Consider the following 72,089-nt stretch of genomic DNA (forward strand, 5'->3'; position numbering starts at 1 on the left):
AACTATTTTTGCGGTGACGCTAATTATAACTGATTTGGTAGTCTTTGCCCTACTTGCTCACACAAGGCATTTTGTAAATAAAAGTGTCATGTGAAGGGAACACAATCACACACACCATTAACACCACTCATGTATTTTTTTTTTTTTAATTAAAATTGGGAAAGTAGCAGAGCACACACAATGTCTCAAACTCTTACTCATCTCACTGAGACTTGCTTAGGCCAGGCACAGCTATACTGCATACAACATGCGGAAGCTCCACGGAAGGAGTCTAACTCCATACCCCTCCATATACAGAGGGAAAGGGGACAGAAAGTACTGTAGGGAACACAGAGGCTACCAAAAACTAACAGTGGCTTCCTGGTGAGGGATGCACCCTGTTAGAATGATTGAGGTGGGGAAGGGGGTTCAGCTTCCAGGATCAGCCTGTTCTCTTTACCTAACAAACCTGCTGAGCCAGCTTCTTGTTGAACTACTAAAAGATATGAAGAAATGGGCTTCCATGGCTGTCCAGGATCGTTTTGGGGTCCGGGCCGAGCCTTTCCATACTGTCCACCTCCCTTACTCCCATGGCCCTCCTTCTCAGTCTAAGAATATCTTCTGCTTTTCCCCCTTGAAGCCCTACTTTCAAAAAGGGTAGGAAATATGCTTTACACCGGCTCAGCACAATCCCCAGACACCACAGACATCCATTAAATGCTTACTAGTGATCAGGAAGAAAGCGCTCACTTATGCAAAACTCAAGTGACAATGTATCAATGCTCTTCTCAGTCACCTTGCTGTTAATGAGATTGCTCAAATTTGAAAATTTGGGGGGGGGAAATATCATTCCATCTGGACATCATTTAAAAAAGAAGAGGTAGCAAACATCACCTTGGTTACCTAGAGGAATTTTTATATGTTTGCATACAAATGGAATAATAATGCATACTTCCTCTTTTGCTTTTACTTATGCTAGGAAATAGTAACTTTATGCAAATTAGTGGCTTAGTCTGCTCAGGGGATTGATTCTCTAGAAATGTAAATAATTTTATAGTCTTTACCTAATTCAGTTTTACAAGAAATGGGGGGAAAGACTCACTTACAAAATAGGCCAAGTTGTTTTCCTTTTAGTTAAAGCTGCTCTTGGTAACAACAAAAATGTGTTTTCTTTCTAGACAGTAATTTGGTGTTTTATTACAGCTTGCCAATCTGAGAAAACAGTTGGGAATGCTGGCTCTGCTTTAGCACATTTATTGCATTATTCAGCAAGAAAACAGAATTTCCTCTGAAGGCAAACCGTTGTATCTGTGTATTTTCTTCATCAAGATATTTAATTGGGACCAGTTTTAAAATATAATCTAAATGTAATTTTTAAGATATAATTTAAATATGATATGTGTATTTACCCACTAAATTGTAAAATTACATTTATATTAACTATATACACACATATAGTGACGTACACATACATTTATATGTATAGTATATGAATATAACACACACATATTTGTAAATGTATATATACATATGTAAGAAAGAAAACATGGAAGAATCGAGATTAGTTTTTTAGTTAGACTGATTTAGGCTTAAGTTTGAATTTTATACTACATACTAGTTAGGACAACTTGGGACGGTGACTTAACCTTCGCCAGGTTATTTTCTCATTTATAAAATGTGCATAAATATTCCCCACAAAATATTTGAGATTAATGCAATGTAATGAAATGTCTAATATAAAGTGCTCAGCATAGGTCAAGATGGCGTCTACCCAAGGAACCAATCAACAGGAGAGCTAACATGTCACTGGAATATATTGGAAATACGTTGCAAGTTTGAGTTCCCAAAACAAGGTTCCTTATGTAACTGGACGTGTGTGGCGTTCCAGTTCCCACAGAAGTAGACAGCGCCCTCACGTGGAAAACTTAAAAATCGCTCCTTAGAGCCAGGTGCAAGTGCGAGTATGAGAACATCCCAAGAGAAACAGACAGCTAACATTGCTTAAGGCCATCAGATCTGAAAATGTGAAGCACAGAATTGTGTGGTCTGTGTATAGTGTTATTTTCCAAAAACAAATGAGTTGTGTTATCGTCTAAATTGTAAATCTTTTAAAAATCAGAGGTTTCATTTGCAGAGGCTTACGGCTGCTCATTGTTGAAGTGAGATAGATGTGTTATTTCCTAATTTTTACTCTACCTCCCTCCCTACCCAACAACCCTCTGAGTTAGATATTAGTATTAGTATTAGTATTATTCGTATCGGTATTAGTCTCAATTGTCAGATGAGGAAACTGGGACATTCAAAAGTCAGCTATGTCACCCAAGATCAAACAGAAAGGAGCAAACTCAAGAGATGAACCTTAGGACCTTGCCCTAAGCTTTGATGTCACCCAATAAATTTTGTGGTTCAGAAAGTCAAAAACTGGAGAAAAAACAAAAGCCTCAGAATAATAGGAAATGTTTTGCTAGCAGAAAAGATAAAAGAAAGTCCAAGTATAGTCAAATGGAATTTGAAGCTTCCACACCTCTGTCCAAGTGAGGTGTCCGTTTGTTTAGAGTATGAATGACAAAAAGTGTGCAACAAAAAACAATCATAAACAAGTTAAATGCTGTGGTAATTAGTTTTTGGAATAAATCCCTTATTTAGAACATGAATATTCAATTTTTATTGATAGGATACAAGTTTTTAACTGCCCAATTAAATAAATATTAAATATCTATTTTAAAACATCAGATTTATAATAAAAGATTCCTTATTAATAGCCTGACTGTGCACTAAAATTCCTATTTAGGGCCTGGCACACATGAGGTGTTTAGTAAATGTTAATTTCCTGCCACCTGCTTTTTTCCTTTTAGGTAATTTCTGTATTTATCTATATAGTCCAGAATACTGTCATGTGCGTGTTGCTTATCGAATTAAAAAATCAATTAACACTTATGCATGAGTTAAGAACCCCTTTCTGGCTGCTCAGTTCCTAAACTCCTGACTTTATTTTTAATACTGAAGTCTCTCTTTTGCTGCTGGAAAGAAATAGTTCTTGCTTGTTCAGATCCACTACCAGCGAAAGAGTGGGACTGGAATAAACACAAAAGTAATTTCATAACTTCAGCCACGAACTTGGTCTATAGAATTAACATTAGTGCAGTCTAATGATGACCCTAATCACTGTCATATCTGAGACAGTATTTTGTATTGATAACAGAAGTGTCTCATATTTGAGACAGTATTTTTGTATTGGGTAACTGAAGTGCTTTCCTCTTTGTTATTTTTTAAAAGGTTTAAAACACAGAAAATAAAAAAGGATGATGCAATGTATTAGATCACTCGAATTAAATAAAATTGACATTTTTTCATATTTCTTAAGATGTTTTTAAGAAATAAAATATTAGAGATTATGTTCAAGCACCTATGTTATACTCCCCACTCCCATTCCTCTCCATTCCTACTTAGAAGTAACTAACATGATTTCTTTACTATAGCCAATCCATATGTTTGTACTTTTATTATGTATCTATCCACAAACAATACACAGCGTGTTCTGTACTTTTAGCTTAATTTTCATGAATGGAACTATAGCACACATAACCCTTTCATGAGTTTTTTTTTTTTAATTCAGAATTTTATATTGAGATTTACCCATGTTGATACATAAAGATCCAACTAGTTCACTTTAACTGCTGTATAATGGTTTACATTTTCTACTGGTTATTTGGCCAATTTCATCGATTCATAGTATTTATATATCCTGGATATTTAACCTTTGATAGCGTTATTTATATTTGGAAATTTTGTGTGTTATTGTTCAAAAAATTTAATATTACTTTAGTTCCACTCATCTGTCTTTGGGTATATATGTTTTTGGGTTCTGGGTAAAGAAATAGTTCCATACCCCTTAGATATAAAGATAATCTCATATTATCTTCTAATTTCAAAGTCTTTTTTTTTTAACATATAGGCTCTTACTTGATATGAAATTTACTTTTACAATGATATGTTCCTTTCTACTTCCAGATCAACTCTCCCACTTCATTATTCTCTGTGTCGCAAGAGGTGAATCTGTAAGGACACATCAACCAGCTCCCTTTCCTTCTGGCTTCTAGTTGGGTTTACTTGGTGAGGAGTCTCAGCAGGAGATCTGAGGGAGGGAGGGGTGTAAAGTCATGACTCTATGCAAGGAGTGGAACAGCTGAAGAAAAATGAGTTGAAATGTGTATCAGCACATCTCATGGCATGGAAGTTATAAATTTTCTTATTATTTTCTGGTGGTAACCTTTAGGTATTCAATTTGAATACTTAAAAAAATATTTTTTCTAATAAGGCCTAAAATTATTCAACATCTGTTTTTCTGCCCCCACAAGAATCTCAACAAGTTTTAACTACCCACAAATACCCATTCCCCCACTAATATTTTCCATTTGTTGTTGCCTAGACCTATAATTCCACAAATTTTTTAGTTTTTAAAAAAGTGACATAATGTAGTTAATAACATTTACTGACATATTTTAACATATTTCTCTTTCTTCCCACTACTGCACAACTAAAAATATCTTAGCTGTTATTGCTTCTATACAATTTCTTCAATTCTCTACTCCTAGAACTCCCACAAGACATATGTTGCAGCCTCTCAATCTATTTTGCAGCATCGTTTTAAATACCCATTTATCTTTTTCATCTCTTTATCTCTCTGTGCTAGGTTACAGATGAACTTCTCAGTATAATTTTCCAATTAGCTAATTCTTTCCTCAATACTTTTTATTCCCAAAATTTTAAATTGTTGTTTTCACCGTCTTTCAAAATACATTAGTCTGAATTTATTTCATAAATTAATTTCCTTTTAACCAATATTTCTACTTTTGTATCTTTGAGGTTCTTAAACATATTTATTTTAAAGTCATGTCCATATCATTCTATCATTTGAATTTCATGGACATATGCTCAGATCCCAACTATTGCTTGAGATGGCTGTCTTGAAAGTAGATTTCCTCACATGCATTAGAAGTTTAATTTGCATGCCTATCTCTAATGGGACTTCACATCTCTTTTTTTTGTATTCTCTGCACTCAGTCTTCCCCATCTAGCACTTATATGCTTGCCTACATTGCACCCTCGAGACCTCCAGTCCACAACGATGCATTATATCATTTCTTCAAGGCTCCCATTTCACATTAGTATTAGACACGAAAGGCCATCTTAGAGCATGATCCAGATTTTGGTTACATGACTGTTTTCTCCTTCCTGTCGCCTCAACCAAGGTCCAACTCTAGACAATAGGTAGGGAAACCCAACCATATCCCCCAAGTTTTATTCATCAATGTTTTTCTCCAATTACCATGAACAGAAGGCAATGTTAGTTGACTTTAGTGAAAAGCAATCAAGTTCCCCTTGCTTTTGATCATTTGGGTTCCTCAAACCCAAGATACATGTACTGTTAGCCTTCTGTTTATTACTGTCAGTTACTGTTCTATTTCTTGTCTATAGAAATATGTATCCTGTTTTTGAGCAAGGCTATGTCTTTTTAATTTCTAAATAAATGTATTTGCATCTGTCATTGCTATGTGTATTAAACAGGAGGGGTAAGTTAGTTTAAATTGTGGATTCACAGCTGCTTCTTGACACAACATTTTGAAATCAAAGTTATTTTGATATAATAAAAGCCACAGTGTGTTCCACCCATGGGAATAATCATAGGTTTCTACATTTGTCCATAAAATAAAGACTAAAGGGACTAAAAATTATAAGACTTCATTTATCCTTATATTTTCAGAAGTGTTGAATATGTTAGAAAATATAAATTTCAAATCAAAGAATCAATAAATTATAAATGATGGGATGTAATACATGAACCAAAGTATCTGCTCTAGTTTTGGAATTTTATAAGAAAATGACAAAAACTCCGAATTTCAACAGTTGCCAAATCATACTATTCCCAATTATTTAATTTATTAATAATAACGTTTTCTACATAGAGGGCAAAACAGTAAGACAAAAAAAATTATAGTTGGCAATTTTAAACGATTCACAGAACTCTCAGAAATTCATAGAAATACTGACAAAAAGTTAGCAAAAGTATAGAAGTACTGGACAATACAATGAACCAACACTATCTAATTGACATATGTAGAACACACAAAACACAGAACATACATTTTTTTCAAGCACCCATGGATGGACATGAATATTAAAGGAACAACAACATAGAACTGAGGCAATAGCCAGAATTATTTGACCTACCTGCTCTTTGGCATTGACTAATCAATCATTGTGTACCTAAGACTCAAATAGGTTGGGAAACTTCCTCAAGTCATACTTGATTTGTGTAAGTAGAAAGGTTCTGAGTCTGATGAAACTAAGTCTTTCTTGAATAACCATAATAGAGTCATGGCACCTCAACAAATTTCTACACTTGAATCTGTTTATAGACCCAGAACCTTTGGAGAAATTGAGGTTGGGTCCCCTTGAGTAGAGACCATGCTACACTTCTAATGATTTTAACTATAAATCTTCCTCCTAGCTTTCCCCAAAAGAACCTGAGCCAATTTACCAGGTGACTATACACTGGGAAAAGAGAAATAATCATAGTTTTCAGGGTTTACTGAACAATGGCTATTCCCTAGGAATCTAAACTGCCACTGTGATCCGCCAGGTTGGGTGAGTCTTAAGGAAAAGGAATGAGATCTAGTTATCAATGACATTTTGGCTCAGGTCTGTCACACAGTGAGCCCCACAAGTGACCAAAATTACCCCGTGTTTACCTCCTCAATTCTAGAAAGCATAGTTGGAAGAGACATACTCTGCAAGTAGGAGAATATTCATATCAGATCTCTCACCTACAGATTGTTGGTGATTACACTAGGATGTCAAATGGAGATCTCTAGAACTTCTACTCTCTACCAAAGTAGTGAAACAAAAGCAATAGCACATTCCTAAAGAGACTGCCAAGGTTCGTGTCACCATCAAGGACTGAAAGGGTTCTACCACATTCTCATTCAACTCACCTGTTTAGCCTGTGGATAAGGCAGATGAACCCTGAAGAATGACAGTGTGCTATCATAAACTTAATTAGATGGTAACTACAGCTGCAGCTGTATTTCCAGATGTAGTTGCTTGATTAGATCAAATCAACACCACTCCTTTTTTCTAGTTTGAGATAATTAATCTCAAAAATAGTTTTTCCCTGTACTTGTTAGGAAAGGCTCCTCCTGAGGCTCTATCAACTCTCCAGCTGTGTTAGTTTAGTCTGCTGGGCACTTGCTTGCTTCTCCACTCTACAGGTCATCAAGCAAGCCCACTACATGTCATGCTGATTGAACCTACTGAGCAGAAAGTAGAAAGTATACTAGATATCTTGTTAAGACACATGCACGCCAGAGAATGGGAGAACAAACACTTTAATAATTCAGGAATGTGTCATACCTGTGAAATTTCTAGGGATCAGTGGACTGGTGCATGTTGAACTATCTCGTTTCAAATGGTGAATGTGTCTACTTCTCATACCTGCTACCTCTAAGAGGTGGGCCTCTGAATTTTGGTTGCAGTAGATACCTGATTTGGATATCTTACTTCAACCTACTTACCAAATAACCCAAGGAGCTCTCAGTTTTGGGTCAAGATCAAAAGGAGGTTCTGCAACAGAACCAGGATGCCATTCAACCTGTCTTGTCACTTGGATCATGACTCAGCATATCCAATGGTGCTTGAAGAGTCTATGGCAGATGGGAATCCTAAAGAAAAACTTTGGTGGACTCCTGTAGATAAATTATAGTATACCCCTCTTGGATATTGAAAAAAAAGCTATACTTTATCTGCAGATAATTATTCTCATTTGAGAAACAGCTTGTGCTTTGGTACTGGGTCCTAAAAGAGTCCTAACTCTCAAAATTGGCCATTAAATAATCATGTGACCCTAAATACTCATAATGAACAGAGTGCTGTCTGACCCACGAAGCCCTCTGTGGCAGTACTCAACCGAGTGGAAGTGACAGATAAGTTTTTCTCTACACATTCTGAAGCCACAAGTAGGTTGCCTGAAAAGTGGCTCAGATTTCCATGGCTCCTACTCCTGCCACATTAACTCCTCTCTCTCTCTTTCTCTCTCTCTCTCTCTGCCTCTCTCTCTCCCAGGTGGAGTTGTCTGTGACAGCAGAATGAAAAAGAACAATTTGGTCTTTGTTGACAAATTATTCCACACACTATTCTGGCACTTTCTGAAGTGGCCAGCTGCAGCACTACAGGTGTGGCTCTAAAAGATAGTGGTAAAGAGAATCTTTCCAATGGGACGCACCTGATTTTTCATTTGGCCTGAAAATTCCTTTCAGATGGATAGAGGTGCATATCTAACATGAGTCATGAGCAGTGGCTAACAGTCTGGATGAATGGTTAGCAACTTGGAAGAAATATGATTGGAAGAAACATGATCTAGAAAAGAGGAATGTGGAAAAACGTCTCAATGGGTAGAAATATGAGAATATTTTTGCCACATGCAAATGATCACCAAGCAGCAACTTTATAACTGGGAGATCATAATAATCATATGCACAAGGTTACCCAATCTTTTCCTGTTCTTTTATCCCCATAATTGCTCAATTGGCTCATGAAGATAATGATCATGGAAGCAGAGATGAAGCTTCCATGATCACTCACCAATGCCAATTTGGCTAGAGCCATTGATGATGACCCAACTGCCAGGAGCAAAGACTAACACTGAACCCCTGAAATGGCATTCCCTGGGGGAACCAGCCAGCCACCTGGTAGCAGGTTGATTCCACTGAACCACTTCCATCACTGAAGGGATTCTTTGTTCTCACTGGAAAAGACATTTATGCTAGATATTGTTTTGCCCTTCCTACACTCAATGTTTCTGCTAAAACCACCCTCTGTGGGCTTACAGTATGCCTTATTCACCCTCATAATATTCCATATAACATTGTTTCTGACAAAGAAACTCATTTTACAGCAAATGAAGTACAACATTGAGTCATACTCATGGAATTCGCTAGTTTCATTAGGTTTCCCCTCATCCTGAAACAGCTAGCCTAATAAAATTATGGAATGGCCTTTGGAAGACTCACTTATGGCACCAGCTGGTGACAGCATTTTATGGGGCTTGAATAATGTCCTCCCAGATATAAGACAGGCTTTGAATCAGCTTTAAATATGTAGTGATGTTTCTCCTATAGTTAGAATTCAGGAGTCTAGGAATCAGAGTAGATACAGAAATAGCTCTTCTCATATTAATGCTAATGATTCATTAGTAACATTGTTGTTTCCTTTCTCTACAACTGTTGAGAGATTTTTTGTTTGTTTGTTTTTGGTTTAGAAGTCTTACTTCCCAAAGGAAAACTGATGTCACTAGAAAATACAACATTGTACTGGAACCTGAGACTACCATTGGCTATTTTGGGCCTCTCGTGCCACTCAAACAAGAAAGACGTTAGAGGGCACATTTCCAGTATGTGGGAAACGTAGTCTTCCCACATTTTGTGGTAAAAGTCAATGGAAAACTACAACAACCTACTAAAGGCAGGACTGTAATGGCACAGACTCTTCAAGAATGAGGTTTTGGGTCTCCCCATCACAGGAACCACAATTAACGTAGACACTTGTTAGAGCAAAGAGAATATGAAATAAAGGAGTGGAAAAAAGGAGTAATAGATACCATCTATGATCCCATGACCAGTTACAAATAGGAGGGCGATAGTAAATAACAGCATTTATTTATTCCGTGTGTGTGTGTGTGTGTGTGTGTACACCAATTTTGCTCCTCTCTCACTTCCTTAACTAACATAAGATTTATCAATAGTTGTTAACTATATCTCAGGATTAAAGTTACAGGATATTTGGCGGGGGCGGGGGAAGGCTGACTCATCTAGAAGAATGAACATTCCTCAGAAATGAATGAATCACTTTGTGTATCCTCTTTAGGGAAGAGGATTAGCATGTCGTTCTTATACCAAGGATAGCTGTATCAATGTTCAGTGAGAGAATGAGTTTTTGCCTTTACTTGGAAGTAAATATGGTTAATATAAGCATGAATGCCGGACTGACAAAGGATGCACTGGACTGCTGCCCTAGCTGACTAGCAGTGGGGGCAGACCCACCGCCAAGTGCCTACTTGCTGACCCACAGTTAGCAGCTTTGCAGAGGCACCAGCTTCCCTTAGATACCCTTCACAACTACCCACCCGCAATCATTTGAGTGACTGGACATGTTGGGCTTCCCAGATTTCCTGCAAATTCTCACTTATTCCCACTTGACTACCCTTACCAATGCCTTGGGCAGATTTCTGAGTGACTCTTCTCTGATCTGCCAATTTCCCTCTTCTGGACGTTCACTTCCCAGATCCTCCTATGTTTGTGTTAGGTCAAATTTCTATAACATCTCCCTTATTTCTATGTGTATTTAAAGGGACTGTTTACCTGACTAAATCCTGACTGATAAATGGAACACAAACACGAAACTGTGATTTTGCTCCTCGTTTACTCCACATGGCCCTGAAAAGAATCCAAATAACATGTACAATAATATACTATGCACATGTGGCTCATCTATGAAATGAACCTAACAAGAAAACTGGAACTAAAACTATATGTTTCTCTGGTGATGCCTGCCTTTTGTATTCCAAGTCCGCTAGAAGTGGATTTAATGTAGTCACAGTATCCTTGTTGAGAGACTGCCACACTCTCTTAATACAAAGTAATCACAGTGAGAGTAACTTATTTAACACCCAATATATATAAGCATTACTGTATTACGCGTATACAGTTTACTTATGTTTTATCTCCATGAATTTTGCAAGTTATTCTTATCCTTGTTTTACTGAAAGGAAACCAACACCCAAGAGTTTAAGTAACCTGCCCAAGTTGTACGGGTAAGTCTATCCTAAGTCTCCTCAACTCTGAAGCAAGTGCTCCCCCTAGAAACTCATATTTGCGTATACTTTATGGAAAATGTATAAAGTTTATCTTCAGTTCTTTTCCATGTCCTTTTTGAGTCCTCCTCTCCTCTTCCGCCTTATACCTTGTACACCTACTAACCTCATGGTAACTTACTGTACCACTGTGAACTCCTTGTAAGTCATGCACTGTGTTCTCTCTTCCTTTTTCATATCCTCCCAAGAGACCATCACATAGGACAAGTTCTGTTTTATTGACAAATAATAGTTGCGTGTTTTCATCTCCATGGTGTTAGAATTGAAAGTCATTTATTCAACAAATATTTATCTTGGTCCCGATTGGCTTTATAAATGATTCAGTCCCAACACTAATGCAATACTGAAAACTCCCATCAGTAAGGTCTCTGACTGGTAATTTTTACATGATATTTTCAATGAGTGGAGAATACATTATTATACAAGGCAGCCAGTCCACTCTTGGACAGCTACTGCCTGCCAAAGAGTCCTTCCTTATGTTCCTCTGAATTTTCTCTCATCTAACTTTTACCTTCTATGCCCTGTGCACTATGAAGAATAAACCCAATTCATTTTCGTCTTATGCTAGCTCTTTCAATGTTTTAATTTCTCCTATTTCTAAAACTCTGACAGAATACCACCAAAGCCATCACAGTCACCACTTAGCGTCTTAGTCTCTCTTCTTATACCTCAGGTTTTAGAATCACTCTTAGCTTAGTATATGGTACTCAGAACTGATCACACTACTTTAGCTAATATCTGACCAACTGATATTCCAGAGTATTTAACACTTTTTCTCATTAAAAAAAAAAAAACTGTGGTCAATCCAAATCTCTCTCCCTCCCTGTTGTCTACGTGTGCGACTGATGATTTTTAACCCTAAGATCTTGCATACTATTACATAGGCACAATAAAATAGAGATTAGAGGATGAGAATCGATCATTTTAAAACTTGATTCTGTCATTTGAAAGATTAGTTGCCATTCTCAAATGAGTGTTGTCCATGAATAACAATGAATTTTATATCTTTATTCCTTCATCTAATTTGACAAAAATTTTATTAAAGGTCAAGGACAGAAATCTAAAATATTTCCTTGTTGACATGGATTTCCTAATCAATATTATTTGGCATGCTTGTTCAACTTTCTATATATTTCCTCCTAATTTTACCAATTTTAGTCCATTTTTCTTCATAAACTTATCTGTAGAATAAGTTTTTAAGAAATATTAGATTTTAAATTAAATATTAGATCTAATATTAAATCTAAATATTAGATTTTAATAAACATTTGATATTTTAAAGCAACTTTTTGACAGCTATCTTGATAAAGTCACATTTGTGCATCCATTTGTAAGTTATCAACATCTTCATAAGACTACATAAAGTGGCCATTTGACTTGAGGATGTGTGACAGTCTAAAAAATGAAAATGTCAGTTTTTTAAATTATCAAATTTGCCAAAATGAGAAACAGACATCTTCATAGTTCTTAACCTTGTTTCATCTATAATATTAGCATGGAATTCAGAAAGGGAAACGGTAATTATTTTCTCTCATCTGAATGATCCTTAGTAAGCAAAATCAAACCAAAAAAAAAGGTGTTTTAATGTTTGACATAGCAGCTCTGAATTATTACAACATCAGAACAGCGTCAGTTGTAGAAGGGATGATGCCAAATAACTAAGGGCCTAGCTTTGCAACACAGGCATCATACAGGATTATTTGGAAGTGTGTGGGGGTTTCTGCGCAGGAACTTTTCCCACTACCCTTGACCCAAAGGATGAGCATCTGCACTTCAGAATCAGGAGGCTGCCCTGAGGAAAGATTTGCCTTTAGGAAGCTGATCATACACATTTCATCTTGTGTATGGGAGACCGGGTCTATTTACAGGGGTATATAACAAAGTGCTTTTTCCTAAGTTTCTCTTAAATTCTGAAGGCTGCTTCATCTCAAAGATAGACAAATGTCTAAACAATGCATTTTAAAAATAAAGAGTTGAATGGCTAGGACGCTTCACAGTTCTCTTAGTTTCAAGCTCACAGCTAGGAATTGCTAGGAGTGGAGGCCTTAAAATCCCTAGAATCCTTTCGTTTCCTCAGAAGTTGCAGAGAAAAACAGTAGACCATTTGACTCGCTTGCTCCTCAGTTGACCCCGCAACTCTAAGCCATTTTCACAGACTAGCCAGACGAGAGCTTAGACCAGAAGGCATCTATGCACTGAATCAGAGGAACTCCAAGAGACCAACACTGAGACTGGGATTGGGCAACAACTGATCCAGCGGCCATGAGGAAGCTTGGGTGACTTTCACACAGAAGCCCCCTCTTCGCCCATGTCTTTCATCATAGACTTGAAAGTTGTTCTCCTTTATGACAAACAGAATGGACTTCCCTAAACACACTGCATGGAAACAGACGTGCTCCCTCTTCCTTCTCACCCTTTAGAGGCTTAGGAGTTCAGGCCTGAAGCAGCATCCATCAGCATAAATGTCAAGATTACGAAGAAGTCACTGGTGTAACAACAATGTCAAATTATACCCACGATGGTTGGTTGGTTGCTTTTAACTCATGGTAAAAGCATGAGCAGACTGTGAGCAACTTGAGGTACGGCCTTGAATCTTACTCACCTCTTTGTCCCCTGAGTATAGTACAGTGGCTAGCACAAAGTAAATGCTTAGTAAATAGTTGTGAAACAAATGGATTCCTAAGCTAACACTTTATTTTTGTCTTTTATTTAATTCAGTCAAGGGCAAACTATTACTTAGGTATCTATTATACCAGATACTATACAAAAATGTGAGTGGACAGACATGAATCCTTCCTCAGAACTTATAGTCTAATTGAAATTGATGAAGTAACTTCCACTCCTAATTATTAACACTATTATTATAACACTGGGAATGGACATTCCTGCCGAGATTCTACCTATTTCCCCACATACAATTTAATGGTTGAACAAAATGACCCATTCTGTAAAATTAATTTAAGTTCTAAAATTATAGTAAAGGTTATGAAACATATAAAGAATCATATAAATTAACTTCAGTTTTAAGATGACAAAACTATGTTTTAAAATTTGAATCCTGCCCCAAATGGATGTTCTCCCCAGTTCAAAAGCAACTCAGTCTCTCCAATGGACACATGCACACCATTATATACACCACACAAAGAATTCAGCATTCTAGCACTGCTGCATTTTTAAACCAGAGCTCTATTTTATAATGTAACTTCCTTAAGAATGCAATATTTTATATTTGGTCTCCTCTATAGGATTTAGCCCTTTCAGAACAACAACAACAACAATAGCACTCAATAAATGAAATAATGCAATGCAAACAACCTAAGAATCACCAAAGATTCTAACCTGAATGCCATTTAGAACTCATGGAGATTCAAGATCCCCATGAAATTATATGCAAAACTGTGTCTGTAGACACCTTTATAGAATTCTCTGGTTTTATCAGAGTCTCAAAAAGTTCTATTATCCAAAACGGTTTGCTTCACTCAGTATAGTAATTGAATATCAGTTACCTGTCAGACATTGTACCAAAGTCTTCATGATGACAGAACTGATAGGGCTTGAGTGTATAATATACCTGTATGGATATATACACACACATACATACACAAATACGTATTATTTAAGAAATCTCTAGTGAATTGTGCTGCTCAAACTGTTTAAACCATCTCTAATTCATCAACTATCTCACACCACAGCTGGGTTTCCACTTATTCCTAACAAAACTAATACAACTACTGTCCTTTAAAAACATGATGACACATAAAAAAAACTTCATAGAATTGTTTTGTAAGCAGTTTTATCAGGGACTTTCCACTAACTAAAATAAATAGATTTCAAATGTTCCAGATGGAAAACAAAAGGTATTTTTTAAATCTCAAGAAAACCTCTAAAATATAATGACAAATTTTCTCCTTAATGTATTAAGCATCATCCATCTAGAATCAATCAATATTTATCTGAACAGCTATTTAAATTTTCTCAATAACGTTATTTTTATCTTTGAGAATGACTGCCATAATCTTGTCACAAACATATACCCCAGATACAGGCATAGCGCACTTAAAGATTAAAATCCTCATCCACAGTAGGCATTCACTATATAATATGAAAATTTCTTTGTAGCATAATCCAAAATGACTACTTCAAAAAATGGCTAGTTTATATACGTTAGGAAAATTAGGAAACCAGTGCTTTTCTAATTGCTACACTCTTCCAGAACTAAGTTGCACTTAGTGATAGTTGCCAGGAGATGGCGGAGTCTTATTTCCACAGATTTACTTCGTTGGTCTTTGTGTAATTCACAATGTTCACTTTAAAGAGAAATGTTTTGTGAATGGCACTTGTCACAAATGGCAGATATGGATGAAAAATAAGACATTCAGAAAAAATAAGGAATTCAAATTTCTCAAAGTTTTACTCATTACTAATCATTTATATATATATGGATAAAATATTTTTAAATACTTTGAATAACTTTTTTCTCTCCTGTGTACAAGGAACAGAAGGAAAGAATGAATTTAAAACAGTAATTGTTAATGTTTAGAAGTACCTCAATTTTTCAATTCTTCCTTTTGGTTAATTTTATATAATGCTGATTGTTTTACACTTACAAATATATTTGTCAACTATAAATTCCACTTTTCAATAAAATAAAAACAAGAATAGTTTTAAAATAGAAATTTTACAACTTATATTTTAAGAAAATTTATTAGTTGAAAATAATGGCTTTATTCAAGGAACATATGTTTCAATGCTTCTTTCTCTTTATAAATTCTAACAAAGAGTCTTTAGATCTCAAGTTTATTATATTGCTGGTAAAAAAAAAATTTGCAACTATAAGGCCTGATAATCCCTTCACATACACAGTGAACAGATATGGGTGTGGGTACAGGCGTGGGGGTTGTATTGCATACTTCTAGAAATACTCCAGAAAGGGAGAATAGGCAGATGTGTTACAGCTTGTCCTGATTCAGCCTGGAATACAGTCTGCCACCAGCTACAGAGTCTTTGCTGGAAAGATAGGAAGAATCCCTAATCATCCCCGAAAAGGCATAATCCAAAACTGGGCGGAAAGGCAATGCTGGTACCAACCCAGGAGTTAGGTAGGGAGACATGAAACCAGACAGCCCTCTTCCTGGAGAGGAATATGCCAGCCGTAATGGACTGATACCTAATCTAGGATTTAAACTGTAGAGACTTGAATCACCTCCATAAGAAGTAGACGCTGTTTGAAGAGGAGAGAAAGCTGATTTATTCCCTAGAGTCCCAAAACCAATTCCAGCTAAACTAAAATTTGAAGCTCTCTGAAAAGCTGTATTTTCCAATTCTCCTGAGCTTGCTAGGTCCCTGGTGTCTGATTTGTGTTCTTTCCCATTTAGGACCTGTTCAATAGCTTGGACGACATCCCCTTTGCAGAACTGTAGGATGCCTTCTAGCCGGCTGCGCCTGTAACTTGGGAAAATCTTGGTAAGGATATCAAGAGGATCTCTTGGTCTTGAGGACACTGTAGGAAGTCTGGCTCTGGCAGCAGTGAAGTCTTTGGCCCACTCACTTTCATTTCCTGATTCCAGATCAGAGGATGATAGGGACCTGGGACTCTCTTCACCTTCTGATTGCTCCCCAGAGTAAGGAGACTGGATGCTGTCATCCTTGTTGGAGTTTTCTGAAATAGATGGCCGAACATTTTGTTTCACAATGACACCATTAGACTTAGGAGCTGATCCCAGGGTAAGTTGATGGGATTTCGAGACTGGTCCGTCTTGTCCACTCTGGCATGAGTCCCATTTATTGTCTCTTTGTTCTGGGGAAAAGGAAATAAAAAGGAATCAAATAAAGGGAAAACTTCCCAGAACATAGTACTGCCGACTCAAAAATAATGCTGGATAAAATCATTCATTCACTCATATAGTAAGTATACTTAGTGTAAGAAATGTTAATGAATGAGAAATTTAGTAGATCATTTGGAAATGTGGGAAAACACTATTTACTATGCCACTTAAGGATCACAAAATTACATAATATATACATGCTGCAGTTATTTAGAAATCAGAAATGAGAGTTTATTATTACCCCCAAATTGTTAATATAACACCAATATCTCACACTGTTTGCCCCATCTTGTCAATTTGTGGTTATCCTAAATGTTACCCAAGTTATGTTGTTATCCAAGTCTTTTTTTCACAAGGACACCATGCAAAAAGTACTAAATAAAAAGATTAATGTTTAGATATGAAATCAAAAAACAATCTTAGTATGAAAATGAATATTCTATTTAATCACTAATGCTAAATTTCAACAATTGCCTTTTTTAATGTTCACATTTCAGGTTCCAATTAAGTTACCTGAATAATTTGAAAAAATAACAAAATTGCTATTTCATTTCAAATCTAAACCAATAATAACTACTGCTTTACCAATCTCAAATCGTATCAGAGTCATATATTTCATTTTATGTTACAGACGACACAGAGTTGGTATTTTGTATAATCCTCTGTGAAATACAGACTTTCTTTTCCAATCCCTAGGAAATATCAAGAAAAGAGATTACAGTCAAATGTTTCTAAAAAATTAGAAACTGCACTATTACACTATTGCAATCTGTATGGATCTTCAAAGTGTGTAATAAAAATAACACATTAGACATTTGCTTCAAATCACAACTCCCTTTGGAATATTAAGGTAAATTTTCCAAAAATATTTTTACACAAAAATCTGATATTCTACCTCAGCATGTTGAATGTGTGAATATTAATAAAACAGTATCTTTAGGAAAATAGTAACAATTAATACATTCACTAAATAACTTTTACATTGGTTTACATTTCCTCTTACCCTATAGACATATTTTACCTCTATTTCCATTAAAAAAGAGTGTATTGTCAAGTGGGGTACTCAGACTATTTCTGTCAAACTTTCTTCTACAAAGTTTATGAATGCAACAAAACAAATGTTGCCTAAAGCAGTGATTTGCTACCACAATTTGCAAAACTCCTCTGTTTTTATCACGAGAGGTCCTAAATTCTAAAGAAATATCTACTGTTTATTTTAAAATTAAAGTAAGCATGTACAATTTAACACTGATTGCTAAAATTCTGTCATTATATCAAACATATATAATAAGACATTGCTCTTGCAAAATTACAAACTCTCTAGAATTTTCAATTTTAAATAAAACAATAAAACTTTCCTAATGAAGTTTGCCAAGTGGAGATAAACTGGCATTGGTCTGCCATTCCATTGTATATAATGACTTATAGTTTTTGGATACACACACACACACACACACACACACACACACACACACAGTTTTCCTTATTTTGAATACAAGGTTCTTTTGTATAGGAAAATCTTATACACCTCTGAATCATTGTTAGTCTTTTATCTAATGAATAATTTAAATAAACTACCTTCCTATAGTTAGTTCACAGATATTGTGTAAGATGAGGTATTCAGTATAGAAAAGTCATGAAATTAGTCTTTCAAAAAGGGTGGTCAACTGGGGCAAAGAATAAAGTAATTGACCCTATAAAAGAGAATACGTTGGTACCCTTTCCAAGGAAAATAAATAAATCGATGTCTAGCAGAAAGTTGTCAGCCAAATCACACTGTCAATTTAATTTACAGAATTTTAACTTTTACTTCTCTTTTATAGTTTTGTTTAATAACTGTGCTCTTCAGTTCTGTTTGATTTTTCATAAGAAATATTTAAAGTCTCTTTGGTCTACTGAAATAAACTAAAATATAGGTGAAAAATGGCATAGGTGAACACAAAATCATATATACCTTATTTAAATGCAGAGAAAGTCTTTTTTAAGAAATACATCCTATGATCTAAGACCTGCAATTCTCACAATCTGGGGACGTCCTCTAATTAAGAACTTACTGTATCATTATTGTTTAATTGTATATTATACAATCTCTCTTGAATTTATACAAAATTACTGAAATGGCATTTTCACTGCTAGTGGGCCCTGTGGAGGGCTATAAAATTCACTAAAATACAGTGGGATTTACATTAACAGGAAAAGTTAATTTGAACCCTAGTCAAATGTGTGTGTGCGCTTTTTACCTAAAAGGGGTATGAAAATGACTTGCAGTCAATAAATTAGAGAGAAAAAATAAAACTCCTTGGATAAGAAAGCCCTAATATTGGGCTTTGAAATTCTTACTATTGGTTTTACAAAACTGGAAAACTTAAATTTATTTTTCCTATGGGAAGCGCTGAAACTTCAAATAGCACATTCTACACTTTAGGAGGCTGACAAATGGGGATTGGAGATGGAATGCTTAAAAATTTGAAGAGAAAGAGGTGAAAGAGGCATTGGTAAATTCTCTTCCCCACTTTTAGCGGGCTCCAAAGACTTGCCCCAATGGTAAAGAACTGTACTCTCATTATCAGTGAGTTTCTCACACAAGATCAGAAGACCAGGGTTTTATAGCTGAAAAGACTACAGAGCAAGCTCAGAATGCAGCACCTCTCACTAAGTTTCCCTCACTGATTGCTTCAACTTCTACTCACACAAAGTCATAGAAACTTGGGCGCAAACTCCATTCCTAACATGAGTTGCTCATCTGATCACTCACTCTTCACTTTTTTTCATCATCTGATCCTATCACCTAAAGGAATAGACAGCTTTTCCAAAGTGAAGGTGATGGGTCTCTAACACTCATTAATGTTATATTGCAAAGCAGTTTCCCGGAAGATAAACAAGAGCGTCTTTTAAAGAACTTTTCTTGACCACCTCCAGGGCATGGCTGCTTGTTGCAAAAAATGTTTCTCCAGAACAATCATTTTCATTTTGCAAAGAGGAAATAAAAGACCAACTCACCCTGCTTTTCCTCCGTATAATCTGGCTGAAAGACATCAAAGGCAGGGGTCGCCAGGCCACTAGTCTGTCTCAAGGCATCCAGTCCTAGCGCAGTCACTGCCGCAGGGACGCTCGCCGCCAGAGGATCTTCCGTTCCGCTGCCACCTCCACAGTTCCGAACCCCGGGCCCCGCGGGTCCAGAGTACAAGAGCCTCTGCAGCCCCCGGGCCTCGCTCTCCTCCTGGGCCTGCTGCCTGCGCAGCGCCACCTGGGCAGCCATGACGCGCTGGCGCTCAGCGATCAGGGTGCACTTGGCACAAGCGCAGTCCCGCCAGCGGCAGAAGCGCTTGTGGCCTTTGAGCGCCGACACCACGCCGTGGTTGCGACAACGGGCGCACTTGGGCGTCCGTGGGTAGCCACAGCCCACCATGCCCACCCCCTTCTCCAGCCCGGGAGCCGAAGGGCAGCCTCCCCTTCCAGCGGAGGAGGCAGCCGCGGCCGCGGCGGCCCGCAGAAGGAGGCTGGGTGGCCGCAGGAAAGTTGGAGGAACAGGTATCCCCGGGGTTACCGGCAACACCGGACTCAGGGGTGGAGGGGCCGCCACCAGCCCCGGGGCCAGGTGAGGTCGGCAGCTACCGCTGCGGTCTCTGCTGCCACACTGTGAGTGCTCCATGCCCGAGAAGTGTCTGCCAAGGGGGAGCGACAGGAAATCGTGCTGTCCACAGTTAACCCTGCCGCTACGCGGGGGGCAGGAGGACCGGGCGTGGGCCCGCGGCCTCCCACCCACACACGGACAAAGTTTGACACGATTCCCGCAGTGAGCTGGAGACTACCAGGTGCAGACGTCCAGCGAGCGTCTTAACAGTCCCGGGGCGCAAGTTAATGCCCGCGTGCTTCGCACATCTTCCGAGCCACAGGCAAGGCTGGGAGGCTACTCCGCCCACCGGGTCCACCGGCCCAGCGCGGAGGGCAGGGCCAGGGAGGGCCAGGGGCGGAGAGTGGGGATCGCCTGGGAGGAGGGGCGATTGTCCGCAGGGCTCGCAAAAGTCCCTTCCCCCAAAGGAGCCCTTTTCTCATACTTCCTTCCCCATGAATTCCTCAACATACATTTTTGTAAAATAATCTTCACGCCCTCTCCCATGCCTCTTACTGCTCCCTTCTTAGATTAAGCAAGTTTGTTAGTTCTCCTTTTTCCAGTTCCACACTTCTCCTAAGCAAGTTGAACATTTGGATGTGGAGTTCTCCTTCTCTTTCCTTTTCCCAGATGAAGTCTTCAGGGTGGTAGCGTGGCCAGTGTTAATGAGAAAGTACAGCTTGACAGGCGGCAAATGTTATCTACCTGAAATATGCCTTATTTTACATGGGCCTTAGGACTGTGTCAATACAATGGATAAATAATGAAGGAAACTGATTCACATTCAGATTCTTCTCGTGCATTCTGTTTGTTTACACGTGCAAATTTGGATTCTATGTATTATTATATTTTGAAATGCTACTGCCCAAAGAAGTCTTTATGAATTTCTTATCTGGAACTATTTATAGGTAATTGTGTTAATGCTGTTTTAAAATTACTTCACTTTTCTGTTGTATTGAGGAATGTCGTTTAGGCCATTCTTTAAATATGCTATTATAAAATGCATTTGTGAAATATTAATTTAGAGCCTTTAATTGTAAGAAGATATCATATTGCTTTAAACCAAAAGAACATTTGAGGCGGAAAATTCATGAGTGTTTGTTCGTCCTGGAAAGGAGAGTTAGTGCTTTGTCATTCATTCAACTGCCTTTGCAGAAAATTCATATTCAAGCCCTAAGATGGCAAATCATAATGACATTTTCACCCTTCCACTTACTGATGTCCAGTGTCCAGGGCAGACACTGCTAATCAGTCTGGGCTCTCCCCTGCCTGCCCACTTCACACCATCACTCCATTGCCAGCCTCCCATACCCACATCCTGATATCTTATCATAGAGGTTTTCCCCCCTTCCTAAACATTGGAACTACCTGGGGAAATTTAAAAAGATGAATTTAAAAATTTAAGTATTCTGATTCTTTTGGTCTGAGTCTTTTAAACTCTCAAGGTGACGATTATGTACAATCAAGGTTTAGAACTACCACTCTAGGAATTCCTAACCTCTGCAGATTCTATCATATCCAAACTTTCTCAAACTTCTGCATCTTTGCTCAAGCCACTCCTGCCTAAAATCTAGCTATTGCATAACTGTGGCACTCACATTCAATGTATGAGAAATGAGTTTTTAGTGCTACATGGATCATTAAAATAAAATAAATTACCTAGTGAGAAAACAGTTCCTTTTTTCTAATAGTTTTAAGACCTGGTTACATAAAGGAAAATGAGAAGCTTAATATAAGTACGTCTTTAGAATTCAACACTTGTTAATTATGTTTTTTAACAACAAAAAAAAATTAAAAGAGCCTCAGCAAGCAACAGTATTCACCTGGAATTTTACACGATTTTTTTTTTTTTTTTTTTAAGGAGGGCGCAGCTGACAGTGGCCCATGCAGGGATCCAACTGGCAACCTTGGTGCTACCAGCACCACACTCTAACCAACTGAGCTAACCGGCCACCCCACGATTTTTCTATTTTTACTTGATTATCGAAGTTATCTTCTAATTATGTCAAGTGATACTGGTTTTCATCCAAGGAAGTGAAAATAATTTTAAGTAAATGTATTTTTTAAAATGTGTATCTATTTAAGTGAAAAAAATGATGAAATGTGTGAAAACCTGAAAACTAATAAACTTTGCTGACAAAAAAATAAAGATCTAAATAAATGAAGAGATGAATCATGTTCATGGGTCTGAAGACAACACTGTGAAGAACATAATTCTACCTAAATTGATCTGTAGATCAATCAATCTCAATCCAAATTTCAGCACACTTTTTTGATATAAATTGTCAAACTCATTTCTAAAATCCATGTGGAAATGCAAAGAAAGGACCTAGAACAGCCAAAACATCTTTGAAAAAGGATAAAGTTGCAAGGCTAACAATATCTTATTTTGAGAATTGTTACAAAGTTACATTAATCAAAACAGTGTAGTACTGGTGAAAGGCAGAAAAATCAAGCAGTGGATCAAATAGAGAGTTTAAAAATAGACTCAACCGTAGACAACTAATTTTAGACAAAGGTACAAAGACAATTCAGTGGTGAAAGGAAAGTGTTTTCCAAACAATTTTTTTTCTGGAACAATTGGACATGTTCCATGCAAAAAAATAATAACAACTTTGATCCATACCTCACACAACTTACAAAAATTGACTCAAAATGGATCACAGACTTAAATATAAGTCATGAAACCATATACGTAGGAGAACACCTTTGTGATCTTGAGTTATGCAAAGATTTCTTAGATACAAGCAAAAGTGTATTGTGTATGATACACAATAGGAACAAATTGATAAATTGTACTTCATCAAAATTAACTACTTCTCTTCTTCAAAAGACATTGTTCATAGACTGAAAACTCATGCCATTGACTGAGATAAAATAACTATAATTCATATAACTGATAAAGGACTTGTATACATAATATATAAAGAAATTTCAAAACTCAACTAAAAAAAACATTTTTTTAAATGAGTAAAAGATTTGAACAAGCATGTCACCAGAAAAGATATGGAAGGCAACTAAGCACAAGCAAAGATGCTGAACATCGTTAGTTACTAGGGAAATACTAGTGAAAACTACCATGAAATATCACTACACATCTATCAGAGTGGCTAAAATTTAAAAGATTTACCATACCAAGTATCAGTGAGAATGTGGAACAGCTGAGACTCATACACGCCTGGTGGAAATGTAAAATAGTACAACCATTTTGGATACCAGTTAATAGTTTCTTAAAAAGTTAAACATACATGTACCATATAACCCAGCCATTCTACCCCTAGGTACCAACCTAAAAGAAATAAAGCAAATGTCCACACAAAGACACAAAATTTCATCACATAGCAGCAAACTGGAAAAACCCAAACATCCATCAACAGTTGGTGTAACCATATAATGGAATACTACTTAGCAACAATAAAAGTACATCGATACATGCTACAACATGAATGAAGCTAAAAATACTTATTCTGAAAGAAACAAGGCAAAAATGAGTATGTACTATATGATATCATTTATATAAAATCTTAGGAAGACCTGTAGTGACAGCACCTCAGTGGTTCCTGGGAACAGGTTGTGGAGGGACAGTGAAAGACGGGCAGGAGGGATTACAAAAGATCAAAACAAAACTTCTAGAGATGATGAATATGTTAATTACTTTAATTTGATAATGATTTTACTTGTACGTACATGTCAAAATGTATCAAATTGTGTACATTAAATATGTGCACTTTATTGTACGTCAATTACTCTGATAAAGCTGTTACAAAAATAAACCCCTTGTTACCTCTGGAAGAAGATACAGAATAACATGAAAACATTCTGGACAAAGATAATCCAAATCTTAGTACCCAAAGCTGGAGCAATGATTCTAAACACTGGTATTTCCTCTCAAATACATTGGAAAGGCTGAAACTGTTCTCCTCATAATAATACTACATGTTCTCTCTTTTTCTCAAATGATGTATACTTTTTTCCCCTTTTACTCCATCTACCAACAAGTGAACACTGTGACTGCTCATATAAGTCACTGAGAAGATGTTAACAGCTGCAATTTAGCAATGGCAACAGTTTCATCAAATGAAAAGGTGATGAGAAAGAAGAAACATGTTTTTAATTTAACTGTGTGCAAGTATCACAAATACGCCATTTACAAATTCTAACTGAGGTTAAAAAAAAAAAAAGACTGGTCTGATAAATAGGAAATGTAGAGGCATATGAGGAGAAAGGAAAGGAAGTTGATAAATAGAATTTTTCCCACGCTCAAAAACATCTATGCACCTCCTTTTTAAATTATCATTTATTTCTACCTCAATTCCTTGTCACCCTAAAGTCTTTAGCCAACTGCCATTTTCAGTTTGTTCACCATACCAACAACTCAGCATACAGAAGTGTGAATTAGCAATCATAAACATAGGCCTGGCTCCGACCGTAGCTAAGCTATTAGGTCCTGGGCAAAACATATTCTCAGCGACACTTTTCCCATTGGCAACTGAAAACATTAAGTCATCTCCAAGGATACTTCCAAGACTGTGGCCCATTTCTTTTGCCAAATCTAGTCTGAAGTTATTTTTCATTCATGTTCTCAATTTCTAAAGACCCTCAGTACTACCCCCCAAGGCCTCCGTCAAAGCACCTGTCCTGCTGGTAGAATATCTGGGCTACCCTGCTAATAAAGGAAAGTTAAAATGTATATACTTAGATTGGCTGGAAGGTTTTGGCAAGAGGACCTGGGATTTAGAAGGAAAGGTTCGACGTGGGATTTAGAAGGAAAGGTTCTAAACTGCCTATTCTTTCATGCACGAACATGTACAATTCACTCCATGGCTTCAGAGTGTATGTGAGCACACCTTTTATACTCCGTCTACTCCAAGGCTTCCCAGAGCCATGCTATGGTTGATAATGTCATGTGTTATCAGTTCTGAGGGGGAAGTTTGAACTGGACTTCTATTTCTCTAGGGTTCTTCAAAAGGCAATTGAGCATTATAATGATTAAGAGACCACAGTCTGAAGAGTGACATAAATTTCAACCATTGGACCTGGCTCATCAAACAGCTAGGCACCCCAAGTCTGGGAAGAGATAGGCATCCTGGGACGGAGCCTTTCCTGGGGTATTGTTGGAGAAGGATGGACATGTTTGGTGATACATATAATCCTCCCTTCTGAGAATACCCGACAGCTGGGGAGAGATAATTAATTACGTCAGAGCTGTAACTAACTGCAGCATGTGCATCTTAGGAAATAGGACTTCTTTGCAGGACATCATCCATGATCCTTTGCTGTAGGATGGCAAGAAGCCAGTTGGAGACCGTATACATTTTTCCCCCACCATCAAGATGTATTAGGTTGGTGCAAAAGTAGTTGCGGTTTTTGCAATTATTTTTAACCTTTTAAACCGCAATTACTATTGCACCAACCTGATAGATTGCAAAAAAGAGAACATGTTTTTGTTGTTGTTGTTTCTTTATGAGCTCGTTTCATACTATTTGAGGATGCTTACCTAGAATCACAAGAAACTAACAAAGATAGGGAAGAGAGAAATACTTTTTTTTCCTATATCCATTTCTAAATATTCAGTAAAGGTAAACATTCAACACATTGTTGAAAATAAAGAATGGATGCCATAGGATTTACTTGTAAATTGGCTGAATAGGCACCAATATCACATTACTTTTCCTCTGTATTCTGAAATTTTTGAGAAGTAATTTTCAGTGCACTAAAAATTAATCCTTTCCTGTTTTACCTCCCTGGTGTTTATATAAGCTGGAGTGTGATTTCTTTTTAAGTATGGTTTACTGTTTACTTTGTGTTTTGTTTTTTTCACATTACATAAGGCATTTTATGACAATTTTTTTCCCATAGAAAAAGTTTTATGAAACTGTAGTTATACTTTTCATGCCACTGTAACTGTATTCCAGTGTTTTTCCAAATGTTTAGATCTAAGCACACATATCTGCTTATAAATGTGTGAGATTAATGTGTTAATTTATTTACTTTAATCTTTCTGCATATAAAAAGGTTATAATAATAGTATATATGCAATAATTTTAACTTAATATTGTAATATAAAACATATCCTGTTTTTTGCAAACATAGCTCTAATAGCTATATCATTTTCCATTATTTAGTCACACAATAATTACTTAATTCTTCTAGTGTAGGACATTCTTGATGTTTCCTTTTTTCCCTGCTTTAAATAAGAAACGAATATTGAGCTTAAGATGTTTCCTATGTTTCAAATTATCTTTTTAGAATAAATCCCTATAAATAAAAGTACTGAATTAAAGATTGTGAATATATTTTAAACTTTTGACCTATGTTGTTACTAGCTTTTTTCTTAAAGAACTCGTATGAATTGAAATTCTAATGTATAGTTCATTTCATCATCATCTCATTCTTTCTTTTTCTTTTATATGGCACTGATTTTCTTATTAGGAAATTGATGCTGCTTTCTCTTGAAATAACACTGATAACCCAGAGATCCAGTAGGAAAATAATTCTACAAGGTTTCAGTTCATGGAAAGACAGTCACTATTTTTCAAATCTTTGGTTGCGTATGATTGGGGGGAATCGAAGTAAAACATGGCAAATGCTCCAATCATTTTAACATACTCTGATGGTTCTCTGAGTAAATTTCACAGCCTTTTGCGAACTTGCTGATTTAAACAATTCTTTATAAAGGAGTTCTGTTGACTTAAACTATAACAAGATACCTTGGTGCTATTGTGGTTAACTGCCTAAGTGCATTTTCAAAAGCCACTCTCTTTGTTTAGATAACTCTAATGGATCTAAGTCTACTGTGTAAATAGGGCTCAGAATTTATGAAACTTGTATTGTTTTTTTAACTAAGAGGATATTTAAAGTAATTTATACTTAGGGATTGAGAGAAGCTTTGTGATTTGTCTTACACCGAATAGAACCCACCTACATAACATATGTGAAAACATTTCCTCAGAATTCAGTCCTTCAATAGACAGCAACGCAGTTTCACTCAGGAAGTTTCACTCACTGAAGCATTTTAGTAAGAAGTTTAATTAAAAATGCATCTTAGATAGGTTAATTAAAAAGAAAAAACAATAGCCATTAATCCAAAGATTTCCCTCACAAAATGTTACCATCTTTAAGGATCTTCTATATAAAAAGGACATCTCTCTCACTGTTGCAGCTACCATTTAAGGGCTGGTTATTGTGTATCATGCACTGTGCTTGGGCTTTACGTATATCATTTAATCTTCATAATCATATTGTTGAGGCCAATTATATTACCCTGATTTTACAAATCAAAAACACATAGTTTCAAAGAGAAATAAGGCTTCAAGGTACTCTAATATTCAGATTCCCTACACTCATGCTTCTCCCCAAAAGTCAGACTAATTCCCACTGTAGAACTGACTGAGAGCTGTTGAGTTGTTCATGATATAGTGACTTAGAAGGGGTGCTTATTGGCCAACTCTTCAGCAACCTTGAAAATGCATCTATTCTTTCAGTTAATAACAGTGCCACTTAATAAAAAACGAAAAAATAGAAATTCAAAATTCCATATTTTGCATATCGTCTAATTTAGTAAAGTTAAATGATGGACTTTTTGTTGTTTTCCCCTTCTTACCCACATCCTGCCATGCAACAACAAGACAGAAATCAAGGGGAAAATTTTTATTTCTTTATACTGATATCGTATGGTATCAATACCACTAGAAACATGTCTCCTTTTTAGTCTTAAGTATCACCAAAGTCAGATTAGATACTAAATTTTACTCCTTTTAAAACGTGTCATTTAATTCCAAGGTAGTTTTGTCCTCTCAAGGTAACTGTTGGGAGACCCTGACATTTGGCGTTAGAAAAATACTTAAAGTCTTTCATAAAAATAAGAATTTACAAAAGAGAAGTTATATGTGCCCATTTGGGGGAAAAGAGCTAACTTAAAAAAAGATACATTTCAATGCGTATTATTAATTCTACTGTATTCCACTGACTGAACACAAACAAAAAATGTAAATCAGTTCCTCAAATATCCTCAAATCCCTGTCTTCTTGAGAAATTGACAAAGGAACTAGAAAACAATTCTTTGTTCATTATTGTTTTAAAATATGGTGAAATTAACTTTGAAAAGTATTATACATGCCTGCCTTTTTCTCTTCTATCCTTTGGTATTCCAAAATCTGTCTTCTGTAGCTTTCATTAGAAGTCTCCCAATTAAAAAGCTATGCAAGTTTAAAAAAAAAAAAATGGCTTCCTTTCACAAGGATGCTAAATAAGAGGTAAATTTGGTAAATCAGTTTCTCCCTGGCTCTTAGCCATTCACATCTATTGGTTTTCAAATTCATTTCTTTGTGAGCATAAGGTGGTTGTTATGAGGTGTTGTCAGGCCTCTCACAGGGTTATTGTGCATGATAGAAGGTGGTAGTTTTTGATCAGTGTCTTCAAAGTCAAAGCTTGGAAAATAATAGCTGCACATCAAAACCCAGTGCCATAATGCAGTTAACATCGGGCTCTTTCAGGTGGCCCCAGGGAATTACTTAATTCTCATGTTGAGCTTTACTATAATTAGTCATTTATAATGGTGTAGTAAGATTTATGTGAAGACTTATAACATGAAATCCATTATCAAATGAGGTTCAGCAAAATCATTACCAGGAAAAAAAAAAAAAGCCTATCTCTTTATTGATGTTCTCCCATTTTTTTCTGAATCCCTGATTGATTGCATTTCCATTCTTAAAACATCTTTTACTGACCCAGTATCTTTATAAGAATGCCTATGTTTAATTTTTAGGCCATTTATACAATTATTTCATGATATTCTGCCTAGTAGATTAAGTTACTGACTTTAAGCCTTTTTGATTTACCTTTTACTGTATTCTTATTACTTTTCCACAAAGTCTTAACATTCACAATTACTTTAAAATGAAGGTGGGTTTTTATGTTATTTTTCATATTTTTCTTCTAGAACATAGAGTTATTTGTAACATTTAAGAAGAAAAAGCCATTTCATTCATGTGTCTGTATAAATAGCACAACTGGTATACATTATATAATCATATATCATATATATATGATTTCTTAAAGAAATTATAGAATCACAGGTAGAAAGTACACAATAAAAAGTCAAATAAATACATAGTTAAGAGTTAAATGTGCCATATGTGTCTCTAATACTGAGGCACAGTGGGGTGCATTAAGAAACTCATTAAGTCAATGAAAATAGCAGTTGGGCTCTATCAAGATGTCTATTCACTTCGAAAATAGAAAAACAGAAAAATAGTGGACACATTCCACTTCTTCTCAAGTTTGAACTGATCATGTTAGCATGGGGTTAGTGCCACGCAAAATGCTAATGTATCTTTCAGCATCTAATTTGATAAACTGTGTTTTTATAGCTTTTTATTTTTCCCAGTAAGGCAAAGATGTCTAGCTCTTCTTACTTTTTGAATTTTTCTCATAAAAAAATTACAGTTTTGCCAAAGCACTTAAATAGTACAGTAGAGCCATGTAACAGACAAACTGAGCCTGATAAACGACTTGAGCAGTAAAGAAAGTCTTAATATGTCTGGTTTGATTTTATGAACTTCAGAATGAAATGAATGCCATAATATAAATTGTTCCCACTAAAACTTGTGTGGTTTTGGGAAAGGCCTTTGTTCTCAAGGCACTGGTTTTCTCCTCTATACTATAAAATGTAGCTTTAATGCATTTTTTTTTTTTTTTTTTTTGGTCAGTCACTTTAAGAACCTGAGGAAATCTATGAGAATCTGAATGTATGCACATATCAACAAACTTCTAGATAGTTTTCCAGCCCCCTTTTAGATTGCGAATGATAAAGGATTCTTAAAGTTCCTCATTTAAAATTCTATGATTCTATACCAGTATCAATACAAGCACATCTTAAAAACTGAGACCAAATTTCTGAGTCTCTAAAAGTCTCCTATGGAAGGAATTTAAAACAGAATATGCAATCTTAAGAATTCAAAATGACCTTAGCATTGATTAGTTTTCTCTATTGACAGATTAAAATTCTTAATATCTATATTCATGTTTTAACAACAACAACAAAAAATGCTCTGAAATAGAATGAGAAAATAAGCCTGAAAAAAGTAACACCTCCAGCCATCTGGTTCAATAATAATTCATATTCTTGAGTTTGTTTTCTTTTTATAGCATCATAAAAATTCTCACTGAGTTGAGAAATGTGTAACAACTAAGGGGACAAAACAAGTATGTTTTCCCTAGTTGATAGTTATCACACTGCAAATGTTAAACTCCTTAGAGATCATTTAAGTTTCCATGCATCAATAATGAATTTAGAAGCACAAAGCTTAAATTCTAAAGGCAAAATCCATATTCTTATCAGTGATATCTTCCACCGTTTGAAATCCTAAAATAAGTAAAGTGAGGTCCTACAGTCTCAAAATTCCAAGCTTCTGAGGGGTTCGTTCTTAATGTTTCTTGTACCTGTAGTATTTTTTTTAATCAATTGAGTGGTATGGACTTTTAGAACTACTTACCCCCAAATTATGTAAGCTTATATATTTTAAAATATACATCCAACTTAATTTTAGTTTCTGCCTGCTCTCCTCTTCAGTGAAATGAAGAGTTTATCAGGCTTCAACACACTGTTCAGATAAAGAGACATGTCTTTATGTAGTTTGTAAGACTTTCAGATTCTCAACTGAGCTATGGACATTTGAATCTTGATTTAGGGTGGAAAGCAGAGCAGATATTCTGATAGAAAAAAATCAGGAATCCTCTCTCTTTGGTCTCTCTTTAGTCTCTTACTCTTGACTGATCCCTTGTCGTAAGCCACCAGAATGTTCTAGCATCTGTTCTCTTGCAAAGTCTTCCTTCAATCCTCTATAATATACACTCTTTCTTACCTCTCTCCTTCGCAAGTCATAAAAAGAGTTGTCTCCATATCCTGTCTCCATTTCCTCATCTAATATAAGTCCCCAGACACATCAAACAGGTCTCTATTCCTTCTGTTCACCATCAACATTTAGTAAGGTCACAAACGACTCGCGTACTGCCAGACCAGAGAACACTCTCCATTCTTCACCTGCTTGACCTCTCAGCAGTACTCAGCACAGTCAAGTGTACTTCAAATTCTCTTCTTTTGACTTCCATGACACCATAATTTCCTGTCTTTGATCCTACTTCTCTACTTCTCTATCTTATTTGCTCATCCTTCCACTTTTCCTTTTTCGTATGTAAGCTTGCCATAGTTCATCTGTGTGATTATGATTAGTTACTGCCTCTCTCCTGCATAAGGACAAGAAACAGCACTGTTTTGCTTCCCAATGTGTTCTCAGAGCCTTGAGCATCTAATCGATAATCAATAAACGTATTAGCAAAATTAATGGAGAAGGCTTGGAAGAGATCGGGTTATAGTTACAGTTATACGTACAGTTATAGTATCTCATTTAATTCCCATAACATTCTTGTAAAATAGTTATTGTAAGATAGTATGCCTGCTATTTTGAAATAACAGAACAGATGCAGAAAATATATAATTATATACATATATATACACACACACATATATATACGTATATATGTACATATATGTATATACGTATATATATGTATATATATCCATATTTGCCTCATGCCAAAGCTCTGTTCTTTCCGCTGTACCTGCCTACTTCTTTAAGGTTATTATGGAGTGAAGACGACTAACATTGGCCCATGTGTCAGAAAATACAGAATTAATTTATACCAATGCTAGAAAGGCACATTTTCTAGTTCAGAATTTAGGAGAAATTCTAGAACTAGAAAGATATTCCCAATTCAGGTCTTTTAACTCTTGACAATCTGATCCCAAATATCAAAAGAATCTTCCTTAAACAAAGTTTCCTGAACAAGACTCCTCAGAACTAATGGAGGTTTCAACAAAGTAGAATGAATAGCAGAATTACACTATCTGAATCTTTCGCTTTACAACAAATTAAATTAAATTCTCATAAAATTCTATAGGAATAATAACAAAACAAAGTAAATCTAATATAGCAGTCTCTTTCAACTCTTACTATTTAGCAAATATATTTAAATTGAGTGATTTCAACTTAACCTCTAATTTTACAATCCCTTAGTTTCCAAATTATTTATATTTAGTCTGGGGAAGTTCAAATGAAATCTGGCTGTCTAAATATCAACCTACACTTTTATATCTGCCTCATAATACCAGATATATCTATCAAAATATTTAATATCTATTAATATAATATTTGATTTTATTATTTTATTTGAAAACTGGTATATAATTTCTGAAAGACTGAAGACCACATTCTCTGCCCTCTGTTCTTCAGAGCTCTTAATAACCTCCTCAGAGTAAAACTGTCTTTAGTCAACAGTCTGCATTTCCACAGGAGATATACAGAACAGAAAGTCATATCAATTACAAACAAAAATGCAGCAATTTGTCCTTCAGTAATCAAAGATAATAAATAGAGGCACAGTAGCTAAGTTGATTAGGAGATGGTAAGCATTAAATAATACTGATAGTTGTCTCTCAAGGTGCTCAGACCATTAATATCATAATTTTAGATAAATAACATTTACCATTTGTTTTTAGTAGCCATCGTAATTCCCCATTCTAATAACCATGAAAAGATGTAGGAATTTTGTGGCAAAGAATCTTTTTTTTTTCAGTATACTTCAGCTTGTCAGGATAATCCCTTTACCTCTGAATGGTCAAAGACAACTGTGAACATTTTACCAAGTGAAGAAAAAGAATACTCAGATGAGAAGCATGATTATCAACTGGGAATAAAGTAGAAAGACTAAATCAAAACTGAGCCTGTCAACCACCAATAGATTAATTTAGTAGCAAACAACAGTATAACTTCCCTCAGCCTATGTCCTTCCCATGTAAAAATGAGAAGTGGACACAGAAATTAAATGAGATAATATATGTCAAAATACCTAGAGAAAAGCCTGACACATATAGGCATTCAGAAAACATGAGTTGGCTCAATTGTAAACAGTGCTAGTCATGCTACTCCCTCTCAAAACTTTTCAAAACACAGGGAATTCTTAGCCATATTCTCTGAGGCTAAAAATCTGGTAAAACTACAAATATCAGCATCACAGAAGAACATTAAACATGAATAATTTACATTTAATTATGTGTACTTTCAGAGACTTCGAGTTTCTATTCTGGAATGTAAGGAGATTGGAAATCATCCTTCTGTCCTAACAACTAAAAAGCTGAGCAAACTGAAAAATCAACAGCTCTTCTTAGATCTGCTAGAGACGTGAGATCATAGGACAAACTTCTGTCCCCAAAATGAGAGTGACAGACAGATGGATATATACTGGAGCAGAAACCCATGATCAGTAACTTCCCTGGGAACCAGTGCAGGATAGGAAAACCTGAACTGCAATTGGTGAATTGTTGGACGCTCAACACGGACAAGTCTGAGAGTTAAAAACTCCAAAAGAGCCCAACATTTCTGTGAGTTTTACCTCTAGGAGCTCCACCAGGTTCTCCCAGTGAATATCACAGAAAAGTCCCCTCCTGTTTCCAGTAGGGGAAGGGAAAAGTAACCATCTTGAAATACATCAGAGCATTCTGTTCTTCTTAACAAGGCCTGCCCTCAAGAGAAACTATTTTAGCAGAACCCAAACTATTACAGTAATATCAGAGCCTAACCAACCTGAGAGAAGGAAAATGTGCAATTCCAACTCCCTTAGCCATCCTGTCCCACCTACAAAGAAAGTAGAAGGAGCACTTGTGAAGTTCCTAACCCAGGGGCACAGTCTCACTGAAAGACTGAGACCTAATCACAGGACCACAAATCTTTTCCTCTCCTCCCACACCTTACCACCAATTACTAAAGGTCTCTTCACCGCAGTTCCATTTACCTAGAATATCATGTCTGGTTTCAACAAAACATCACAATGTATGCTCAAAGGCAAAAACAGTTGGAAAAAACAGAGCAAGTTGTCAGAAACAGATGCCGATATGACAGAGATGTTGGAATTTTCACTCCAGGAATCTGAAATAATTACGATTAATATGATAAGGACTCTAGTGGGAAATATAGACGACACGCAAGAACAGATAGGGAATGTAAGCAGGGAGAGAAAGCAAAGAGACGGAAATTCTAAGAAGTAATAAAAAACAAATGCTAGAGGTCAAAACCACTTTAACTGAAATGAAGAATGCGTTTGGTGGGCTCATTAGTAGACTGTACATGACTGAGGAAAGAATTTACGAGCTTGAGGATATGCGAATATAGACTGAGAAAAAAGAGAAAAAAGATTGAAAAAAAGAGATACAGTATACCAGAATTGTGGGGTAACTACAAAAGGTAAAACAGCAATGGGAGGATCAGAAGGAGAAGAGAGAAAGGAACAGAAGGAATATTTAAAGCAATAATGACTGAGAATTTCCGCAAATTAATGCCAGACATCAAACCACAGATCCCAGAGGTTTAGAAAACACCAATCAGAATAAATGTCCAAAAATCCCCCCACCAAAATGAAGAAACAATAACAAAATCTACACCTAGGTATCATTCAAACTGCAAAAACTCAAACATAAAAAGAAAAAAAAATCTTGAAAGAAGCCAGAGGGAAAAGATACTTTACATATAGAGGAGCAAAGATAAGAATTATACCCAATTCTCAGAAATCATGCAAGCAAGAAGAGAGTGAAGTATTTAAGCATTAAGATTTAAAAACTCCAACCCAGAATTCTGTATCCTGCAAAATTATCCTTCAAAAAGGAAACAGAAACTTTTTCAAACAAATATTGAGGGAATTTGTTACAAGTAGATCTGCCTTCAAAGAAATGTTTAAAAAAGTTTTTCAGAAAAAAGGGAAAATAATATAAATCAGAAACTCAAATCTATATAAAGAAAGGAAAAGCATTACAGGAGAAATAAAGTTAAAATAAAAAAAAGCTTTTATTTTTTATACTTAATTGATCTAATAGGTAATTTGTTCAAAATAATAATAGCAGTAATCTATTTGATGATTTCGAGTTTTAAAAAATAAAATGAACATGCTGAGTGAAAATGGAACCATAAAATGGTCAATTAAAACCACAAAAGGCAGAAATTAGAGGAAGACAAAAATAGGAACCAAGAACAGGGTAATAAGTAGAAAACAATAAAAATATGATGTACATTAATTCAACTATATCAATAATCACTTTACACGTCAATGGGCTGAATATACCCAATAAAAAGACAGAGATTATCAGAGTGGATCAAAAACTATATATACATATTGAGACCCAACTATATGCTCTCTACAAAAAAAAAACCCACTTTAAATATAAAGACACATGTAGATTAAAATTAAAGGGATGGAGAAACATATACCATGCTAACACCAATCAAAAGAAAGCTGAAGGAGCTATAATGATAAATACTTTGATGATGAATGTTGCTTCTGTGACAACACAATTGTTTTTAACACTTTAAAAAACTTACTCAAATTTCTGCTTCCCTTCTTGGACCAGATTTACCCTACCTCTTGACAGTAAGCAGAGAAAAATATATGAAACAATGGTTTTCAGATACTGGACAATAAGAAGGCCATCCAGAAGGTAATAAAATAATTGGAAGAATGAGTGTTTATTAGAGCTAAATAAAAACTATTTGAAAAAGGAGGACATAGTGTCAAAAGTGTCAAAATTCAAAGAAATCAAGCAAATTAACTAAAATATGCTCATTGATTTTAGCAAAAAATAAGGCATTTTTGAAAAATCAAGGATAAATTAGGCAAAAACACATACCTGCTTTTCACTCCTACTTTCAATCCTGACCATAAATGCTACTATATCATTAGGTCAAAGAAAAGGAAGAGGAAGAGAGAAATAACCATTCGTTGGAAAGTTGTTGAAGCATCACTAAAATGTGGATACATAGATTAGGACCTCAGTAATGTGGTGACATCACATCCTTTTGAATGCACCCAATTTCCATCAGAAATCCAGAAGCTACTAAACTCTGATTCTGCAGTCATATAAGTTCATAATGTTACACAGAAAAATATGTTACTTGTGGACTATTTTCTTATAATTGGCAGAAACTATAAGCTCTTTCAAGGATCTTCTCAATTTCATTTTTAAATTATTTTACATCAAACACAGATCTAGATACACGGTATGTGCTCTCGGTGAATGTTGTATAAAATATATGAATTATGTGAGTGAAAGAATAAATTAAGTAGATGTCATCAATATTGTGCAACTATGCTTTATTGCTGGAATGCTTCAGATATATTATTTTCCTCGTATGTAATTATGCTTTAAAACATTCTTCTGAATCAGCAGTTTGGTTTCATAAATAATACACTAGTGTTTGTTTATGAAAACTGCCAACTCTCTTGTAATACACCCATCACAAAAGATAATAGTGTCTCCTTTTTTCACAAATAGAGTAATGTGATACTTCATTACCTTTGGATTTCATTATGCATAGGACTGGCTTTGTGATGCCAGTCTCCATCACAGATTCCAGAGTACATGTCTCCCAGACAAAAATGAAAAGTTAGAAGGACCTGCCAAATTTATTGAAGCTACCAATACAATTCCTAAAATATACCTAACAAAAACAATGGTAGAGCTTCTGAAAATTAAACCATACAATATTGAAATCCATGAAAGAAATTAAAAATAATAAATATAGCATTCACTCCGGGAGGTGAGAATGGGGGTAAACATAGAGAGGCACAGAATCTTGAATGACATTACTTTGAATGTCTTATTGCTAGCCAGTATTATTACTGCAGCAGTAATACTTTGTCCAGTAAATAGTGTGATATTTAGCAATGGCATTGTTAGTATTAATCCTCAATGTAATAACTATAATATGTCTCTTAGTTACTTATAAAGTCTGAGGTTTTAGAGTCCCTTCTTTGTCAACATCATAAAAAGTCATTGAGTTTGATTCCTAGTTCCATCATTTATGGTACGACTTCTGTCAACTTGTCTAATCTACTTAATTATTAATTTCTTCATCATTAAAATGCTGATGAAATAGTATTTTCTTCACTGGATGTTTGAGAAGATTAAATAGGATGATGTATATACCGACACCTTGAATATAATATATGTCGACTATTACTATCTCAATGCAAAAAAAAAAGTTTCTACACTTATGACTAAATTTCCCAAATCATAACATAGTTAATTACTCCTTTTGATTCCTCTAGAGTAATAAGTTGGCATACAGTTTGACTTGCAGAAACTTCTGTGAGTCAGCCTTTATTTCATCAATTCCCACAAAAGTTTCTAGAAGCCTTTTTCAGCCAGCTAGCTATCTTTTTATTCTATTTGCTCTTATATGACTCATCTCCATCAATTTCTCCCAGTACCTGAAAACTGATCATAATTCAATTTAGAAATTTTAGACACTGAAGAGGAACCAAACAGAGAGTCTGGAAAAAAAATTGCTGGATGGGAAGTAGGAAATATTTCAAGTTACTATTTTGCAACGTGTTTACTGTTACTCATTTGCTAGTGATGCTAATTCAAAGAATATAAATAGATCCAATTGAAACAGACCATTTGTCCACTAACCATCAGATATCCAAAGGCTTTTCATATCAGTCTGCTTTACCTTATCTGATTTTATAACATCAAACAGGAATGCTCAAGTTTTTATGATCAGAAAACTTTCTGAAAATAGAAATTATGAAAATTCAACCCAGGAAAATGCACATATGAAATGTCACATAGAGTGTCAATGGGTTCCAGAGAAAGTCTCAAACCCATCTCTGAATCCTCTAAGGCTGTGTTGAAAGCAGATTTTAAAATCTTGATTTTGAATATGACACTAGACCTGAAAGTTGTCCTATTACTTTGTTTTGGATTTATATTTTCCCATAGGCAGGTAAGTACTTTGCATGGAACAATGCCGGCACATAAGCAGATGTCGCCTCCTCCCCAGGCACATTCACCAACTTATAAAATATCTGTGTGTGCACACACGAGTCTGTAGGTTAACTCCTCCCTGAGCATCCCCTCTGGTAAAATGGACTGCAAGGTGGCCCGCCACATTGCTTAGGTAATTCCTACATGCAAACCTCCCTTAGTAGACACGCCAGGGGTGCTGTAGTGACAGTCTCTTATCCCAACAACATTGGGTTGAGTCCATTCCCTGTTTTCAGCTATTCCTATTAAATTTCCATGAAGAGTTCGCCTCTTGGCATCTCATACTTCCACACTAACTGCAAAATAAGTCATCGATAACAATCTCAACAACTTCCAAGAAAACACACCATCAAAACTAATGATGGTTCTTTTTTACACACCTAACTTCCAGTTCTTATAACAGCTCTTCAAAGTATGTATTATTGTCACCATTTTACAGATCAGGAAATCAGACCTCAGAGAGACGGAATGATTCACCCAGTTCCAAACACCAAATACAAACTTTCCAAACATCAGAGCCAAACAAACCAAAAAATAGCTCCTTAGGAAAATTATTATCTAGATATGCACCACAAAAACTTACATGCTCTGGCCAAATGCCCTTAACCAAAATAATGCATATGAAAGATAGGGAGTATAAGATATGTTCTGGAGATCTCAGCTGTGGGTTGGTTCACTTAGCACTGACCCAGTATTTCTTTCTGGACGTATTTCAAAATCAGTAAGTTGCAGCTACTGTCTCAGACTTGCAACAGTGTTTTAGGCTGCCACATTGTTTCTCCTTCCCCCCTTCCTCTCCACTGTACCCCTACCTCTTCACTAAATGACAGACTGACAGACGAGGCTAAGCGTACCCTGTTTAAACATCTGCTTTATTACCGTTGAGTGACTGGTCTACAGGTAAGCAAGTTTTTTTTCTTATCTTTCACTCAGGAATTCAGATGGTCTGATTAGAAAGCTGAACTGCTTGGAGGATCCTGACAGATATCTCTTACTTTCTTTTAAGACTACCATGAGTGTTTAGGCATTCCACTCAGATAATTTTCAGTAGTGGAACAACTGTCTGTTTAGGTACCTGGCTAGGTCAAACATGCATTTAGCTGAGGAATCCCACGTCCACACAAGGATTAATTTTCTTCTGGGAAATAACTGGATAAAGAATCATTTATTATGTAAATGTTATGAGTATGTTAAGGGTCAGTCGCTGCAATCGTATAATGGAGTGACTACTGAGAAAAATGACTACCGGTAGAAGCAAAGTAAAACTCAGAGAAACCTAAAGATAGGGGGGAAAAAAAAAGGAAGAAATCAAGCCCCAAATATTAAGTATACAAAACAGAAAATACAAGGAAGAGCATGAGTATCATAAAATAACCCATAATTTTTCTAATGTACAATTATTTTAAAACTTCCTTGTGAAAATAATTTAAAACAGTATATTATGGGTTCAAATATCAGAGATAATTTCAGGTTCAGTGATACAAATGAAGTACAGACTTCAAAAAATATATATTAACACATTCTAGTTAGAATCTTTCAGAAAGGAAAAGTATTATTCATTCCAACTTCATGTAAAGTGTTACATTCTGGAAAAAAAAAAAAACCCAGTTATGTCAGAGAGTTCTAGAATATTACGTGAAGAAATCTAGGCTCAGAAGAGTCTCAGAAAGTGTTAACAGGAAGTGAGTAAAGATGTAAGTACAAGAAAGGGACAAAAAGAAGAGTCAGCAGTGACATTATCAATTCCTTTAGGGGATGGCTTTTATCTCTTTCCCTCGGCGAACCACTCACTAGTCACTCTTCTTTCTACCTTTCCACAAATTCATCGGCTTGGACAGATTCTGTTTTCTCCACCAGTGACTTTCTTCCTCTCCATCGTCCCGTATACAGGCTTCCCACAGTTAGTTCTTTCCTCACGTTAAGCTGCATCTTACGTCGCATCATTCAGGATACAGCTAAAATGTCACCTCTCAAAGAGGGCTTTCCTAACCACGCAATTTAAAAAGTTCCCAACCTCTCTCTCTCACATAAACCTCTTTTATTTTAACTATTTTACATTTTCTTGACATCTTTCATCTTGTAATCTGTTTCAGAAAACCAGTCGCCTTCACTACTGTATTTTTAGCATTTAGAATACAGTATATGCTCAGCAAAAAGCTTACTGAATGAATCAAATAAAGATAAAAGTAATAAGGAATCATATACAGATAAAATAATTCATTTATGGGGTGCCTAGATGGCTCAGTTGGTTAGAGCGGGCGCTATGAACAACAAGGTTGCAGGTTCAATTCCCACATGGGACGGTGGGCTGCACCCCCTGCAACCAAAGATTGAAAACAGCAACTGGACTTGGAGCTGAGCTGCACCCTCCACAACTAGATTGAAGGACAACAACTTGGAGCTGAAGGGTCCTGGAGAAATACACGGTTCCCCAATATTCCCCAATACAATAAAAAATAAAACTAAAAAAGAATTCATTTACAAGTGCTCCCAAAACACAAAGTCCCCTCACAGAGCTAAACTGGTGAATGCACTCTCACTTCTTGAAGTGACTGTGCAAGACAAGTATGACAAGTATGCAAGACAAGTATGACCTGATACACTTCTTCAGTTTTTCAAAGAGATTCTGGAAAATGGTGCACTTCCAACACAGACACAGAAGACTTACTATGTAGTTGGTTGAAGCAGCAGTGCCTGCCTCACCTGATTGCAACTAGATCTAATTAAGGCAGAGATAAGGGATGATACCTATCTCACCCCCTACTGCCTTTCAAGGGACTAATTCTGCGCCCTAGAATACATTGCCCAGTAGATATCAGGGTCTTGCTAATTTAACTAGAGCACTTAATCATATTTTTAAAGGGAAGAAAAGATTAAATGAGTGGACAGATCATTTGCAAAGTACTCATTCCAGTACTTCCACCTGTGGAGACTGCATCAGAAATTACCTGCCCTCAATGAAAATGCAAGGACATGGAATAAGGCTCTCCTTTAATGAGTGCTGGCACATAGCATATGCTCCAAAATAGTTCATGAATATTTTATTGAAAAATAGAAACAAAATTAGGGAAGTTAAGGAAAGGAATCAAAGACGGAATGTAAATCATTATCTGTGGTCTCTGTTCTTTTATCTATAAAAACAAGACAAAGTGTAATAAAGGCAAAACAAGAAATGTGCACATATATAACCATATCTATATGGAGTATATCAAAGTGTTTGACAATTTCCTATCATGCATTTTTTTATTATTAGTTTCAAGTGTACAGAACAACATAATGATCATTTACCCACCTACAGAGTGATAGCCCAAACTAATCTACTACCCATCTGACACCGTATATAGCTATTACAATACCACTGCCCTGTCAGGCATATTAATAATTGTGAACCAAGTGTTTTCATCTTTCCTCCTGTCTGTCTGGAACATTATAATGGCTCAATAAATAATTGTTGAACTGAACTGATTATATTTGAGAGCAACATAATAAAGACTTGCTTGGGACGTGATGAATTTCTTCAGAGAGCTGGAAAATGGATCATATAATCTGTACCAATTTGGGGAATACTTGCAAAGTGGAAAACTTTAACAAAGCATATGGACACAGTCGATTTAGGTGAATCGACAATTCAGGTGAAACACAAACTATCAAAAATCAACAAGTCAAACAGCCCAATAAAAAATGGGCAACAAATTTGAACAGACAGTTTATCAAAGAAGATGTGCTGATGGTAATAAACACGTGAAAACGTGCTCAACATGTTTGCCATGAGGGGAATGCCAATTAAAACTACAAATAGAAACATAACTGAATGGGTAAAATTACAAAAAGACTTGCCATGCCAAGTTTAGGTGAGGATGTGAAAAACCAGAACTTTAATAAAATTCTACTGAGAATGCAGAACAGTACAACCACTTTGGAAATGACTTTGACAATTTTGTTAAAAGTTAAATATACACATACTGTGTGATCCAGCCATTCAGTTCTAGGTATTTGATCAAGAGAAAAGAAAGCATGGGCGGCCGGTTGGCTCAGGTGGTTAGCGCGCAGTACTCATAACACCAACATTGCCGATTCGATTCCCACATGGGCCAGTGAGCTGCCTCCTCCACAACTAAATTGAAAATAACAACTTGACTTGGAGCTGATGGGTCCTGGAAAAACACACTGTTCCCCAATATTCCCCAATAAAAATAAAAAAAGAGAGAGAGAGAAAAGAAAGCATATGTCCATTCAAAGTAATGTACATCAACAGTTATAGAAATTTAATTAGTAACAGCTCAAAACTAGAAACAAACCAAATGCCAATTAATATGTGAGTACATAAACTATCACATACTACTCAGCAGTAAAAAAAATAATACACTATTGATATACACAACATGGACAAATCTCAAAATAATTATGTTGTGTGAAAGAGGCTAGAATCCATCCATGCCTCCCACCAAAATGTACACACTGTATAATCCCATTTATATAAAATTAGAAAATGCAAACTAATCCATGGTAACAGAAAGTAGATCAGTGGTTTTCTGTGGACAGGAGAGAAGGGAGGGAGGTGAGGAAGGGATTATAAAGGTGCAGGAAGAAATTTTACAGCGGCGACATATATGTTCTCTATCTTGATTGTGGGGCTATGGTTTCATGGGTATGTTCTTATGTCAGAACTTGTCAAATTGTACACTTTAACTTTGCACAGTTTTCTACCTAAATTATATATATATATATACACACACACACACACATACATATATATTACACACATACATATGTATATGTATTTCATATATATGTTTCATATATATTTCATATATATAATTCATATATATGTATATAATATAAATAATATATATAAAACAAATGTAGTCCAATTTATGTTCTCTAAAATAATACATTATAGAAATACTATTTTAAATGACTGCCTCTAAGATCTTAAAATAAAGACATTACAGGACAAACTATCTCAAAATAGAAAACATCATGTTTTAAACTAAATATTTATAAAAAGCAGAAGAGGACACAGAAATAAGAAAATATTCTTAAGTACCAATGCTTTATAAAAATAAACTCTCCAGTCTTTAAAGTCAAGCACCTGTAAAGAGACCATTATGACAATAAAAGAAAAAACCCAATTTTATTCAAAATATCCCATAAATGAAGTCAATATAATACCTTTTAGATTAGAACATGGAAAACATAAATATTATGACTAGCAAATACTCCTTGGTACTCCGTTTCCTCCTCTAGAATATGTAGAAAATTAAAACTAACTCATGGAGTTGAAAGTGTTACATTAAATTTTTCTGTAATGTGCCTGCTACAGACTGATAAAATAGCCAAAGTTCAGTAAACATCAGTCCCTTCCTCCACCTCATTATGTACACATAAAGTCATATATGCATGACCACAGAGAAAATGTTTGTAGTAGCAAAAGAGAAAATTGTGCAATATAACATTTTATTAATCCAGCTGCAATCTTTGCATTAAATAAGAAGCAAATTATGCATAGTATTCTAAATAAGACTATGTTTCTGGAGGTTAAAATAAACTTCATGCAAAATTCCCTTTGACATCCATAAATCTCAGTTCAGAGTAAGAGAAATTAACTGTAGTGGAAAGCTGCAAAGGACTATGGATAAAGCCCTAATTCTCCAGAGCTTTTTAAGGTCTATATCTAAGGATGTCACATCAGTTACCAGAGGGAGAAAAGAAAATTTTTCAAACAGAAAAGAAGAAAGTTGCATTTGCATAATATTTTAAATAAACTAGAGCTATTTGACCTTGGTTTAAGGTTGTACTTTCAAAAGAAAAAAAAGTAAGCTTATGACAAAGCTTGTTAATAAGAGAACAAATATCAGATCGGGATATTAAATGAGGGAAAGAAAATATTTAGTAGGAAAATGAGACCGATGTACCTGGAATTTCCTGAATAGAACACATCTGAGCTATTCCTGAATCTGTAAAATTCAAAATTCAAGTTTTAAATTCAAGTATCTTAGACAAGAAAAAATAAACGTGTATGATGGGAATGGAATATGTAAATCCATTCTACTGAATATTCTGATAATGTTTTATTAGAGGCAGTTCAACACAGACACACACACAGAGGGCTTAATTCACAATATAACAGACACTACTTACTTCATTTGTACCCCAAACTCTTTACAGTAAATATAGGTTGCATCTACTTCCAATATCTCTTCTTTAACACGTGAAGAGATCAATTACTTGTGACCCTATTAAAAAAGAAACAAATTTTGGTTTAGAAAACCCAAACTCATTAACAGATAGGTTTAAGAGAAATTATCAACTTAAATTAGTAAAAAAATTCCTTTTCACTAGACTTTTTAAAAGATGAAACCCCTACCCTGGAGTAAGTGGGACACAGTTTTTCAAATCAAGTGGATAAATTCTTTCTACAAACATGAGTTTACCTAGGTACAAGTAGGGCTCTTGTCCAATCTCTGCCCTGAGATTTTCAGAAAAGATTTCAATGGGAAAATGTAATGTAAGGAGTAAACTTAATCAACTTAATTTTTATTATAATTACTACTATTGTGCATTTGTTTGTGCTATCATTTTTTGTGTTTTCACCAAATTTTGCTTGATTTTTTTGTCTCCTTTTCTACGTTCTATTGCTGTGATTACATTTTCTGTATTCATTTGTTTTACTCTTTATACTTATTTAAAAATTATCTTTTAATCTTTTCTTGACAATGTTTAGGCTTAAATTTTAACCAACATACTTGATTTAACAATGTCTAAGTGTAATCATTATTTCTGTCTTCCTTCTGAATAATTAAAGAACCTAAAAACTTTAACATTAAACACCTTATTACATTTTCTATTATTTGGTTTCAATGTCTTTTTACACTTTACAAAATTATTCAGCACTATCATTTTATCAGTGCATCTTTATATCAACTCATGTACTTCTTGTAGCTTGCATTTTCCAGATTCTATTTTTCCTGAATTAGACCTTTTCTTAGTTCTTCCAGTGAGAGCCAGTTAGTAGTCAAATCTCTCAGACTCTTTTTCTGCATTACTGTAATACAGAAATTCAACTGTGCATAGAATTTTAAACATTTGAAGATGTTATTCCATTTTTCTTTTGGCTTCTATTGCTCTTTATGAGAGGTCCACACTAAGTATAATTGTTGTTTTGTAGGTAATCTGTCTCTGTTCAGTTTAAGATTTTCTTATTGTTCTTAGTGATATACATGTAAACTTTTTATATTTATATAATGTGACATATACATATATATATATACAATCTTGCTTGTGACTCAGTGTACTTCTTCAATCTGATAACTTTCTTTGATTGTGGAAAAATACTCAGCCATTTTTTCTAAAATGTTCTTTCCGGCATTAAATCTTCTCAATCTATTCTTTGTATCTCAGTCTATCCTTTTATTATCTCTTTCTGTATATTCTCAAACCTATTTTCCGTCTTAATTCTTGTCCTAATTTTGTGTGATCTACAATGCAATTTTTTGAGGGTATTTTTAACATAAAATTCAAAAACTATGTCTAGAAGTTCTATGTGGTTCTTTTTCAAATCTGCCAGTTCCATTTATATATATATATATATATATATATATATATATATATATATATATATATATGTCATATTACCATAATTTCCATCCTATCTGTGTGGAATTTTATTCCAAATGTTTTCAAATTATTACATTTCCTTAAGTTCTTTGAGATGTTAATTTTCCTGTTTGTGTTTTCACTAAATGTCCTCTACAGTAAGTTGCTTTCTTATGTGGCTTGTATTTTTGTTGTTATGAACTCATTTTTAGTCCAGATAATCTTTTCTATGAGTGTTGTGACTCTGAGTTGTGGAAACATCCCCATTTTGCATTCTGCTATGAATTCTAGGAGTTTCACTGGTCAAGAAAAGCACAATAATTTCTCTGTTTGAAACTGCCATATAATGCAAGTAGTATGAGAATCAGGGCCCCATTTTTGGATAATCCGTGGCATTTTATTACTTAGAGAATAATTGTTTTCTCCCCATACTCAACTCCAAAATCTTACTTCTCTCTGCCACTGAGGAGTTTTTCTAGGAACCTTTTCAAGAGTGTGAAACCCTTTATGGTTCCAGCTTATATTAGGTTTCCAGTGTCAACTCCTCAACTCTTGTTGGCCAGAACCACATTTCTTAGCATTAAATCTCTAGTCCCTGGTCTTGATCGTTTATGTAGACCACAGGCTCCATCTTGGGCACTCTGGCTTTGAGGGTTTTTTTTATTTCTGGTTCCTGTGAATTGCCCAATATGTCTTTTAAGCTTAACTATGTATGTGCAGTGTAATGTAAAGGGAAAGCTAAATCTGTGTGAGCTTATTTTGTCATGTGACCTGTAAGTGTCGTGGTTCATCTTTTATAATCTTACTTTTTACATCTGTTATTTTCTCGTTTCCATACTGTGTGTATTTACAACACTTGGTCTTCTCTAATTTTATAGAATCATTCTTATTTCTCCTATAAATTTTATTACTATTAGGTTGGTGCAAAAGTAATTGCGGTTTTGCTATTATTTTTAACTTTTTAAACCGCAATTACTTTTACACTAACCTAATAGTAACTACTTAACAAAAATATAATAGTGAAGCTGCAGAGCACAGCCTGCAAGCTCCAATTGCACCATTTGCCTTCCCAGAAATCCCACAGGCCCCAGGCCCCACCAGGCCCCAGGCCCCACCAGGCCCCAGGCCCCACCAGGCCCCAGGCCCACCTCTCCGGCATCCCCTAGTGTTCAAAAAGGACAAAGTTCCTGATGGAGGGGCCGGGGTGAAAGGACCAGCTCCCCCATTACAGGTTGCTGGCAGATGGGCTGGATCGGAAATAGAAAGCAACGCCCTGAGGCCGTCTTTCAGGGGAAAGGCTCCAGGGACATGCAGCTATGGTCTTCTGGGAGGAATTCTAGACACCTCACAGCTGCCAGGGGAAGCAACTGACCCCAAGTTCAGCTTAGTGTGGCCTTGGACCTTGGCAGGCATCACACTGGGTCCCCGGTTTCTCACCAGAAGTCCGCGTTGCTGCCGCTGGCCTCCTGGAAAGCTGTAGATTTGCGAAGGAGGTTGTGCAGTTTACTCCTGCATTCCGGCCGATGGCGGTCCAGACCACAACCCTAGAAGCAAGGCACCTGTCTTCGCATTTGGCAGGGCCCCTGGGGCAAGGCATCTCTGCAATGTGAGTTGGGGGTCAGAGGAGGCATTGGGGTTCGCTAGAGAGGTGGCGCAACCCAGACTTCTTAACACGGAGGATTCTGGAGCCCAGGGGCCTCTGCTGCCGACACCTGGTGTTTCTCATACCAGGAGTCCCTGCTGCCTGGTGGATCTACTGAGATCCCGCGAGATTGGGCTTCCTCTGGAAAGAGAGGTCCGTTCCTCTCTTTTGTGAGGTTGCTCTCTCTCTCTCTCTCTCTCTCTCTCTCTCTCTCTCTCTCTCTCCCTCTCTATATATAGATAGATACTACATATATATATATGTACATGTGTATATATATATATATATATATATAGACACTATATTCAGATACTTTCCAGGCACTATCGAATTGAAATATATATATATACATTATATATATATATATATATTTATATTATATATTATATATATATTATGTATATATATAATTTCTGAATATATCTATTCAGAATATATAATCTGAATACAGCAGGTCCTCGAATAACAGTTTCCTTCAACATCATTTTGTTACATGCCAAGAAACTTAACTCAGTTTTTTATCAATTGGCCCAAGGCAAAATTGATTTTGTTATAATTCCTTTCACCTAAAGTCACAGAACTTATCCGTAACGTTGAGGACTTACTGTATACATGTATATATACAGGACTTACTGTATATATACAGAAGTATATATATACATATATGCATACAGAAAGTATATTATTTCTGAATACATATATATATATATATATATTCATTCAGAAATTATTTACTTTCCAGACACTACCCAATTTGTCTTCTAAAAATATTTACAAATGTTTGTGCGTAAAGAAAAACTGCACAGAGAAATAAAATGCCTGAACAAAGAATACCTTAAAATCTTATAAAGAAGAATTTTCAGTACTTATACATATATATATTGAAATATTCCCGGTTGGCCTTAAAACTGATCTTCCAAGAGACACATAAGGGTTCTTTCTCAGTGAAATGCCCCAAATACAATGATAAAATTAGAATATCCTAGTTTTTGAGTCCAAATACAAAGAAGTCTCAAACGGTCCTCTAAACTTATCCCCAAAATGACCCAAGCAAGGCTTTATCAGGATTATATTCAGGAATAATTTCCTACCTCCGCCCCCCCCAAAAAAAAAGGATATAACAGATTATAAAAATCTGGCCTTTGCTTTTGGTATCCACAACCAGATGTGAATTCTGTGCTTTCTTAAATAAGGAAAACAAAATCTTCAAAAGGGACTTTATAGAAGTATAACTGTGACGTTTTTCCAGCATTTTATTATTTTTGTTTTTTTATATATATATATGTAAATAATTAACATTTCCAGAAAGTTTTGGAAATGTTAATTCTATTAACCCTCTTTGGTTTATGAGAAAAATAAACACAAGGAGCCCAACTCTCATATTTGCAGAGCAAAGCCACGGTAGCTAGCCTGAGATTTGGTGGATACTTACAATGTACCTCTGTTTCCATAAAGCTGAGAGATCTGAAAAGTCATTCACTGTTCCTAACAGCTGGAAGGATGGCAAATGAGACATGTCGATCTAATCACAATTTTGGACCTCACTTCACCACTGGGAAAGTCCCATATCTATGTTCCTAGCGGCTAAGAATGCAGGCCCTGTTGTGATTGTTTGCAGATAATATCAGGTAAGAACCCAGATAAGGCTTCAGGTGCAGAAGTAACAGAAATGCCCTTCTGGGCATAATGGGCTGCGCGGGACTCTTTCCCATTGGTAACAACAGCACATTTTGTCTTTTAAAATATACATAGATTTCCTTATGTAATATGCCCCTTTTCATTTTCTTTTTTAAATTTTTTGGTCTGTTTGTTACATAACAGTGAGGTAGTTTGGGATTAAAAACTGATACAGCACTTACCACATCTTAATTTCAGTAAAAGAAAATGAGAAGATCTTTATGTAAAATACATCTATTTATTTACCTTTTAACGCCAATAACATTTTAAAAAAGGATTTTGAAAGATTTGTTTGTTTCTCAATCTCAATTTGTTCTAATCCTAGCAAATCCCACCTATACAACAAAATAGAATGTGTGTAATAAATAATCAAAATTTTAAAATATAAGTTCAGTCCATTGCTCAGGTCATGTGGACTAAGTAGATTTGAAGCATGCACTTGTTATTTCATTAATCCAGTCATACATGCTTTCAATAAACATATACTGAGTTTGGACCTTGTGCCTGAACTCTGCTAGGTGTTAGATATAAAAACACTTCCAACATCAAGGATCTTATACTTTCAGGAGAGACATAGAAAAGTATACTAACAATTACTAAAAATAAAAAGTTAATTTCTAAGACAACTCTCCTTGGGATTCTAAAAAGACAGAAGGACATGTTGATGAGCCTGGGAAAAAAGTTAAAGAAGGCTTAGCAGAAGAGGTCGCATTTTAGAAGGAGTTTTCAATTTACAGTATTATCTGGAGCAGAGCTCTCAACTCAGCCAGTGTCCCTCCTCTTGAGGAGATTTAGACATGTGTGGAATTTTGAGTTGTCACAATGTTTGGCCACAGTCCTACAGATGTTTGGTGGACAAGGGCTAGCAACGTAAAATGTCTTGCCAGGAGAGGAGATTGCACAATGAATCTCCTAGTGCAAGTTTTTTTTAATGTTTGGACATCCTTATAGATAAAAATCCAATGTATAGTCATCTGAACTTTAAACTCAACTCTGTTTTATATATAAACAAAAACTAATTTTTGTATCATTTATTCACTGAATTTTCCAGAATTAGTACTACTGTGTAAATAGAGGAAAGATTGGGGAAAAAGTTTTGGGAACTCTTCCAAGAGTTGTTCATCATTCCATTGAAAACAGGACTACGCGTAATATTGGTGAATCCACTTCAGCACATTGTACCTGTCTGCATTTGCGGCTGTCCCATTCTAAGTATATATATATATATATATATATATATATATATATATAGTATATTATATATATATATAATATTTTCAAAATGTGATGTAAGAATAAATGTTTCAACAATAGTCAAGTTGAAATTTAAATTCCAAATGTATTAATATTAGATTCAATCATCTGACTACTTCAGTATATCTTTGAATATAGATGATACTAAGCATTTGTATTTTGAAATATATATTTAAAAATCCTTTTAATTTTTTCTATATATTAATTTTTTCTACATTATTAATTTTATATTGACTTAATTTTTATTGAGTTATAATTATAAAAAGCAAAATACACAGATCTTAAGAGTATACTTTAATGAGTTTAACAAATATATAATCGCTACAGTCACAATCTGTCAAGATAGAACACTTCCCTCACTCTACTCACCTCATGCCTCTTTATTGTTAATCTCCTCCCTTTTCTACCCAGAAAGGCAAACCATGTCCTGATATCTAATTCAGTTTATTAGTTTTGCCTGCTCTTGAATAATATACAAATGGAATCACGAAGAACGTACTCTCTTGCGCCTGAGTTTACTCAACATAGTGTTTTTGAGATTCATTCCTGTTGCTTTGTGTCAATAGTTTGCTCCTTTTTGTTGCTGAGCACTATTCTATTTCATGAATTTTAAAGTTTTGTATGGAAGTGGGTTACATTATCTATACATTTTATTTCAGGATAGTACAGGGGGCCTTTCAAATATTTGTTTTAAAGGGAGAGAGGGATATTGGGTCGGATAGCTTGAGAAGCAATAGTATAATGCTTAATAGCACAGAATTTATAAAAGAATGATCCAAGCTTGGAATGCAAGTCCAAATTTACTTGCTTTTTGACGGTGATTCACCTAACCTCTGTAAGACTTGGTTTACTCATCTTGCAAACTAGGGACCCTAATAATAAATCCTACCTCACTGGGTTGATGCAAGGATTAAGTTAAATACCTTAAGTAATGTGTATGTACACGACACACATTTATCATTCAATTCTTTGAGCATAGACGAGGTTGAACAATTAAGTTTGCGAACTCGTCCTAGAAAAAGTGCTACATACCTCATTTCTGAATGTCACTATGGTCAACTTTGTAGTACTCCCTTTGGGAAGCTATGCACTGACACCAGTGCCTGGTCCACCCTTCAAAGCAATTTTGGAGCTCTTTCTGGAATGGCCATCAGTGCTGTAGTCATTACCCTTGATGTCCTGAATGTCATAAAAATGTCTTCCTTTCAATATTTCCTTTATCTTCGAATAAAGAAAGAAGTCATTGGGGGCCAGATCAGGTGGGTAGAGGGAGTGTTCCAATACACTTATTTATTAACTGGCTAAAAACTCCCTCACAGACAGTGCCGTGTGAGCTGGTGCATTGTCGTGATGCAAGAGCCATGAATTGGCAAAAAGTTCGGGTCGTTTTCGTCTAACTTTTTCATGCAGCCTTTTCAGCACTTCCAAATAATAAACTTGGTAAACTGTTTGTCCAGTTGGTACAAACTCATAATGGATAATCCCTCTGATATCAAAAAAGACTAGCAGCATCATTGCAACAAGTTCGTGAACTTAATTGTCAGACCTCGTATGTTATAGTAGAAAATGACCTATTACACACTTGGATGAGTTTAGGATCTGTCTCTCTTTCTCTGAGTTTGTCCATCTCCAACCAAATCTGCCCACTGACTAGATTTCTAAACTGGCCATTGCTATGATTTGGCTCCTTTTCCAGAAGGAAGTTTATGAAAGGCTACCTACCTCTATCAGGTGTTTACTTCATACCAGTTATCACTTGGTGCCTGCTGCTCTTATTACATTTTCAAAAGGAGATGCCTTTCCTATTATGGGACAAAGTAGAAGCCAAGCTGAGGCTCAGAGAGCAGGAGATGAGCTAAGGCTTGAAGTGACAATGCTATCCCAGGGGTCACAGGTGGCACAGCCCCTGCTCCTCAGGTATATGACCACATTGGAATTTGGAAATAAGGTCAAACTAGCCATAAATAGTTGTTTTATGTGCAGTAAACTCTGAAAAATAGGTATCCATCAGGGGTCAAAGTCAGGACTCCTTTCTGATGCCTAGTAGGAGCAAGAATAGTTTTGTGTCTCTTTAGATGAGTGGTTTTTGCATACATATGCAAAGTCATAGAACATGTACAAAAACAGAAGACTTAATGTCACTTGCTATTACCTCAGCTTGATAGTAAATAAAGGGGAACACACTTCACTGATAGGGAAATTAAAGGTGACAGCTTTTTAAATCATTCCAGGCAGAATACTGTATAATCTGGTAGTGGAGAAGGGGCTGAGATTTATCTCAAGCGTTTCGGGCTTTCAGAAATCTGGATCCTTTCTCATCTGACCCAAGGACAGTCAGAACTTCCATCAGGGGTCCAAGAAGATACAACAGAAGAAGTACAATTATTGCTTCAAAACATACTAAAAAGAGACTACCAGACATTCTTTTCATTCTAGGCCACCTGAATCTAGCTTGACTCTTTTGGGGAGTGGTAGGGTACGCAGGGTTAAAGCAGCCTAATCACACATAGACGGTAACCAACATTTAGAGGTTGAGCTAACCAAGCTGACAGGGAGTCAGAGGTTGAGGCTCCCAGGGAAATAAAATCCATACATTCATTTAAATTATGTGGCTAATAGCCAATTGCCTACATAGAATTGGTGCTTAAATTCATAGAATTGTGCGTATGTTCAAACTGCTATCATATGGTTGCATTGCAGTTTTACACCAAAGTCCTAAAGGCATTGACAAATTAAGAGCTGTGATTGTCAAACTTTACTACTCATTGGAATCAACTGGATGTCTCATTAAAACATAGGTTATTGAGCCCCAATCCCAGAGTTTATGCCTGAGTAGTTCTTGGGCAAGGCCTGAGAATTTGCATTTCTAACAACCTTGCAGGTAATGCTGATGCTGCTGGCCTAGGAAACCTAGAAAACCGTACTTTGAGAAACACAGCTTAGAGGACCATCAGTGACCAAAGAAAATCTTGTTACAATGTGACTTTTTCTTGGAGGCAGGAAATACCTTGGGGACTCCTTACCAAATCCGGACCTCATGGGGAAAGCGGGCTTTCAGATGCTTGTTGAGTTCCAAGCAGAAATAAAATGTACTCTATGCTCGAGTTCTCATGATATCAAGCATCTTACCTCCTGACTTCATTTAATCCAGGACTGGTTCTTCCATCAAATGCTGCAAGTCCCCTCCCAAAAGTCTCCAATTTTGTGCCTGTCTCTCTGCACTAAGTTATCAATCTGGCTTGGGTCTGGAATTTGGTTTTCAATATTCCCCAGCACCCCTGGGAACCCTTATTTTGGGCAAGGGCAATCAGTCCGAAGAGCAGTTTTCCATGGACAGATCTTAGACTGAGTTTGTTAAACACAGAAAGTCAGAACAATTCCCCATGTCAAATATTTACAGTGGGTGAGAATATGTAGTGAATATACATTGTGAACATTTTTTTTCAATTAATCAACTTAGAAGATAGTATAAGATCGTAAAGACAGATTTCTTTTTCAGGATGATGCAACTGTATCTCCTGCTCTCAAAAACGTCTGTATTTTATGTTAAAAATACAAAGTAGTGAGTCTCCTTGGGATAAACAGCTTGCATTCATAATTTTTATTTTGAATGGCACAAATAAATCAAGGTCAAAGATGTTATTACAGCATTTTTTCCCCCTCTTTTTACGCTAAACCTCTAATATCTACGGCTGGATTTATTTGAATAAATTGTGCCATCACCTATGCATGTGACAATCTAGGAACAAATTATATTGGCTTTGAGACAAAATGAAACAATCAGTAATTCTTAGAACTTGCTCAGTCTTCATTGCCCTTCTTATCTTGGAAGACACTTAAGGATAATGTTTATCTTTCTTTTGTTATTACCTGGGACCTATGTTCCAATTTTCAGGGTAGAAGCTACATTTGCCAAGATTAAAATTCACTTGATCTTTAGGCCTTTTGTAATGTTGGCAAGAAGTAACTTCCCGTTTCCTATCAATAAAACCTAACAAGGCTACTGAGGCAGATACATATGGGTTGAATTTCCTTTCAAAAATATTAGTTTAAATCTTAAATGAGAAAGGCTTGAGTCAAATGCATTATATTGGGCTTCTGTGACATATGATGAAACCACTCAACATTTCCCTGTTCCCTTTTCACACCCACAACTAACAAATCACCTCCTGAACAAAGAGAGAAATGTTTGATTCTTTCACAAAGAATCTGGAATTTGTCACTGGCCTTTTAAGGGAGAATGAACTGGTTTATGGACAAAAGAGGCCACTGAGTACACAATAGATTTAAATTTGATCCATCTCACAAAGGCAGGACAGGGTCAACTTGAGAAGGAGTTGTTGATCTTGACATGAAAAAAAGTTACAAGGCTCCAGCCTTGTAACTTTAGGTACTGTATAAACTAATATTTGAACAAACCATAGAATGGATTTTAAAATAAGGAATTTTTTTTTTTTTATTTTAAGGAAAATACCATCCAGAAAACATAGATAATCCCCTAAGTCACTATAATTGCTGTACTAAATTCTTCAGTGTTGGGTTTAGGATTTTTAATTGAAGTTATATTTTCTGTTACACTCCGTTACTGAGATGTTATCCTATAGATGTTTGGGGGAAACCTGAAGGCCTGAAACAATAATTATCAGGAAGATCTCTTTTCTTTTTGAAAAATTCGTACCACAATGAATGTCTAGACATTTAGAAATTAAATGTCTACCCTTTAATTTCCTCTTCTCAATCTACACTATCCATTCACTCCCCCAGCACAGTTCACATAGAGACAAGTAGAAAAACCTTTTGATCTTCTTTTCCTCATGCCCCAGCCAGTTTACCTTACTCTGCTGAGGTGCAGAGTAAAGCATACAAGATTCAGAATTGAGATGACTTTTCTGGCCCTGCCTCTGCTACTGACTAGCTAGGTGACGGCGCCGAAGTCACTGTGTTGGAAGAAACAAGTAAAATGATATTGGCACATGGTTCTTATATACACAAAGGGCTGTATAGACATATTATTATTATTATTACCTATTCTGTTCTTGAGTAAATGACTGTACCTCTGATGGAGGCCATGGCACGAAAACTTGATCTGTAGCCTTTGGAGCCACGGTCAAGAAAGAATCATAGGGAGTTCAACTGAAATACTTGTTTTTACTGGTAATGAAACAGACATGGAAATGTTAAATCCCTTACCAAGGTCACCTAGCTGGAACTAGAAACTTTATGTCTCCCCCTACCCACTTCACTGAACTATTACAGCTAACTCTGGTTTCATGGAAGAAGAATAAAAAGTAGAGAAGGAAGGAATGACTGCAACATCAAAAAAAGGAGAGATGTGGAAGGAGTGTTAGAACATAACCAAGAACACAGGGTTGCTGGTGCTAATAGAGGCTGCAAACACCTAGATATCCACTGGCTAGTGAAGAGAAAAGAGGTGTGGGCTGGCATATGAGGGGGGTAAGGAGGGATGATTGCCTTTAGAACGTCAAGGAAGGATAAAGAAGAGGACATGGAAAAGCTGAAATCTATGAGATGTGTGTCTGGAGGACATCACATTGGTACAGAGGCAGAATAATTGAATCTATTCAATAATATCAAGAGCAAATGTGATATATTGAATACACGTATCACATATTTGACCTAGGAATCAGGCAATCAGGCAAAGTTGCTAATATTCCATCGTCTTCACAGACTAAAAGGTTCTACTAACCCTCTGAATCAGAAGATTTTGTACCATCTTATCTGAGGGAATAACGTTCTTAAAGCAAATTTAGGTGAATAAAGTAGACCCTATTTCTCAATTGTACCTAGACTCTATGAGACTTGACAAACCCTTGTTCACATACTTGCTCCCCCACTTACTTTAGAACCTTGGGAAAATTACTTACCTTCTCTGAGTCTCCATTTTCTCTTCTGTAATATGGGAATAAAGCCCTTCCAGAGTTTGTACAAGTGTTTGATAAGATTACACTGCCAAGTAGAATGTCTGGTGTGTAACAGAAATGTCTGGTGTGCTTCAGAAGTTCTAGGTCTCTTTTCAAGATAAAGAAAGAAATGATCCTAGAAAGGGAAAAAACATCCAAACTCAGATTCTTAGGCTCTTAAGCCAAAACTTTTCCAAGCTGTGATTCAATTTACCATAAGGGAATCAAAAAAGACGGCAAATTTTTAATAGAATTTGTCTTCTACCACGTTAACAGGCAATGTATCAAGCACTTTGAATATTCTCTTTTAATCCTCACCACAAACCTGTAAGGTTGATATTATTATCCCTATTTTAGGTGAGGATACTGAGACTCGGGCTAAGTAATACAGCGTTACCAGGGGTCAAGTGGGGATTCCAACCCAGCTCTGAATAAACAAAGCCACATTAGTATTTTCTTATCTTTACCTCTTGTCATATGTTCAACTGGATATAAGTAACATCACATGAATGGCATGTAAAGCTTTCCTTTTGAAAGAACAGGACATTAAGGTCTTAATTATACTTTTACACAAACACTCTCAGCAGTCTTCATTCAAATGCCAGTTTCAACTTTCTTCTCTGAGTTTGAGCTGCTTGCCTCTGTCTGTGACAAGGGTACCCTGCAACCGAATTTCAGCTTCTTCCATTTTCAGCTAGATTTTCCTCCCTGGATTGATGTGAGATCATTATGAGGCAATCAATGCCAAAGATTTTTGTCAGGTTTCCACTGCGTTGACTTAAATAAACACTTGCTGTGAAGGAGGGGGTGGTACCCTCTCACTCACACAGATGCACTGTTGCACAGACACACAACCTCACAAAGACATACTTTGTCATGGTTCACTTGGAAAACTCCAAATGAAAAAGGAGGAGTTGGATGAATAATAAAGGGAAAGAGAAAAAGGAACTAATTTAGGGATAATGAGTGCAAGACCGCCTCAATAAAGAAGAACAACCGTGTGTGTCATTAGGTGGCAAGTTTAGCCTTTGGGCAAGATTACACTTTGAAGCTCTGCTCCAATTACCTGTTTTTAAGCATAAGTGAAGGGGAAATATAAATGGGGGGAGGGGGGAAATACTTATTCTGCATAAACTGTGGTAACATTTCAAAGAAAATTAACTGTTGCTCTCACAAAAAGACGCTTTTTTGCAATTGCAACTACAAAAGGTGAGAATCGACCATGCCCATGTGAAACCACGCATTCAGTCGTCAAATAGAACACCGTTTCTTCCAGGGGTCAAAAAAATGAACTGAGGAGCAGGGAAAGCATGAACCCACATTTGCATCTTGCCTCAACATCTGGGAATCTCAGAAGTCTCTGAATAAAGCAGCCAGCCTCCATCTGAGGTGACCTGCTCGCAGCATGGGTCAGTTCGTGAGAATGAGGCTCTTCTGCCACAAGGACTAATGACAGGGCAGGAAAGCCTGCTGATGAGAAAGTCCTGAGCCTTGTACAATGCATACAAAAGCCCAGTTAAGGAGCACTTCCAAAGTCATTCCTTCCTCACCCCACCGGTGACCAGTATGCATAAAGGTAAGGGTGGGCTGAAAGGATAAAGATGATCAAGGAAAAGGAACCAAAATAAGAGGTTTATCTCTGAGTGACTCAAACTTCCCCCCTTCCCAGATATCAACTCTATTACAACTGATTGCCTTATCTCATCCCAAACCAATTTGGGGTAATTGTTGGCTTTTACAAAGGTAAGCAGGAGATATTCTTTTCACAGTTGCCTGCTTTTCTCAAGTGTCCGGCTTTCTAAAATCCCCTTTAATAAGGATTACTTGCATGTAACTCAGCTTCCTTTTTTGATGCCATAACAAAGGTGTTCCTTGTAATCTGGCCAACTACAGGCTATTTTAAAAACCATGTAGCTAACAGGTGTGTACTTCCTGCCTGCAGGTAAAATTGACAGCTGCCCCTCAGATTCTAAAATATGCGTAAGCCTTGCTTCCAGGAAAGGTTAGGACTGATTTCCTTCCCCTCAAGCTGTTTCCCATAGGGAAAGTAAAGTTTGGGAAGGAGAATCTTTCAGATTTCCTGGGCATGCGTATCCTCACCGTCTATAGAATGGGCAAGATGGAATCATCTCAGAAAGACTCATCACCTGAATGCATTTGATTAGCCTCAGATAATCACATAAAATGTAAACAAACATTTTATAAATTCACATTTCAAATTAGCAGCAGATCCTTGTACATTATAAGGGACAGATGATTGCTTTTTATAGTCATTAATTGGCGATGAAATAGGAATTTCAAAATAATGTTTAGATTGGTGCTTCTAAAACTTTAGCCTCTGTAGCAGAATCTTCTTTAGAACTTCATAAAAACACTGAGGGCCAGGCCTTACCCTACTGGGCCTCTGATGTTTTGTTAGCTCTCCAGGTGATTCTGATACACACCAAAATTTGAGCATCTCTGACTTAGCCAAATGTTAAGTACGCACGCTGACCCCTTCTCCCACCTCCCAATGGCATACACTCTTAGACTACTGGATCCATCAGTCTTCTTTAAAGCAGAACCTCCCAAAGGTTAAATAGTCCACCTTTAATTTCACAATCATGCAAACCACTCTAAGAATGGAAAAAAAAGATCAAAAATGAGTCAAGATTACAAGTGTCTTTCATCTATTGTATACATGTCACTGATGCTCCCAAGTCTCTCTCTCCAGCCTCGGTATCTCTCTCTGGAAATTAGGTCCTATATATCCAACTCCACCTGCATGTATGACAGACACCTGAAAAAGAGCATGTCAAAGGCCAAGTTCTTCATCTGTCCGCTGAAAAGCCTGATCTTCCACCTATATTTTCTATCTTGGGATATAAGAGAGGAATGAATCATTATCCTTATATAATCTTTTAATCATAAAAAAGCCATGTAAGAACTCTTATAAATCAGTGTAAAAGTCCAGTAGCCTATTGAATTGGAAAGAACTTAGGTTTATAGCTGTTCAGATCCAGGTTATAATTTCAACTCATTCACTAGGTAAGAATGTGGGATATATTATGGAAACTCTTTAGGCCTCCTTTCCCTCAATTCTGAAATGGGACAATCAAACCTATGTTACCTAACCTTAAATTTAAATTAAGTAATTAAATGAGATAATTTCTATAAAGTGCATACATGGGCATAGTATACTCAAATCAAACATTAAACTTTCTCCCTAACAGAAACAAATCTGAAGTTAAGACATGTTGGCCGATTACTAAATTACTGATTCTAGCAAGATAGTTATGACCCAGGGTACAGGTAAAGGAAACAGCAAACCCACATCTGCATAGTCTAGAAAAGGAAGGAAAAATGGTGTGTGGAGTGTTTTATCATTGGAGAAAAGAAGTGTTACCTCTTTTCATTCAAAGCTATACTCTAAAGAGAACATAAGAGAGGCTGGAATCATATTCCTTAACTAACAATTATGAAGACAAACTAGCAATGTAAGTACTCTGCTATATCTTATTACACAAAATAAACATGCAAATATAGCAAGACATGCTTCATTCATTCTAAAATAGAAGCATTCTTTTATTAAAAATAAAAAGAACTAGAAAAAATGCTGGGTTTTAATGATTAGCTTTTTTTTACTCCAGGTATATTATTCTATAATTCTATATTTAACCACTAATAATATCCCCACATATTTCTGCAAATGTACTGCTTATTTTTAAAATTTCAAATGCTTTGCTTTATTACCAGTGTCCTCCCTCCCAGACTATTAAAAAACATTCAACTTAAATACTCTCAGTGGGAAAAATAACTTCCTAAGAATATATAGTACTACATTTTATAGCTCACAAAATTTAAAAAGCAGGCAGTGATAACAACTAATGATGGCCCCCTAAAACAAAGGAATTGGTACACAATGTTCTTAGTCTTCACAAGAGGTAAATGATGGCTGTGTGCCTACAAGATAAATCTAGATGATTAACTGAACATGAATAGAGATTTAGACTGTGTCATGAGACATACATGAATCCATAAATCCTTTTGTAAACATGGAGATCAAGTCTGAGTGCATTTTTAAAACGCAGATCTATTCTCCCTGAGGCCTAAGTCACTCCCTGGTAGTGGTTAGGCACTCAGTAAGTCATATTCAGGTCTCTTAAATATATAAACACACAGAAGTATTATGATGAATCAGGCTTTGAGAAGAAAGAAAAGAAACAAAAAAAGACGCATTTATCAAACGTCAGTTATGTGCCATATGTTCTCATTTACTCATCTCATTAGTCTTTACAACACCCCTGCTGAGGGAATGTTATTAATCCCAGCTTGATAGGTTTGGGAAACTGAGTCTCAATGAGGGCAAGTAACTTGCTCAAGTTTCACAGAGAGTCTGTGGCAGAGCTGAGATTCAAACTCATGTTTGCCTGACCCCAAAATCCACGCCATTTCTACTATATGACTCCAACATATTACAATTTGTTTAATTACTTGTTTTTCTCATTTAAGTTTGTTCTGTTTTCTTCCCTCTGTTTATCTACTCTGAACCTTCTAAGCCAAAAATCACTTCCATTCAATTTATCATTAACAACAGCATAACAAGTAATTTACATTAAACATATACCAAAAAAATAATTAATAGTACTTTATGGGATTTTTTTATTATTTTATGTTATACTTTCATCTGTCCAAATAATTCTCCAGATAATCCACCAGAAGAAAATGGTTTATTTGGGAAAAGAAAAGAAACGGAACCACCAAAGAATGCAAACTCACACTCAGCCACCCACGTGGAAAGAAAAGAGGAGCCCAACATGGCTTCCCCCTTTATTCCCATCCCTGCCCCCACCCTAGGTCACCACAGAGTGCAACAGGAAGTCAAAACTAGAGAGTCAACAAGAGGGCCCAGCTCCACCCACAGTTCTCCCAGCTCTATAGTTAAGCGTCTTAAGATATCAGTTTACTTTCAACAATACATACACATTTTTACTTCACTACAGAAGGGGGGTCTCAGAGATGTAGTGTCCCTCCCAGAAAAGCAGAAAAAGGAAGTAGTACAAAGGAAATGGAATCAATACACTGATCACTTTGCAAATATTGGTTTTTATCTCCCTAATAACCATGCAAGTAGTAATCAGTATATCTATTATATAGATGAGGAATTGAGGTTCTGAGTGACATAATTGATTACTAGTGTCAGTATTTGAATCCTCATTTGTCTTTTTTCTGTACCCCTTGACATCTCATTACCTTTCCTTTAAGTCATGATTAACCCAAAAGAAACACTGAAAGGGAGGAAAAATAAGTATCATGAAAATAGTTTAGACTTTTAAGACTAAACTCAAAAGATGCCTCCACTCTCAAAACTTCTCTGATCCTCCTTCTTCACCCCTCTTGTGTTGACTATTGTCTGCTTGGTACATGCTGCAGGGTTCACAAAAATAAATAGCACATTGTACCTGACCTCAAGGGGCTTACAATCTAGGAAGGAGGGAAAAGGTTACAATTGAATTGACTCTAATATCTCAGAGCATACATCCAAATAAATTGAGTGAATTAAAATATTAAATGCAAACTGAAAGTATAAACTAGAAAAAATATCACTGACCAATCCTGAAATGAGGAGGGATTTTATGAGCGTAAAGCAATGGAAGAACACACAGAGGAAAAAAGTACAATAGCTCTGATGTCTTTATTTTCATGATACAGGTTATTTATATTTGTGAATTCCCTCTCCATAATCTTTGCACATATTTTGTATTGGAGTATTCTTTTCCCTGTTGATTTGTAAGAGATTTTGATATTTTAAATACACTCACACTTTGTATGTCATATATCCTGGAAATATTTTTTCTTTCTTTTTTGTTAAGGTAAATCAAAATTAGGTGAGGGTTATCAATTGGTGTGACAAAAATATTTTTTCTTAGCCATTTGCTTTTCAATTTTGAGCATGGGTTTTTCATTGGATTTTTAATGCTTATGTTTAATCTTTTACATCATTCTTTCTTCTTTCTTCTTTTGCTTTTATTTTATTTAGAAAGATTTTTCTCATCTTGATATGAAATAATTATTTCTCATGTTTTTCAAGTATTTTTAGAATTTTTTTCCATTTAACATTCTAATCAACCTGAAAGTTATTTTGTTGTATGTTGTAAGAATCCAACTTAAATATATTTTAAAGAAACTATTCACAACTATTGCATGACATATAGTTTCCGTTGATTTGAATTGCCTTCAGTACTATATGTTCAATTCTCACATATAGTAAAATTTCATAGATTTCTTATTTTGTTCAACTGGCAACTTCCTCCACCTTTTTCTTCTCCCTCTTTCTCCTTCACCTCCTCCTCTCCTTCTTCTTCCTTTTAAGTACCTCACACCATTGAACACTTTTGAGCTATAGAGTGATTCAATTAGTTCCAATCTTTCAAATGATTCATTTAGGGACAGTGTGGTTTGTACTGGTGACAGGAAAGACAGAAAACTAACAGCACTCTGGTATAGGGTAGAAGCAATAAAATGCAGAGGAGGGGAACAAATGTGAGACATTGTGGAAAGAAAAGCTGCTTGTTGGAGCAGTCATGTAGCGATAGGGCATACGAGAAAAGGTATGGTCAAAATGCCCCCATTGACTTCTCATACAGTTGACCAAGATGGGTAGTAGTACTCATGATAAACCAGGAAACTCAGAAGAAGAAAACAGTTAGGAGGAAGAGGGAGAGAATGAGATTTCAAAGAGACTGATGACTGACCCCATCTTATAATCCTAAAGGAATAAAATCCTAACCTGAGCCTATGACTTTGAGGATGGTGCCGTGTCAACAAGTAGCATTCAAGATGCAAAAGAAAAGCTTACAATTCATGTGACCTAACTGAGCAACCATTAAATAAGTAAGAAATTAATATTCCACACACCCTGAGGAAACCTCAGGGTCATTTCACTTCCCTGCCAGAATGGGCAAAAAATAGAAAGAAACAAAATGCATGTTACAGAACATACCATTACAGATTTTAGTATTAGTTTTTCCTTTCTTCTATGAAACACTACAACACAAAAGATTGTAGCAGTCTCTATTAAATACTGCTAAACTTTTGGAAACTAGTTACTTCTCTTGTTCAGTGATAGGCTATAGTGACTACACAAATCATTTGTCTTGAAAGGTTATTGAAGCTGCTAAGATTATCAGGACTCTGGAGAAGGAGCATCTGAAACAGTCTTTAAGCTTCCAAAAGATTCACTTTCACCAGTGTTTTCTACTTCCCAGGTATTTTATATGCCACTGAATCCAACACTCTTCTGCAAGGTTTCTCTTTCATTGAACAGCTGCAAAGCAAGAGGAAAGATAAAGTGGGATCAATGGAAAAACGGGGAGGGATAAAATCTTAACTAACTAAGGCTTTGGATAAAACAGTTTTCTCCACTAGGTGAGCCAGATGTTAACATTCCATGCTCATTCTGAGAGAGTTTATTGATTTGACAAAGGTTTTGAGAAATGTAATTCATTAGTAGGAGAGCTTTGTCATGGTTCAGAAACCACTAAGCTCTCTTCCTCATGTAATGCTGAGTACACCTATGCAACGGTCACTGATTTATTACAGTAACATTGTTTTGCATTTAAAAGAGAATTCTTCATTTACACTGGATCATGGATGAAAGTACAAGCTTCTAATGTTTTCCTTTTCGTCATCTCCATTTTTCTGATGTTGACAAATTTCTCTACTCTTTTAGGTCATCCTTTATTCTCTTCTTATCTATAATACCCATTCATCCTCATCATATTTTTAAAAATTTCTGTTGGTTTTCCCTTCCACTTATTACCTGATTTTTCCTCCCACTTTCCCTAAGACATAATGGCAAAGACAGAAAAAATAATAAAGAAAATCTATAGCCAGGTGACCTAGGCCCTAGTGCCAGCTCTGTTCATAATTAACCATGTGGTTGACCTTAAACCAAAGTGTTCATCTTATTGGGAATATTCATTGAAATTATGAGACTTGGACACTCCCATCTCTAAACTTCTGTTATTCTGATTCAAACAATATTAAGACATTACCAAATTCACAAATGTACTCTAGTTTTTCTTTATTTGCTGAGAATCCACAAATGAATGAAAGCTGCATTGTTCAATATGGTAGTCACTAGCGACAACTGGATATATATACACACATACACACACACACACACACACACACACACACACACATATATATATATTCATTGAAATGAAATAATTTTTAAAATTCAGTTCTTCAGCTATACTAACCACATTTCAAATGCTCAAAAGCTAAACATAGCTAGTGATTGCCATACTGGACAACACAGATATTATAGAACACTTACACCATTGTAGAAAGTTCTATTGGACAGCACTGAGTTAGAACAACCTAGTATGTGTGAAACACTATGCAAAATACAGACATAGAAATTATAATCATTGCCCTCAAAAAGCTTGCAATTGGGAGGAAAAATACAAACATACTTGCAGTGTCAAAAACACATATACGCACTGCTCATGGCTGCATTAAAGAGGATGTCAAAATGTAGGACGTGACCTCCCTTATTTTCAGTTCCCGTATCTATAAAATGAGGAAACTATACTATACCATCTCTGCATTCTCTTCGGGTTTTAAGTGACTAAGATCCTATGATTCTGCTGGATTTGTAAATTTATATGATCGTCTCTAGTCTAAGAGGTCATTAAGGAAATGATAGGATTTAAGCTGGACTTTGAAAGATATGAGATTGGGGTAAACAGAGAAATAAGGGGAAGGTGTATGTGGAGGATGGTAAATTAAAGACAAGATGTACCAAAATAGGTTTGGGTGAACCAAAAAGTTCCTCTTACACTGATTATTGTAAGAAAGCCTTAGTGACCATAAGTCAAGAGTGAGGCTTCCTACTTAGTCCGGGAAGTTTAAATCTAAACTAAAATCTTGTTCAACTTTAAGTATCTTAAAGTATGAGAGTATGAATTGGAGTATATGGGTGTAGTGAGAGTTGAGAACATATAAAAAGAAAGGGGGAAGAACTTGTTAGGTTATGGTATCCAAATCAATAAAAAGTTATCTTGGAGCCTCCTTCTTCAATGGGGAGTGGGGAGAGGGAGGGGGCGGGGCAGGGAGGGAGGAGGGAACTATGGAGAAATGCAACTGAAACAAGGACAAGAAATGTGAGATCATTAAGGTCTCTCTCTATTTTGTTGAGGAATATTGTATAAAAATAAAAATATAGTAATTTAGCTATCTGGAATTCTTGCAACGTCTTCAAACCTAAACTTCATTTTAGATTAGATTAGTTCAGAACTTCCAGAAGCAAAGCTCTGGTCTCAATAAGGAAAACATGATTAAGTCATTCCAAAGAGCAAAATGGTGTACTTTCCCAAGAATGAGGAATGTGTTCCCTTCCTGCTTAGAAGGATGTTCTTCCTTCCTGGTGGGAACGAGCTTCAAAAATCTGTAATCTCATCAAAGGAAGCCAAGATTCTCTCCACAGGGGAAGCTAATCACCATGTCTTCCTTTCTTTTCTTCCAGGTCCTTTTGTTTTCCTGGGGACTAATTTCCAAGCTATTGAAATTTACCTTGATCCCTCTCAACCTTCAATCAGATTTCAGGAAGTGATGATTTCCCCTGGATTCTTTCTTTTAAATTCATGTTTTTGGATTAAAGGGTTCAGTCAGGTCTTAGCACTACATTTGGTCAGCCTAGCATTCGGCATTTTGCAGTCTTAGACACTGGTCTGAAATGAGTCTGGATGCAGAGGCTCACAAACTAGTTACCTTCATTAAGCAAATTTCCCTCAGGCTTTGGCAAGCAGTTCTGGATATAAGGTAATCTGATGCCTTCAGGATATATCAGGAATCCTCAAGACTGAAAGCCACGTAAAGTAGGCTATACCCCAGCTAAATGATTCAAAGCTGAAACCCTCCAATTCAAAAGAAAAGGGATACGATGGCAAACCTCAGGAGTGTAAGCAAATTTATTAGAGGTAATTGAATCTGTATATTTTTATTCCACAAATTCACAGGGAAGTCTTGACAATACTTTTTGTTTTCATACAACAAAATATGGCAATGCTGACTTCTTTTTTCTTATCTTTCATTCGCCAATTAACCAGAAGGATATAGAAATGATCTTCACAGAAAATGCAAGAGCAATGGCTTCTCAGCTAAACACAGATGGGAGCTTAGTAGGTAAGTCATATCCTCCTAACCCACCCAGACAATTACTAGGCTTTGGCTTCCCATTCACACACATGTTGAAGAACCAGACTAAATGTCGTCTTAGGTGTTGTGAGAAAAGTTACTGGGAGCATGGGTGAAGAAATAAGGAAACATTGAAGTATACTGCTTTCTTTGAATTATAAAGCTCAGCTTTTTAATATTACTTTGATAAACTGGTACTGCATGACAACAATTTTGATATCACTTTCAGGTCAACAGTTGACTCGGCCATCACCTTCTCTCGTCAGTGAGGAAGTGGTTGAACAGGATTATGAAGGTGCTCATTCTGTTCCCTGCTATACAAGAAACGTGGAATTGTATTGTTTCTGACATGAGTTTTCCTGATACCTGCTATAATGTCACTTATATTACAACACAGTTAGCCAAGACAGACCAGACATTGTGTGGCTTCAAAGGTCTTCTTATTTTGCTTTTCCAACTCCCACTTAGAGGAGGTAGTCGCTGAAACCTGAGAAGGAGAAATGCTTCTAAGTTGGTCAGAAGCCTACAGGGACTGCCCACTTAATTATCATCTTTATAATAAGCACTGAGTGAATGTAACACTAGCCCCGTCACACAATAAATGTTAGCAGTAGTCAAATGATAAAGTTTCCTTTCCTTCTTCTTACAGGTTTTCTAATGGTTGAACGGCATCCTGTTTTGTGTATACTTTCTAAACAATGCGTTTAAGACATATTTAAATACTTTTATTTGCAAGCACCAGGAAACAGCTGTTCAGCTCCAAATTGTAGATCTTGGAGGGTGCCAGGGAAATAACCACGGAACCATGTAATGATTCTCATAAACAGTTGAATTTATCTCTTGGCAACTTTTCACAACACCTTCAGCAAACAGGGCACCCATGCGTGAAAGAAAAATAATCAGGCACATGCCCTATTAAGTGACAGGCTTTAGCATGTAACAAGAAAGGCAGCCTTTTTATTCTCCCCACTCCCAGCTCCGCACCAAACCCTCACCCCCACTACCATTTGAGAAATCCATGAGTATACAGTTTCAAACAAAACTCACTCCCTCCGGAAACTTAGGATGAAGTTTTCCTCCTGATGAATCCTCTGAAGATTTACCCCAAAAGCATTAGGGGCTTGTGGGGCAATAACATCATGTCATTATCTAGCTTATTCGACCAAAAGATGTGGTCTTCTAGGAGTCCTTCTCAGCATTGTATGGGAGTGGCCAAAACTACCTTCTTAATTTAAAAATGTCTTGAAGCTTGTACATGTTAACAGACATTCTACTCGTATCATATATGGGGTCTGTTGTCGAGAATTTGTAGTTAGATTAGGACTCTTCGGGCTCCAGATGGTGGCCTCACTTCCTAGAGAACATCCAATTTCAGACTGGACAAGTAGCTCACCAATCATTCTAGTTTCTGAATTTCATATAGAAGAGTTGTAGAGGGCAGAAGAGTATGCTACCCTAAAGTTTGACTGTAGGAATTCAGGACATGCCACCTCAAAAAATGTTGCTTTAGTACATTGATACTTTTGAGCTGTAGGCACTTGAAAAACAGCGAATGCAGGGATGGGCTTTCACTGAACTTCACGTATCTTAGACAGATACTAAGACAAGAACTCAATTGTCATAAATCCCTTCCCAGGAGTTTCATCAACCAGGGAAGATTGACTCTTGTCACAGGAGAGGAGACTAGAAGTGAACACCACACCCAGACAAACTTTGTCATCAAGTATCATAGCTATCTTTTCTTCTAAGGGTCCATTCATCTTTGCTAAAAAATCATTTACTCTCCCCTAAGAGACCTACACCCCCCTCTCTTTTCCCCATTATGAAGATGTTTAAGTCTGAATTCTAAACCATCTCAGGGTGTTACTCATTTTTCCCTGTGTATCTCCCACGTATATATAAAATATACATAATAATAAAGTTAAGTTATGTTTGTTTTTCTCTTGTTAATCTATCTTTTGTTACAGGGGTCTTAGCTAAGAATTCAGAATGGTAGAGGGAAAAATTATTTTTTTCTCTCCTATAGTTGACACACAATTTTCAGAAGAGGTCTTCCAGATAAGTGGAACTCATCATACGAGAAAGATCAAGTGACACTAAAATTCTAGACAAGTCCTATGGCAAGAAATATCAGGTGTTCCATCACCCAAATTACCACTAATGCCAGTGACGGACAGGGAATAACAAAGGTGGGGAGTGCATGGAGTTGGACCCCAGCTGACCTGTGCTCATCTTATTAGGAAAAAGCCAGCTTTTAGAGTACTTAGGATATTCCCAGAGAAATCTGTGAATTCTCTTGAATGCAATTTGCCTCTACCAAAACCCTACAACTAGTATTAACCATTCTGAAAAAAAGTGTCTTCCAGAATCCTGTTGATACTTTAGGATTCTCCAGTCCAGGCTAATACAATGGCCCTGAGATATGCTATAGTGACCATCTTACTGATGAAATAGGCATTAATAGGTGTTTGGGCCCTCCGTCACAATGCAATTTCGGGAAATCTCTGAATCCCAGCCAGGATACCATTTAGTTAAAAGTGGGTCATCTCTGTACCATGAAAGCTCAGATTGTTACTGACACATGATAAACACATGATAAATAACTAGTACATGTTACTGCACATATACTTAAGGTTAATTTGCCTACCTGTTTTGACACTTTTTTATGTCACTCATTACATTGGCTTTCAGATGGTAAGCAGAAAATTATTCTATATAAAATTATTTACCTCATTATTCCTAATGAAACAGTGCTATCTGACATTTATTAAGGTCCTATGAAGTATGACATTTACTTAACATATACTATTCCTATGCCTCAAAACTACACTTATATATGTGTGAATGGGCTCAGACCACTCACATAGCTTTCCTTTAATAAGTGCTGTAATACAAACATAGGTCTATCAAAGGCAACAATGCTTTAAAGATTGTATGTACTTACACCTCACAAGTTTATGTGGCTGTGAAAAGTGATTCTATTATTTACAATAATGAAACTACAAAAGGACATGTTTTGAGTGGATAAAATTGTGAGTTTCACTTAGGTATGCTTCTTTTAAGGTGGTGGTTAGACAATCCAATAGAAATGTTTAGTAGGGCATTGAGAAGACCTGGAAGAGAGATCAACAGAACATCATTGGTACACATCTTGGATGAACTTGAAGCTTTAAGGTATTATTCGTTTTTAATGGACAACATTTATTGAAAATACAGAGACTTGGAGAATATCCAAAGTTAGGGAAATGTTAGCAAAGGAAAATATCATTTCTTCAGTGCCTACCACCTGCCATACATTGCCTCATTTGCCCACTCTAGCTCAGTGACTATCAGGGATGATTCTGCTCCCCCCTTCAATAGATATTTGTCAACGTCTGAACACAGTTTTGTCCCAACGAGGCTAGTGACAGTGGAATCTGGGCAGAAGCTGCTAAACATCCAACAATGCACAGGACAGTCCTGGATAACAAAGAACTGCAGGTTACATGCCGTTGAAACAGCTCCGACTCCTGGAGACCCTATGAATGAGTGATGTCCACTACGTCCTATCCTCACAACCCTGCTCAGCAACTGTAGACTCATGTCTATGGCCACTTTTATGGAGTCAATTCATCTTATATTGTGTCTTCCTCTCTTCCTGCTGCCTTCTGTTTTTCCCAGCATTATTGCCTTTTCCAAAAATCCCTGCCTTCTCATGATGTACCCGAAGTAGGACAGCTTCCATTTTGTCACTGTTGCCTCTGGTGATGTTTTAGGCTTAATTTGTTCTGGAACTCATTTATTTATTTTTATGGAGGTCCAGAGCTCTCCTCTAATACCATATTTCGAATGAATCAATTTTTTTTCCTATCAGCGTTCTTCACTGCCCAACTTTCACATACAAACATTACAAAGAATTATCTGGCCCAAAATGTCAATAGTACTAAGGTTGAGAAACTTTGCCTCCAGCTTTAAAAGAAAGAAAGACCAAAAAAGACAGAAACGTTCATCTGGCATTTTGGAGACAAGTTGTCACAACAAGGAAGAAAGTTTTGGAGAGAATGGCTTCAGGGTAAGCAAACATTTTTCATTACAGAGTTCCATACAGAGTTCCATTTTCTGTTACAGAGTATAACAGGGGCCTTTCCTATGAAGTTATAAAGGGAAATGAAATGTGTCAAATAAAAATAATTTGCATAGGAGGAACTATCGTTTGGTGGGATGACAAGTAACAAAGAAAGAGAGTAAAAGCAACAAAAAAAAATGGCCTTGGGGTTAAAAATGAGGCTGATGGTATTTTTCATTCTAATTCAACCCACACATATTAAATGTTGCAGTGTATTCTCCCTAATGAGTCTGTTATGAGTTGTGGTGTGTCCCTCCCAAATTCATATGTCAAAATCCTAATCCTGAGGTAGCTCAGAAGTTGACTTTATTTGGAGAACAGTCTTTACAGAGGTAGTCAAATTAAAGTGAGGTCATTAGAGTAGGCCCTAATCCAATATAACTGGTGTGCTTATAAACACAGTGATACACAGAGAGGGAAGACGATGTAAACAGACACAGGGAGAAGAAACCCAGAAGAAAGGCTTGGAACGGATGCTTCCTCACAGCCCTCAGAAGGAACCAGTCTTGCCCACACCTTGATTGCAGACTTGCAGCCTTCAGAACTGTGAGACAATACATTTCTGCTCTTCAAGCTGCCAAGTTGTGGTACTTGGTTGTAGGAGCCCTAGCAAATTAACACTGAGTTGTAGAACACAGCAGCTTTTGTCTTTGATGGTAAACCTCTTTGATGGAATATCTAAAGTAACTGGTGTCTTTCACACTAGACTTGGATATGTTAAGAGAAGAGAAGCAAGGGCACTGGCTACTTGTGGCCACTGTTCTATGAAGATTGTGAGAAGTGATACGAAATCACTGAGTCACTGTTTTACATTTATCCATCTATAGTCAGGAGTTTAACAATTTGATGAAAGCAAAGAGTCTGAGCATCAGATTTAAATCATGACTCCAAAGTTCTCTGAGTTTCAACAATTCCTGTATTACAGAAATAGTTGCTATGAAGTCCGTGGCCCAGCCCTTGTCACGGAACACAGCTATGAAAAGTAGGTATAATTACTATATTTAAAAACTTACAGCAGTGTGTGGGAGTCTGTGGTATGAGCCTAACAATGTACATTTGTCCTAAAATTAATTTCATTTTTTAAATTTCTTGAGTCATTTGCCAGATGTATGCTAACACCATCACATATCTACATATCTCATGCAATCACCACAATCCTATGAGATGGAGTCCATGATTATTAGTTATAATTCCCCATTATGCATATAGAAAAACTGAGGCTTGGAAGATGAAGTAATTCAGTCAAGGTCATTTGCTAGAAAGTGGCAGAACCAGGGCAGGAACCCGGAACTATCTGACCCCTTTGCCCATAGTTAAACCACAACTATGATGTCCTTCTAACTGCTTCCTTATCAAGAAAAAGGAAAGGAAAGGGGAGAATGATTCTGTAACTTTACTTGGAAGTATGACAAATGCAAGTTATCAGAAACCATGGTGTTTATCTGAGTAAATACCGTTTTTGTCATTGGCTTGCCAAGCCCTACTTCTTA

General features: G+C 36.2%; 1 protein-coding gene across 3 annotated transcripts; it reads right to left on the reverse strand.

Moving 5' to 3' along the window:
- Nucleotides 1–15,633: 15,633 nt before the first annotated feature.
- DMRTA1 (DMRT like family A1) lies at nucleotides 15,634–56,439 on the reverse strand. 3 transcript variants are annotated; one of them, XM_033122211.1, is made up of 5 exons: nucleotides 56,274–56,439; nucleotides 47,253–47,359; nucleotides 44,361–44,455; nucleotides 19,732–21,049; nucleotides 15,634–16,703 (listed from the first exon to the last, which is right to left on the reverse strand). In XM_033122211.1, exons 4-5 carry the CDS (start codon nucleotides 20,381–20,383, stop codon nucleotides 15,856–15,858), a joined length of 1,500 nt encoding a protein of 499 aa, XP_032978102.1. In that variant the 5' UTR covers nucleotides 20,384–21,049; nucleotides 44,361–44,455; nucleotides 47,253–47,359; nucleotides 56,274–56,439; the 3' UTR covers nucleotides 15,634–15,855. The 3 variants fall into 3 exon arrangements, with proteins under 3 accessions (XP_032978102.1, XP_032978101.1, XP_032978103.1); XM_033122210.1 differs by having other exon boundaries at nucleotides 47,253–47,414; XM_033122212.1 differs by lacking the exon at nucleotides 56,274–56,439 and having other exon boundaries at nucleotides 47,253–47,541.
- Nucleotides 56,440–72,089: the final 15,650 nt, after the last annotated feature.

Source organism: Rhinolophus ferrumequinum, chromosome 12 (genome assembly GCF_004115265.2).
Source record: "Rhinolophus ferrumequinum isolate MPI-CBG mRhiFer1 chromosome 12, mRhiFer1_v1.p, whole genome shotgun sequence".
Classification (NCBI taxonomy): Eukaryota; Metazoa; Chordata; class Mammalia; order Chiroptera; family Rhinolophidae; genus Rhinolophus; species Rhinolophus ferrumequinum.

Coding starts and splice junctions, on each gene's coding strand:
- DMRTA1 (XM_033122211.1), bottom strand. CDS start 20,383: ATGGAGCACTCACAGTGTGGCAGCAGAGACCGCAGCGGTAGCTGCCGA. Junction 16,704..19,731: donor TTATACGGAGGAAAAGCAGG/GTGAGTTGGTCT, acceptor CCTTTTCCCCAG/AACAAAGAGACAATAAATGG.